At 43.8% G+C, this 72089-nt stretch overlaps 2 protein-coding genes across 5 annotated transcripts in view; one reads left to right on the forward strand and one right to left on the reverse strand.

The window, feature by feature from the left end:
• Window positions 1-7655: 7655 nt before the first annotated feature.
• Window positions 7656-41398, reverse strand: LOC147899689 (chaperone protein dnaJ C76, chloroplastic-like). The gene is made up of 9 exons (XM_087378282.1): window positions 41025-41398; window positions 29754-29882; window positions 29298-29427; window positions 28991-29111; window positions 23385-23466; window positions 22202-22255; window positions 8443-8481; window positions 8095-8203; window positions 7656-7971 (listed from the first exon to the last, which is right to left on the reverse strand). Exons 1-9 carry the CDS (start codon window positions 41310-41312, stop codon window positions 7799-7801), a joined length of 1125 nt encoding a protein of 374 aa, XP_087234408.1. The 5' UTR covers window positions 41313-41398; the 3' UTR covers window positions 7656-7798.
• A 27871-nt stretch (window positions 41399-69269) lies between these two features.
• The window catches only part of LOC147899690 (Translation initiation factor 2, small GTP-binding protein), a 9669-nt gene continuing 6849 nt past the window's right edge, over window positions 69270-72089 (forward strand). The window contains exons 1-2 of one of the 4 annotated variants that reach the window (XM_087378459.1): window positions 69270-69411; window positions 69670-69925. In XM_087378459.1, the coding sequence (XP_087234585.1) occupies window positions 69764-69925 (162 nt within the window). In that variant the 5' untranslated portion in view covers window positions 69270-69411; window positions 69670-69763. The other 3 variants (XM_087378461.1, XM_087378460.1, XM_087378462.1) reach the window with 3 other exon arrangements.

Consider the following 72089-nt stretch of genomic DNA (forward strand, 5'->3'; position numbering starts at 1 on the left):
AAGAACCCACGTGCTACTTACATATTTATGAGTGACCCCCTTGAGCACATACGTGTGTGCACATGTGTGTGCATTTGCATGTGTGCGCGCACACACACACACACACACATTTACCTAACTAAATATTTGCAAAATTTTGAAAAAGTAATTGACTCCAAACAATGTTCACTTTATTCATTATAAAGTATTTTCATTCATCGAGTAGATTTTGTTGAGAGTTGTGGTGCCATGAGCACATGTAGAGCAAAGATATGAGTAAAGGGCAAGCTGCCACATGGCATGGAGGAGATATTCCACATGTGAGCAAGAAAATGGATGTAAGTACCCTCACCTATAAAAGGGAGGTTCATTTGAAGTAATATCAATCAAGCACTTTGCACTATCTCAAGATTCTCTTTATGAGTCCAAGCTAATCTATCTTGGAACCTAATTGACTTGAGGTACATGTCATGAGCACTCTCTTCATCATGTCTCCACATAGGCTCCATCCACCTTAGAGTGCTCCATAGATCCTGAGGCGCACATGTTTTGTCATGGTATCAGAGCTTAGGTCTAGTCTCCTAGATTAGGTGTAGGCTTGCCTTAGGAGCACATGTTTTCTCCTAGGTTAGATTTTAGGATTTAGATTGAGAGAATTCCGTCCATTGAATGAAAATTCCATTCATTGCTATGAAAGAAATTTTTGTCATTCCATTAGGGAGAGATTCTTCCATTGCAAAAGGAATTCCGTCCATCGAAAGATTATGAGTTGAGAGAGAGTGTGTGTTCATCTTCATTTGTACTTTGAGTGAGAGAGAAAGGTTTGCATTGAGAGAAAGAGTTAGTTCTCAAAGAGAAAGGGATCATGAAGTCTCTATTTAGAGATAGTCGAGAGAGATTTCTATATCAAGAGAGTTTCCTTGAGGAAGAGAGAGATCTTTAGAGCCTACAACCCATGAGGCACCTCCTGCAAGCAATGACATGCAAGCACAAAGGCCACGAGCTCATCTCAACAAGCTGACTCCTACACAACTCCTTCAATAAGTTGCAGCAATCCTTCATGGCCTAAGGCACTAATGCTTCAAAGAGCCTCTTCTAGCAGCTTGAAAGACAACTCTACAGCCCCACAACCCATAACGATTGAGGCAACTCAACAATAATACTATAGCCCACACACGGCTCATTCAGTAATGCCGTCAGCCTGCTGGATTTCCAACCCTTGTGACTTAACATGACCAGCACACAGTGCCATTGTAGCTGCTCCACTTTGCTTTGCACTAGTAGAACATCACCCGCATGCAAACTAGCTCTTCCACAATGTGTCTCACTATGCAGCTCTGCAACTAAGCTCTCCAAAGCTCCAACGATGAGCTTCAGTGTATTGCAACCTCCAAAGCCTCAACGACACCTCTCCAATGCAGTGCCGCGTTGCCAATCCTCTAATGCCTCTAATGGTGCTCCAACCAACTTAGAATGAGCTCTCAGGCTCACGACTCCCTAGCTCCAAAAGCCGCCTCTTATGGCTCCCTTCTACAAAGCAAAACAGACCCGGGGACCTCCTCCACAAAGGAAGGAGCATCAACAGGCTTGTGCTCTTTATGAGCCCTTAACCGACAGCCTCTACACTGGCACTCCAAGCATCCACAGCTCCAACAACCACGTACAACGATGGCCTCCACAAGCGATGCCATCGACGGACGAAATTGCCATCTCTTCTCCAAGGTCTCATAAAAGACACATGGAGGATAGGACTTAACCTTGGTTAATTTCATCTGACCTTGAATGTGGAGAGGATAAGGATATGTGGCAAATAAGAGTTTTAACCATAGTTAAGTTTAGGTTAACTGCCACATCACCAAGTGCCACCTAAGCACATAGCCCCTGCCAAGCATAGTTTGGAATTCAGCATATGAATCCTTGTGCCACATCATCATCAAAGGCCTCTTCTCGATCAAAATTTCGACAAGGCGTAACTTGCAATCCAAGAAGAATTTCTCCATTCTCCAAAAAGGAAAAGTGATCATCTTTTCGAGCTCTATGTGCCTATCAAATCAAAATCATTGTTAGCAATTAGAATGCAAAATATTTGACTCCCCCCATGCTTTTACCATCAATTCTCTCAATGCTACCCTAAATGTTTCATAATACCTCTCATCGATTTGAACTTGTCAGAGAATCTTTATTGATGCATTGACCATTGGCCATGCTTTTATCCTCAAATTAGCTATTTGACGAGTGAATCTTGATTGTGAGTTCTATAAATGAGCCACATAGTCCACATCGATTGTGAAATGTTCCTATCTTAGCCTCATTTTCAAACCCTCAAATTATGTTGATAGAGACTAATTTGCATTCCCTAGATTGTCTTGAGTACCACACTTATGCTATCTATTGATAGGCATAGCAATATCATTTCTTATGTGTTACAATTAATATCAAAGTCCCATGTACTTGTAGTTCAAGGTATGATCCACCCAATACACCCCATTGTGTGTGCTTTTTAGACGCTAGACTCATAACATTTTAGATTCAAACTAGCACACTAATTGGCTCTCTAATAGTGGTGAAATTGTAAGAAATTTTAATTACTACCCCAATGATTCTCTCTACACAAAACATGCTAATCTTGTAGTTTCTAGATTTAGACCCTATTGATGGCTATCTTTTGGTGGAAGGATGCGGTAAGACACCAAAGCTGGATAGACAAAATGGAGAGGCAGAGTCCCTCCAATTGTTCCAAGCACATAGTACATGCTTGTTTGAGGAAGTTCATGGGCTAGCCTTTGACCATAATAGGTTGGGTGATACGCTTTTTCTCATGGGGATGCAAAACAATCACAACACCTTTATAGGTTAGTTAATTAACTTTAAACATTGCTACTATTGGTGAGCAAGATCAGGATGATTTCCTCATCAGTCTCAATGTTGTCCCTATGCCCAATGGTTGCTACTATGGACATTCGTGAACCCTAGGGATTCATTGACAGATTCACTCGTACTAGCAAACTTGGCTATAGCCCAGGGCCATGTTCCAATTATATCTCAACATTGGAAGGATGAGAACGAAAGACCTATCTTTCAAGATTTACTAATTATGAAGCCTTCCATGTGGCTCAGTCCCATCCCGCTCATGTGCAATTCATCTCTTATCATACCTCTCACATGGTGTTAATAGTTGTTGGTGAGTTTTGATACATAGTAGACATTCAGGTGAGTCTTCATAGGATCACATGCCCTCATCATCATTGAAGATTACCTCTGCACAACTTGCTGCTTCTCCCAAACCGTGGATTCTATGTCATCGACTCTTATTAGATCAACCTTTTCCCACCCTATGAATGCCCATCTTTCCTTCCTCTACTTCGATATCCAAATTGCAATTCTTGTTGTGAACCTGCCAGGTTTGTCATTCAGGTGAGTTCTAATAGTTTGCCGTATTCATCTGATCTATTTTTCCATTTTGATATGGGAAGCCTTATTTTTTTATTTGTGTCCTTTATATGAAAGGTTTATGCTAATAATGACCATACTCTTTTCAAAACTTGTTTGTTTTGCAATGGTCCCCACCTACAAAGAGTTGACTGCACACTTGGATGAGCTTTGTTCCCAGTACTTCGACATCTATAAGGGTAAGGATCGGTTACGAGTGTGGACATCATGGATCTCCCTGGGGCTACTCTTTTTCCTTCCCTTAGAGGAAGATCAATATGGATCTAGAGGACAAAGGCAAGAATGGCTAAGAGATTTCAAAGGATTCAATTGAGGACCTAGAGTGTATGATGAGGGGCAAGGAAAACCCACTATAGAACATATAGAAGGGGCCAAGAAGGGGCCAAAGAAGAGGATACATAGGAGATGAAGAAGTCTGAGGGTAGCCAAGCCAAGGCCTATACTCCAAAGGTGAAAGCAGAGTGCAGCCAAGCAAAGAGAGACACATCAAAGTAGGGTTTGTGGAGTGTGCCCCACTGCCAATTTTTGTACTATGTGTCTTTTTCAGGCCTGACCTCCCATGTAAGAAAATTTGGTTGTATTTGTGCATTAACAAATTTGTTAGGTTCCCAAACAAAAACATAGCTTGCCTTTGCAAAGAGCAATCCAAGTAACATGTAAAGCTGTCTTTTTACACTGAAGCCTATTGAGAGCCTATTAGTCTTAAGATTGGGAAGTTACCACATGCCCTCACATCAACTACAAATATTGCATTCCTCCTTCCATAGATTTCTCACAATTGTCCTTAATCAAGTTTAGGATTCAATACAATGTGATGATTAAGAATTGTACTTTTGCGCTAGTCCTTGAGGGAGGCAAGGGTTCAAAGAGGGAATGGAGTGGAAATTGGGATCTTTCCAAAGACTTTTATTTTTTGTAGTGCCGTACATCAAAATGGGGCTCCAAAAAGGCTCGATGAAAAAAGGGACTATTTGAATCCCCTTTTCAATGTGTGCTAATGCACATCAAAAGTGAAAATTTCACTAGAACGATGTTTGATTTCAAAGTTTCCATTTGTGTATTGTTGAATTGTTAAGTTTGCAACAAAATATATATATTATGTCTTTGGCATGAGCAACCCACATAACATGTAAACTTGTCTTCTTACAATGAACCCTATTAGTCCTAAGATTTGGAAGTGCATAATAAGTGTTTGTCATTATCACATGACTTTACATCAACCACAAATCTTGCATTACTCCTATATATTTTCTCACATTTCCCCTTGCTCAATCAAGTTTAGGATTCAGTATAATGTGATTATAAATCCATGATCATGAATTGTACTTTTGCGATAATACTTGAGGAGCAAGGGGGTTAAGAGAGGGAATGGAGTATCAAGTAGGAGATTTTCATAGCCTTTTTGGATGTGTGGTAGTGCACATAAAAATTAGGCTCTAAAGAGACCCAATGAAGTGACTTTACATAACTACAAATCTTGCATCCCTACTTCTATAAATCAACTCTACAAGTTTAGGATTTGGTACAATGGGTTTGCAAATTCATGATTATGACTTGTGCTTTTGTGCTAGTCCCCTAGGGAGGAAAGGGTGAGAGAGGGAATGGAGTAAAAATTAAAATTTAATAGCCTATAATAATAACTATAATTTTGAAAGGTAATCTTTAAAAGTCCTAGAACATGGTCCCTAGTTTACATATTCTATAAAAGGAAAAAAGGTAGAGAGAGAGAGAGAGAGAAAGAGAATTGTCTCAATATTTCTTTACAATAGAAGATCAATACATAGTAGTGTTAACAAAATCAATGCCAAAACATAGTCTAGTTTGAATCATTTATATTCTATTTAACATTGCTTTGAACGCCTCTATATATTGGCACAAAGTATCTCATTTTATTTGAATCTCATCAACCTATAATTGAAGGATCAACTAATGTAACTTCACATTCTTGAGTTGGTCCAAGAGGTCGCCCACCCTTCTTCGCTCAACTATAAGCATGGCTTGAGTGGATTTTGCATCTCTCTGTGCTCTCTATAGTCTGATTTGCAGTTCTTCAAGATCACAATTGTTCTTTTGGAATCTACCAATGCATATTTCAACTTTGCATTTTACGCAATAGCTACTTTTGCCTCCTCCTCAAGTCCAGCAATTTTGTGGCCTCAAATTATCCTTTCTTGCTTTGCTCTCTCAAATGGCAACCATCTTGCAGTAGTGACCCTTTAATTTATCTCCTTGTGCTAGTTGTGATTTCAATTCCTTTTGTTGTAAACAATCCTTATGGCTTAACATAGCTATAGCATGTGTCATGGACTTCTATTCTGGATTAGTGACCTTTTGAGTTTTTTTCTTTTAGTAGAGGTATCCTTGGAATCCCTTAAATTACTTGGCTCATGCAATCGATCGGGCTTTCCTTCTATCAAGGACTCAAACTGTTGTGCTCATACTCCTTTGTAATGGTCTGCACCTCCCTAAGCATATCCATTTGATGACAAAAAGTGTAGGTGAAATCCTTGTTGCATTCTTCCTCTATCTTGATGTTTCCCAACTGGTGCATGGGGTGGAAGTGGATGCTGCTTGGAAACCAGAATTTCCACTCGAATGTGGGACTCCTACTCACATTGCTCCTCATTTGTTGGATCAAGAGGTGCTGGCCAACGAGGTAGTGACGTTGGCCAAGGAGGTGGTTCCAGACACATCTTCCCTCTCATTCCTTAGTGGAGGGAGAGGGTTCGCTCCATCACGCAGTGGCACTAGCTCGATTCCCACTTACAATATTATATGATTTATATTTTATGATCGAGTCATCACTTCTTTGGTGCTAGAAGAGGACATGGACATTTGTCATTGTTGTGATGGTGGGGATCCCGATTATCATTGATAATTCTCATTTTCACTCCAAAAGGTGGCCTCGTATGGTCTAAAGCGCCAGATTGTCCTTCACCTGGTTTGCCCTATCTTTCTACTTTTTTGCTCTCCTTGCTATTGGAGTCTCCCCAGACCCCATACTAGTTGACTGGTAGACCCGTTGTGTCTATCTCCTTAAGTTGAAACATCTTTGGTTCCAAGACATCCCTATGTATAAAGGTTTTGCATAGACTTGTACACCGCACCCGATACTGAGGTCATCTTGATGGACTTCAACTTGCCCGCCTTGAATGAGAATGGAATTCCACCTTGGAGCATGGCCCAAGTGCTTCCAACATGCAAAATAGGGAGAGTGGTCAGGAGGAGCAAAAGGTGCTATGTATAAAAACTAGAAAATTTGACTTTTGGCCACAAGTTGTATGGATGCAAGTTTGAGAAATAGAAGATATGCTTCTTTCTAAGAAGTGTTGTCTATGTTTCCCTTGTTCTTGCATTTGTGTGTTAATGCCTCTCATACCCTTCCCCCTTCTTGTACTCATGTATCCCCTTCCCTCCATTCTCTCCTTTCCCCTCCATCCCATCCCTCTTTCCCTCCTCCCCTTTCTTCTCTTGAGGATTCACATTGCTACAACTCTGGAAGACATTGGAGTGACACCTTGGACCACATGGGCTTGCATTGCTCCCACAAGGAGTGGAAAGAGGCAGAGAGTTCCCTCGGCATTCCTCCAAGATCTCCTCTTCACGTGGAGTCACCATCGAACTAAACTTTTTTGGCACCATTTTAGGGGAGATAGAGGTATGCTTTTGCTGGCACATGCTTCTTCCATTACTTCCCATTCCCATGAGGTTTGGTTGAGGAGTTTTGTGTAGAAGGGTTTGAGAGCTTATGCTCTTGCATATGATTCCTAGGAAGGGGTGCACTCCACTCAACATTATTTGTAGTCAATTCTTAACACAAATGTCTCATTTCATATCATCACCTACTTTGAATAGGGTTAGAGAGTATGGCATGACCAAGGTAGACAAACAAAAATTACCGTGGAGGGTCCTTTCATCATCCATGCAGTTTGTAGCTGCTGCCATAAGAGGTGTTAATATCACATGCTACAATATGGTTTCGCACTAGAGACATGTCCAACGGTCACCTTCCGTCTTACTAGTACTGTCTTGATGTACCTACCCTCTGTTTGACAATACAAGAGGTTGACATGGTCATAAGGGACAATTCATGGCACCTATCCCCAAGGCTCAGACTATGGGAAGGAAGGCAATTCTGAATTTAACCTTTAGCTCAATACAGGCGCTTTTTTGTCCTGATGAATCCATGAATATAATAGACATTCTTCAGCTAACAGATGCGCATGTTAAACCAAAACAATCATAGCTTACAATGTTACAACAGTATATACATGTTAAAATTACAACGTGGGAGAGCCAATAAATTCTACAATTTTCCCCGAAATCTGGGGCAACTGCTTTGAAACTATCTACATCCAAAAAAGACATTTCATTTCTGTGACATCTCTGGACTCTGGTTGTCGCCTTCAGTTTGAGCTCCTGACTTGGCATTTTCAGGAAGATTATAAATTTGCATTCTATCTACACCCTTTCTTGAGTATTCCCTCCATCTCCTCGCTGCTGCTGCAGCTTTTGCAGCTCTTTCCTGTGCCTCTTCATCCACTATAATGAATTCAACAAAAGATTCAGTAAGGCTTTTCATGTGACTATAAAAAATCGGGAAAATGATCATACAAGACCTCTTTTTCTTTGCAATAAGTAGGAACACTATTAGAAACTATTTACCTGGATATTGTGTGTCAGTTCCTTCAGGTCTCCAGCTCCACTGACTTTGCCACCACGGACCACTCTGATTTTTGTTTTTCTCTTTCATCATCTTTGTTCTGGCACTTTCCTACAGGTAGGGAAGCATGTGAGAGAAAAATTATGGAAGAATGCAAGAAAAAGTTTTCAAAACAAGCACACCAAGTTTCGGCAAGCAAGCACACTTGGTTATCCAGCCCAGCCTCATTTCTTCTGTACTGGTCATTTGGGGAATTTTTTTCTAGACTTGTACCAATTTCAAGTTTTGTGTGTTTGCACATCAATATTATTTCCAAACATTAAAGTAACTATGCCACTATAGTCACATACCACAGCTTTTGCCTGTCTCTTCTCCCATCTTCGATTTGCCTGCCACAAAAAATAGTGGTCCAAATAGAGTCATGCAAAGAGGACGTGCTAATATGGACCAGACAGTCCTTTTCATGACAAAAGGAAAACAGAGAACTGAAAAATTGACATAATTGTTGCAAAGCCTAGTTTTAACATTCACAATTTTACAGGGTAAAAATGGGCGAAGCTTGTCCCTCCCCCCCCCCCCCGCCCCCCTCCCAAACCCACATCTTCAGCTTTGGAGTACCTACTTGACTCTCACCACTTGAGATGAAGCTTCTGTTTCTTTTGATGCTACTATCCTCCCTCTGCTCTTGGGCATTTCTTGTAAGGTTTGTCAATTGTCTCTAGTGGGTTAAAGATCTGGAGTCCAGTTTGTGGTATTGCATGTTTAGGTGTTACCTGTCCCGCGAAGGTCACCTCGTATTCTTTACTCTAGCTGGGTCCTTAGATCGGAGCCCCTTGTTCTGCCCTGTTGGTCTTTCATAATCTGGCTTGATTGCTTACTTAAGGATGCAGCTCTACCTGTCCTGTCAGGACACATGTTTCTTTGTTCTCGAAATGGAATATATTCTTATATTCAGAAGGGGGGGGGGGGGGGGGGGGGGGAGGGGGAAGGAGAATCCTCTCACGCAAGTAAAAAGAAACCAGAAGCCAAATCATATGCAATAATGCCAAAACTTTCTGGGGGGAAAATTTCATTGTATAAACTAAGAAAGAAAGGAAGAAAGTTCATTAAAAGTCATCAAAATTCTGAAGGGTCTATGAGATTGAAAAGAAGCAAATACAATGAGCTGAATGGGTGGGGCCTCTAAGCGGGCATCTATACCCAAAACAAATACAACATAATAAAGAGACACTAGTATTAAAAAAATCTAAGACCATGGAGAGAGTAGAAGCTATAGTGTGCCATCACTACGATGGTCATCTACAAGCTGGTGGAGTTGTTGTTGGAATGGAGTCCTAGTGTGTGTGGTCCTAGAGTCCTAGGAGTGTCCTACAGTTGTGTGAGTGTGAAGAGTCTTGAGGCCACTTGTGCCGCCTCATATGGTAGGTGTGATTCCTCCCCTAGATTATAGGATCTAGATTCTCTTGTGTGTGACCTCATCTATGAGGTGTCTGTGTGGGAAGATAAGGCTTGCCCAGCCTATAAAAGAGGCTATGTACTTGCTGTGATCACACAATCTATCAACATCAGTTCATGCCTCAGATCTTGTCTCTCACCCCATTTTTAACAGTTGGTATCAGAGCCATGTCTCCTTCTCCTTGGCCTCACTTGGAACCTGTCTACAATTGTTGACTCGTGAGCTGCTGGCTGAGAAGACGCCCGCAACTGCTTAAGAGCCGACAGCACTGCCATGAAGACATGTTGCAAGCACAAGATCGCAGGAGTCACTCTATGGGCAAAGATCATAGTCATTCTTGAGTGTTGTTGCATCACACTAGCTGAGGCGTTACCTTCTTGAAGGATATAGCCGGCATACCAAGCGTGGAGTTTCTGTCCTGAAATAGCTCATGTTGATCGATGTGAGACCACAGCCTTCTTCTGAAGAATCCTTTGCTTGAAAGCATTGTGAGTGTCTCTGTAGTGGCTCTTGTTGTCTACTACACGCAACAGCGTCAACAAGTACGCTTTCTTTACAGACATGCGCTGAATACGTCAAAGGTATCCTCAAGCTTCTGGGCGCATGCGGAAATGACCGATGGCAAAAGAATCAGGCAAATCGTTGAGCTTGGATTCGTTGTTTCAAATTCTCCTTCCTATCATGTCTAACCGCTCATTCTGCCCGCCATCCTGCGGATCTTCTACCCGCTCCTCTGCTCGTCATCTGCCCGCACAACAGGCCTAATTTGTTGCTCCTACGCGCGCCATATAGCCTCTGATGCTGCTCCGGCCTGCTGAGTGCCCGTACACCTGTTTCTCCACAGGATTGCTGCCAAGACCTGCCTGTACACCCATGCTGCTTCTAGTTGCCCAAGCAACCTCTCCTACTGCCCACGTAGCTATACTCTTTTCTCGCCATCAAACTGCCCATGCTGCTTCTAGCTGCTCACGCAGCTGCTCCTGCGCCACAAGAAGCTCTCACTCTGGGTGTATTCCTCCAATTCGTGCACAGAGCCCGTCTGACTTTTCAGCCATTCACAGAAGCCTCGCTGTTGTCTTCTATTGACCCTGAGCATGATGGTCTCGACAATGGAATGATTTCGTACCAGTAGTCTATAAGCTGTTATGCGCTTTCTTCCTCGATTTCTTTCTACCCATCACGTTCTTCATTTCAACAATGTCGTGGGAGTTCTCCAACAACATTTCGCTTATTGTTTTGGGATCCATGTCCACGAGAGCACCCTAGCTCCGAATGGGTTTGTTGGAATCGGAGTCCTAGTGTGTGTGGTCCTAGTGTGTGTGGTCCTAGAGTCCTAGGAGTGTCCAACACTTGTGTGAGTGTGAAGAGTCTTGAGGCCACTTGTGCCACCTCATATGGTAGGTGTGATTCCTCGCCTAGATTATAGGATCTAGATTCTCTTGTGTGTGACCTCATCTATGAGGTGTCTGTGTGGGAAGATAAGGCTTGCCCAGCCTATAAAAGAGGCTATGTACTTGCTGTGATCACACAATCTATCAACATCAGTTCATGCCTCAGATCTTGTCTCTCACCCCATTTTTAATAGTTGTCAAGCCCGAAGAGGAGCCTGCAAGCATCTCTAAGAGTCCAAACCCATCCCCTAAAGAGACAATGGTAACAACCTAGGATCTCGTAGTACACGAGGCATCTAAAAGTGAAGTCATCCTCTGAATGGATCTCCTACTGATTGTTAGAAATGAGAGAGTGAGAGAGCAAGAAGCAAGAGAGCTGAACGTAGTACTTGCAATAGAAGAAGTGACTAATACAAAAAGTGGGATGGGTTTTGTCTAAGTGACAAAACCTTATCCTTCACTAACCGTAGTTAGTGAACTAACTGTGGTTAGGGGGAAAAACCTCTAAAGGAGGGAAATGTGCCCCTAACCTACTTATTACATTACATTGGTGACTGCTGAATTATAATAATAATTCTAACACCCCCCTGTAGTGCCAATGTCATGTACAAGGAAATGATCAATCACCAAAAGGATATAAGTTCAGGGCACTACGAAATGCCTCAACTTTTCACGTGGAAGTGCTTTGGTGAATATGTCTGCAACATTGTCATGTGTGACACATAGATCATACTGATCTCTCCGGCATGCAACTTCTCTCTGACATAGTGATAGTGAACCTCAATGTGCTTTGTGCGAGCATGAAACACAGGATTCTTTGCCACTGCTATAGCACTCTGACTATCAGTGAGAATCGGAGAAGGACCCTCCAATGAAAGATGATGATCAACAAATAAACGACGCAGCCAAACACATTCAACTGTCGCTATGAAAGCTGCCCTGTACTCAGCTTCACATGAGGAGGTAGCCACTGTAGACTGTTTCTTGCTCAACCAAGAAATGCAAGCATGCCCTAGAAAGAAACAATTCCCACTGGTGGACTGCCTAGTATCATAGTCTCCAGCCCAATCTGAGTCACTGTAAGCATGCATCTGCAAGTCACCCCCCTTGGGAAACATCAATCCAAAAGACTTTGTACCTTGCAAGTAACGGAAGATGTGTTTTACAGCCTGCCAATGTATAATCTTTGGGCTGTGCATATACCTGCTCACCTGAGAAACTGAAAACTGAATATCACGTCGTGTATTGTAGAGATAAATGAGGCATCCAACAGCCTGACTATAGAATGTGACATCAATTGATTCACCCGCATCATGCATTGTAAACTTCAGCCCCGGCTCCATGGGAGTGGACATAGGCTTGCAATCATGCATGTTGAATCTATCCAAGAGCTTTTGAACATACTTGGACTGAGACATAACAATGCCACGTTTCTGTTGAATAAACTGGATCCCCAAAAAGAAATGTAACAAGCCCAAGTCTGACATATCAAATGTAGCTTTCAATTGGGCCTTGAAATCTGCAATTACTTCCTCATTTGATCCGGTGAGCAGCATGTCATCTACATAAAGAATGATGACCAGAATATCCCCCCCATCCTTCTTGATGTAGAGGGTGCTCTCAGTTGGACTATTGTGCAACCCCTTGCTGGTCAGAAAGGCATCAATTTTGGCATACCATGCACGTGGGGCTTGTTTCAGCCCATACAAAGCTTTATTTAGCTTGCATACCTGAAGTGCATTTCCTGAAGTTTCAACGCCCGGAGATTGTTTGACATAAACCTCTTCCAACAAGTCTCCATTAAGGAAAGCTGTTTTAATGTCCAACTGATGAACATTCCATTCAAAATTTGCAGCCATGGCTATAACTGACCTGATGGTTGTCATCCTGGATGTAGGATCAAAAGTCTCCTCATAATCTATGCTTTTTTTCTGAGCATATCCTTTTGCAACCAGCCTTGCCTTGTACCAATCAATGGACCCATCTCGCTTTCTTTTGACTTTGAAAACCCACCGTGTACCTATGGCATTCTTACCTGGTGGCAAATCCACAACATCCCAAGTCTGATTTTTATGAATGGACTGCAACTCATCGTGCATGGCATTCATCCAATGCACATTATCTTTTGCTTCTTCAAATGTCTCAAGCTCCTCCTCATCAAGAAGAGTACCTGCATAAGCTGATTGAACTGAATGAGCTCCCTCCATGTGCCTTACTGCACTACGAGTTCTGCCAGGCAATGGAGCTTCAAGCCTACTCTCCCTGAGAGTCTGAAGCAACCAATGCGGGACTGTTTTGGCTGCGTGTATCTCTTGAATTTCACGCCTGACAACTTCATCCAAACCCTGAGGTTGTACCAATTCAGCTGGGGGCTGAATCTGTACTTGTGGAGCTGGCGGAGGTTGCTGTAAATTCTGATTTTCAGCGGGGGAACCAAATGCTATAGGAAGCATCCCCTCAAACACATCATCTGAAGAGGCCGGAATCTGAAATTCAGCATTTGTATGTGCAGAATTTTCAGAGAATATGACATCTCTACTGACAAAAATCAACTTGTGTCTAAACTTCACAGGCACGTGGGCATATGCGACACAGCCAAAAACTCTGAAGTGGTCCACTCAAGGCTTTCTCCCATGCCATGCCTCATAGGGAGTGATTGTCTTCAAAGCCTTTGTAGGAGCCCGATTTAAAATATAGTTGGCACACATGAGGCCTTCCAGCCAAAACCTGTGAGGCAACTTCTTACTTGTGAGCATGCATCTATCCATTTCCATGGTGGTGCGATTCTTCTGCTCAGCTTTGCCATTCTGTTGAGGTGTAAGCCTCACTGTAAGCTGATGCATATTCTTTCAGAAATGTCTCAAATAGAGGACAGTCTTCGCTACTGCCATTTGGCAGATCCCAGCCTCGTGTGGATGCTTTTGGAGAGCCTTTCCCTCTAACATTTATTTCTCAGCTGTGTTTAAGCACAATCCCTACAAGAGAAGTTGGCCTCAATCTCAATCACACAGAGGCTCTACATAGAGTCTACATCACCTCAATTGCAGCCTGGACAGATTTATGTAGAACCGTATGCCCAATATGCAAACGGGTTTGTGGGGTGAGTGGGACATTGATGTTCCCTTGCGTCAAATGTGCACCATGCTTACATGGGCCTACCGTCTGTGGTCAGAGATAACTTGTCTTTCTTACATTATGGCAAGAGCTTGGTCGGACAAGAGTGTGGTAGACACTTAACAGATATTTTGACAGACCACAGATTTGAAGGAGAAACCAAGAATCCTAATAACTGGGAAGAATCAGCTTTGGAAGGATATTTCAGGTTATATCCAATGGATGATGAGGGCAAGATTCGTTATAATGGCATGCACAATGCCCACACCTAGCTTAAGATGAGGGTTTCATCTTGGAAGCCCTACACATGGGCAGATTTCCAAGACCTCATGGGTGTCATGGTTAGAAGGAAATTACAGCGGTGCAGCCTAGGGTAGAAGGCCTTACATGTGAGGATCGAAGATCCCTGGAATGTTGAGGAAGCACAAGAAATTTTGGAAATGTTTAAGCCTAAATATAGCATCTATAATGAAGATGATTTTCAGTTTATTGCATTTGGGCAAGACAACATAGCCAGAGATGCTGGTGGATATATGAAAAGCAGTGAATGCTCCCAAGGGGGACAGCAAGGCATAAAGTGGTGTGCAAGGTAGACTCCATCGAGACAAGTAATGGTGGAGCATCTTGAGGATGAGCATGCTAGGTGGGATCAACGCATACATGACCCAGGAGGTGCCACAACATCTAGGGCAAAGAACTATCCTACTTTTCCTTTTGACCCAGGTGGCATGCATGTTGAAGCATGTTCATTCTACAGCAGGGAGTTTTGGAGTTTAACCATCACTTGCAATTTTGAGGACAAAATTATATTTAGCAGGAATGGTTGTAATGAAGGCCAAAAGCTGGTTAAGTAGGTGGGTATTAGGATTATTAGTACTTGGGGGTGTTTGAAAGATAGAAAGATCAAAGGGGATAAGGAGGTACTATTAAGTACCCTCCCCTCATTGCAATGTACATTTGATGTGACATATAATCCTATCTACTCTCTTCCTTCCTCCCTCCTACTTGCTGCCTTTTCTCTCTCTCTCTCTCTCTCTCTCTACATGCATCCCAAGGCTCGGCCCATGGCGAGCATGTCTCTCAGTGGTAATACTCTACAACTCTACATGCATCCCAAGGCTCGGCCCATGGCGAGCATGTCTCTCAGTGGTAATACTCAAGGTATTTTCTCATTGGAAGATGTGCAAGATGGCCTAAAGAAAATGGCAAATGGGAAGGCAGCAGACACTATACACCTCACAGCAGAACTCATTAAGTGGTCCAATGAACACACGCAAAGGCACATAGTAATGGCACTAAACCAAGCATTCGTGTATGGTTTCCCAACCGATTGGCAAGAGAACTGGATCAAGCCAATTTACAAGGGAGGTGACCGCAATCAAGTGTCAAACTACAGAACCATTATGGTATGCTCTACTCTAGCCAAGCTATATAGTGCTTGGGCAGAGAAAGAAAGGAAGAGGGCAATGGGACAAGCGGGTTTCAGGCCCAAACACTCCACTGTGGATCATCTAGTTACTCTCCGAGTGTTGATGGAGGACAGCCGCCTTAAGGGGAAGGCACTCTTATGTTGCTTCATTGATTTTAAGAAGGCATTCGATACGGTGCCTAGGGATGTGCTATGGGAGAGAATGGAATGCATAGAAGTGCCTCAGGAAATAAGGTTTGCTGTCTTTAGACTTTATGAGAAAGTAAAATGTCAATTAAAATGTAAGGACGGGATGTCACAAGAATTTTATAGCAATATGGGGGTCAACAAGGATGCCCACTCTCACCCACCTTGTTTGGTTTATGCATTGATAGACTTGAGGAACTGATGCACACAGAAGCAGGTAAAAGAGTGTTGTCCAGCCTCTACCTAGCAGATTTTGAGATTCACTTGCTTCTTTATGCGGATGATGTGGCTGTTTTCACTAATAGTGAGGGTAAGATGCAACAAATGATGGATATCCTCAACATGTTCTGTTCGGAAAGTGGGCTGGCTGTGAATGTTTCCAAAACTAAACTCATGATAGTCAAGACTATACAGCCAAGTAATCCCCTTTCAATCTCATATATGGGTCAACTTGTTGATACAGTGCACTCATTCAAATACTTAGGCATTGAAATTCCAGCCAATAACAAATGGAGCAGCTGTGTGCAACGGAGAATTGATGCAGGATGGGGAAAGTATTATCAATTTGAAAATGACTGCAGCAATACCAACACAAGAAGGTGGCAAGTACGAAACATGATTTTTGGGACATATGTGGTACAAACAGTGCTCTATGGGGTAGAGGTGTGGGGGGGAATTATACCATCATCAAAATGGAATGATGTAGAAAAAATGCAGAAATCTTTCATTAAAAGACACCTTGGCATCAAGGCTACCACACCCTACTCTCTCCTACTCCTAGAGACAGGATGCATACCCATAGAGTTGCATGCCTTGAAGAGAGTACTCAGATACATCACAAAGGTCAAGCGCATGAATAATGAAAGGCTGCCAAAGAGGGCATGGGTAGAAAGTCAAAAGTCCCAAAAGACGAATAAGGGTAAGATTTTGGCATCTGGATGGGCACTAGATTTAAAAAAATGGTTCCCAAAATGGGAGGTAGAGAGGTACTTGGACTACTCTCCGGAGGAGGTAGATGAGGATGCCTTTCATCATGACCTGCTGAATGCACTACACAGGAAATGGCAAACAGCTAAAAACAGAGATAAGTTTGAGTACTACCGTTTTGTGAAACAATACACACACGCACACACTTTTTTTTTTTTTTTGGGAATCTTTGAGTCATTACATTACAAAAAAAGCTATCCCAAAAAGGGAGAGCTATAATACATCAAGAGAAAATCTCACTGTAGGACAAATATACATCATGATCAAAGACACAAGATTACAAGCAATCAAAGAGCGATTGCTGCAAAGAGTGTTTGAAGAAAGAGAAATTGAAAAAAATAGGATCACCAAAGACCCTATGATTGCAATCCTTCTAGAGAGTCCAAAGTGCCCAGTACCGAACCCAAACAAAAAAGAAATCAAAATCCTGTCTGGGTGGATGTACACCAAAAAGCCAAAAGAACTTTCCAAAAGCAATCTGAGGAAACCGAGCTCTCAAAATCTGCCCAAGGAAGTCCAAGAAAGCACAAGAGGAACGACAATGCCAAAAGAGATGAGGCACAGTCTCTCTCGGAGCCAAACATTTGTGACAAATAGAGGAAGCAATATGTCGTTGTGCCTAGAGTTGTCCATGAGGAAGAACACCCAACAAAACTCTCCACGAGAAAACCTGCTGACGGAGAGGAATCTTAGAATGCCAAATCTGTCTCAAATGTTTTCACCACCATTTCATAGGACAATTAAGATGCCAAAGCTGATTTGCCTTTTGTGAAATAAATGGTGGAGGAAGTAGACCTTTATAAAGAGAAGAGACAGTAATATGTGCAAATTGCAGAGGACGGCGGCATGACAAGTCCCCCCGTAGAAGAAAGTGTCCAGTCTTGAAGACGATCCTGTAGATGCAATGGAGGAACTGGCTGAAAAGGTTGGAGCATCAAAGTAATCTTATGCCAAAAGAGTTGCCCTGCAAGGAATCACTGCCATGCCAATCCAAGTGGGAAAGGATATGTTTCCAATCCATTAACAAATGGGAAACCAAAGGACAGCCAAGGATTTTACCTATCACAGAACCAAAAAGAAACTCCCACTAGGAAAGCTGCCAATGACCAAAAGCTGGAGATTCAACATGCAAGAGTAAATGACGAATCATGGCAGCCCATGGTTGAGAATCTTGCAAAAACTGCAGCATGAGTTTCCCCTTATGGGCAAGAATGTGCAGATGGATATTGAGAATATTAAGACCTCCGTGCATCTTTGGAGAACAAAGCTGCTGTACCTAAAGCAAACGCAAGCTTTTTTTGCCATGGCAAGAACACCAGAAGATTTCTAGAACCTCAGATATAAAAGAGGCAAGATCAGCCTTGCTGAACATAATAAGAGGCAAGTAGAATTGAATATACGCCATCATAATAGATTGCACAATTGCGAGCTTCCCCTCCCCCGCCGTACCTCTACCTCCCCCTCCTTGCCTCGCCCTCTCCCGCCCCTACCCCTCCGCCCTCACCTCCCCCCTCACCCTCGCCCCGCTCCGTCCCCCTCGCCACGCTCCACCTCCGCCCACTCCCCCCCTCCGCTCACCCCCGCCCCGCTACCCCCTCCGCTCCACTCCGCTACCCCCTCGCTTCACACCTCCCGCCCGCTACCCCCTCCGCTCACCCCCGCTCCGCTACCCCCGCCCCGCTACCCCCTCCGCTCACCCCCGCCCCGCTACCCCCGCTCGCTACCCCCTCCGCTCACCCCCGCCCCGCAACCCCCCTCCGCCCCATCCCGCTACCCCCTCGCTCCGCTCCGCTCACCCTCGCCGCCCATTCCGCCCCCTCACCCCTCGCCTCCCGCCCCGCCCCCTCCCGCCTCTCCGCCCTCCCGTTCCACCACCGCCTTCCCCTCCCGCCTTCACCCCCGTCCCCCCCCGTCCATTCGCCCCACCCCGCCCCCTCCGCCCCTCCATTACCCCCGCCCCCCGTCCGCCCCCTCGTCCCCGCTCCGCCTCTCCCCCGCCCCCGCTTCCGCTTCCGCCGCCCCACCTCACCCGCCCCCCGCCTCCACGCCTCCACATCGCGCCACCTCCGTTCCCGCCACACCCAGGCTCCACCCTCCTGCTTCTACCCCCTCCTTTTTTGGGTGACAGCCTCTTCCTCATCGGAAGCCTCGCAGTTTGTCTTGGCGGTATGGCGGCTCCCTGCCCGGAACCGGAGGCCCAGACGGTCCCTCCCTCTCCAGATGCCTACCGCGTCATCCTGACAGAGCAGCAATCATCTCGGGTTCAGGAGGTTGCCAATGACTTTGCTCTTACCTCGGTCTATGGCAGAGTCATTGGACATTCCCCATCCAGATCAACCATCAGGGACTGGCTCCAGTCCACTCTCATGCTCTCATGCTAGAGGACGGCCATAGTGAGGAGGTGGCCCTTATGGGAAGGGGCATCTTCTGGCTTAAACTCTCCAGTGCGAAAGCTGCGAGCAACCTGATTGCTGGCTCCCCCACGTCAGTGGATGGAAAGATTATCATGATAGTCCCGTGGTACCGTGGATTCAGCGCAGCAGATTTTGATGCCCGGTTCCGTATACCTCGCCATCCAGTGACGCTAGTTTTTCCTAGTCTTGCTGCTGAGCTACGGCCGATTGTTAGGGACCTGGGTTCCCACTTCGGCTGGGTTATGCACGATACTTTCGCCGATGCGGTGACTACGGCAGGAGCCCCCCGAGTCCGTGTGGCTGTGGCGGATCCTGCGACTCTCCCGGCAGTGATCGAGATCGTGACAGGTGCCGGCAGCATCACCCAGAGCATGGTAGTCACCGGACAGCCAGGACAGTGTCTGAGGTGTCACGGCTTTGGACACCTGGCGGCTGCTTGCCCACGTTTCGCCAGCTCTTCTCGGCCTCCCCCGCCTCCCCCCTCTCCGCCCCCTCCTCCCCCCTCCGAGCAGCCACGCCAGGAGGAGCAGAGGCAGCCGGAGCCCGGACCAGAGATAGCTGGCGGCTGGATTGAGGTTAGAAGGAAAAGAGGAAAGAACAAGAAGATTTCTGATAAAGGCAAGGAGGCAGAGGTTACCCCGCCTGTAGCTGCACCTCAGAGACCCGACAGGCAGCCGCCCCAGGGACATGGGAGAGCATCTTCTTCGACGGTAGCCCGCCCTCCACAGCCTCAGGTCCCCCTCTCTTCCTCTCCCCAGCCTCTTCCCACCCAGCCCCAGCCCATCCCCCAACTGCACCCCTTGTCTCCCGACCCGCAGCTTCAGCTCCCTCGTCCTCCTCAGTCTTCTCCCCCTCCTTCTCAGCCCCAGTTCCAGTTGCAGCCCCATCCCTCCCCCCCCCCCCGCCTCTTTCAGTTCTCCAGCAGAGCTAGCTGCTCCGACGGTTCCTCAGCCGAGGGCAGTTCCCGCTCCCCCTCCTTCTTCTCCTCTGCTAGCCGCCCCTGAGGAGTTTTTTCTCCTTATCGACTGCCCAGATCATGACTGATATTTGGTGCGAGATTATTCATACCCTCAGAGGCCAGTGGGACCAGATTCAGGGAGATTCCCGGTCCGGTCAAGAGAAGCGGAGACGCTTCCTCCAGACTTGGAACACTCAGGGCCTCTTCTTCGAGCAGACTTCGCAGGGCCTTCAGTGGCGCTACTCACCACCCCGATGACTGTTCATTCACACTCGCCTTATCCCGACGTGAGGGAGTGATTTATTGTGTTACCTTTTAGGGCTGTGTCCGATTTGTGAACGCAGCCCGTCAGCTACAAGCTGACCTTTTGTATCTTGTTCTCGAAGTAATATAATTAGCACTATTTTTTTTGGCTAATAGATTGCACAATTCGAAGACGAACATGCACAGGCCAAGTTGCCAATTTCCAGTACTCTAGCTTTTTCTTGAGAGCTGCGAGAATCCAATCAGATTGGGAGACCCTGATTCTCCCTTTGTAAGATGGGGGCCTTAATATCATAGATCTAGATCTACATTGCACGATTTACTTTGCGAGTTGGTGGTCAGGGATGGATCTTTATCAGTAGCCCTCAAGATGACTTCCTTTCCCCTCATGGCCGCTAAAGAAAGCTTGGGGAAGCTTCAAGAACACACTTTGGAGGATCCCACCTCATCAATGGAAGAGATTGATAGATAGCCTATCATGTGGACTGTTTGGATTCTTTATTATTAAGGCACCTAGGATCTTCACAGCTTTACCTTTGGATTGGGCCCTTGTGGGGGGAGACAATATGCTACCGCCAGAAAGAAAGAGGATTTATTAAAAGTCTTCAGAAGACCCAAGGGTCCATGAGCCTACATAAACCTGATACAGTGATCTGAGGGGTGGAGCTGCTAGACGGATGGGGTCCTTCTCGAGAATAGGTATCCCACTTCATGTTATAGGTCTCCAAAGGGGTTCAGATTGGGATACTCAGGTTGATGGGGATGCTTTGATCTTTGGTCTACAGTCTGGGGCAAGCTCTTCAGATACAAGGATCAGAATATTTTGGTGGATGCATGCTTTGAGATAGTTAGGATTATGGGTCGTTTACAGCAGTGTTTTATGGCTTTTCTGGCTAGCTTTTAGACGCCAGTCGTAAGAACATCCTTTTAGGCTCCTAGAGGTTGTGGCCTCCCCATAAAGTACTTGCAGTGCCCATAAAGTACTTGCAGTGGGACCCCAGGGATTAATGCAGGAAATCGTTTAGAAAGCCTCTCTTTCTTTCAATGCATTGTTAACAATTCTAGGAGATTCCAGATGAGCATTAGAGACTGGAAGCCTTCCAAAGCCTCCCATCAAAAGGAATTTCAGATTTCAGTAGATGTGCAAAATCTTGTTTGGAGAAGGATCTGGAAGTCTCTCACCAATAGAAAACTCTTTTCTTTTTCCTTTCTATTCATGGTGGGAGGTTGTAGTTATGTCCATGTTCAAGACTACTTCTAAAGCATCCTATTTCTCAACAGAGGAATCCATTCAGCATTACCTCGGGGGTTGTAGACATGCTAGGGCTGTTTGGAATGGGATTGTGGGATTTCTGGGTTGCTTTGCCCCTCCCTTTTTTCACCACCTGGGATTGGTGGCATCGCTCTCTCTTATAGGGCCCCAAGTTCTTGAGAGGCATGGCTCTTCTTAGGATTTCTCGGTTCACTATCACTTAATTGAGCCATGCTTTCTAGATGTTGCTGCTTTCTCTCCATACAGACCTGCACATGCTTCAATGGACACTTGGTGGGGATCATAATGAGCATTTCAGCCTGGCATATCTAGAGATCCAGACACAAGAAGGCACTAGATGGATCCCGAGGTTTTGATAAAAAATAGGAAGGGTTAGAAAACCAGATGTGAAGGATAATGAATGCAGAGTGAAAATCAAAGCTGTAGTATATTTATTTAATAATGTCTTCTTCAAAAAATAAAGGCCTAATGCACCCAATCTATCAATCATGTCTTTGAAATATTTATATTTCCTTTATGCTGCTTCATGCTTAAGTGAATGAGCATTGGATTTCCGTGTTTGATCTTGCACATGAGGTCATAAATGAGATTTGAAAGTGACATATTTAAGTATATATAGTCTCATTATTGAGCATACCATGGCGAAGACATCTGCTGCTTGAGAACCCATGCCAGAAAGCATGAAACCCACCTGGAAATTTTACAATGAAAAAATCAATTGGATTCCCTGCAATTCAACTCTGAGCAAATAAGCTAACATGTAAACAGTGTGTATTTTATGTGTACTACTCGTAGTTTCTCAGTGTTGGTCGTTTATTCATGAAAAGACCAAGCCTAAGTTTTGGGCTGGAAAATTTGCAAAAGCAGCATGGATAGTAGGTATAAGAGATAATATATCGAGCAACCATTGAGCCTCTTTGTTCATGGCCAGACAACAAGCTAGAAACCCAAAGTAGTTGTCCCAGATTCAGATTCTCATTGAAAATAGTGTACATGTGAATCTCTGTCAAAAAATGCTTTATTTATAATTTATGAGTTCATGATAAGCAGAACAGATTCCTTGAGAAACATCCCCTCGCACAATTTGAAGTTTTGACTCAATTTAGCAAAACTAAGTTTTGAACCAAGTCTACTTGACAGAATAACGTTGAGACTTTCCCGTGAAACTTTGGGTTGGGCAGACTGTTCTGTTAGACATAGGATACTAAATCTTGGGTAGTATTCATCCCAGTTTCATGTGGCATTTCAATAGACATACATACAAATTGTAGTCTTCCTCTTAGACTTGCATTCACAAGAGTCTGTTACTATTGACTACATGCTGCGACTTGATACTTACATCACCAGAACCCAAAAGTAGGAACAAAAATGCACACACAAATGTCCACTTTAGCATTCATACTTATCCAAAACCTGACATGCTGAGTTTCTCTCAGTTTTAGAGTGGGAAAGGGAATATTTGTCTATGTATGAAAGCAAGCAGTGAATCTCCATACTTATAAGATGCAATCCATAGACATTTGAAAGTAGCTGTACATACCCATCTATCAATTTATCTTGTTCACTAAAGACTTATAACACTCGCTGGCTCTAAACTTTATGCTTTTCGCTTCCATTAATGATTAAAGTGATTGGAATTACCTCAGAAAATGGTACAGATTATTTTAATGGTTTCATGACATGGACTTGTAATTGCATGAACATAGTGTGTGCATCCTTCTTATAAAACCAATGGACAGACGGTGAGCTTTAACCAACTTGAGCACGACAGTCCTTTAAATTGAGAAAATGCAAAGCTTCAGAACTCAACTGTCACTCACATTAACACGTTCCATTCTGCGCATCTCATCTTCCAACAAGGAAAGCTGGGCTGCTGAAACCCAATGGATGCAATCAACAGGGCTGCATCAAGCAGAGACAGTGCTGTCTTAATTGCTGCCCAGTCTGATGATTTTAACGCTCGAATGAGACTTAAAATGGACTCAAAAAGAAAATCCAAAAAAGGATTAGTATCATATGAATACTTGATATTGTTATAAATTTTTCTAGCAGCATCTAGGTCAATCAATACAACATGTGGCGTTTTAAAATATGTTGTTAAACTAGCCTACTCAGAGATACATCAGAAAAACAAGAAAACCTTAAAATAATTGAGCATATAGAATGCTTGATATCGTATCTTGTATCATAATGGTCACTGGACTTCCATCAAAATATAAAAGAGACATAACCTTGTTCGTATCATCATTCCCCTTGTGTTTTCACAAGGGATGAGGCTTGGAGCCATGTACTGTTGAGGGCGTTCACACAGATAGTTGTTTTTCTTTCCTATGCCCTCTCTATTCCTTTTTGTAGCTAAGGTAGAACAGCCCTTCATCATCAAATGCAAGGGATTTTTAACGTTATCAATTAGAACAAAAGGAAAGTGGGGTAGTGTGGAGGGATTAGAGAGTAAATATCCAAGAATGAAGGCCCCCTCCCCGCACCAAATAGGGGTATCTGGCGAGCTTGACCATCAATGCTTTATGTATTGCATTTCTGAACATAAACAAGACTAGGGTATTCACCAAGCAACTTCATCGAGACTACATAAGATCAACACGAGATTACACACAGGATCAGTGATCTACGCATCCAAGGTAACATTTCTGCCATATCACAGCTTCAAGCTACTTCATGTTGCCCATAGTTATGCCCCACAGAGAGGAGCGCATGGTGACCATTGTAGATCTCAGAAGGCATGAGGACTCCCCATGGACCCAAATGAGCCTGCATGGAGGTCACATGGCAAGAACCACTCCCTAGACACATTTAAGTGTATTCATGTGTCTACTTCTAGTTTCGATGTTAGATTTCTAGGGGGTGTGCTAGACAGCTCTAGATCTCTTGAAAAGGGTGCTTATGATGTAGCTCTGAATCGGTCTCATATGCGTCTTTGGCTTTTCACAAACATTAATTGATGGAGATGCAGCGACACAAAGAGACCTTACTGCCGCAAATTAGACAGGAGGATGTGACCGTGACACATGAAACAAATCAAGCACAGCGGCATATCACCGACTTCTATGCCTTCAAGTCAATCTAAGGACACAGTGGCGTAGAGGAGGAGGAGATGGCCGACATGAGGGCAGCATGGATCAGCAGGGAGAGATGGTGCGGAGCAGCAGAGCCACCACACATGATGCAGAGGTTGACCAGAGCACACACGATAGAGATCTAACCCATCACTACTCTACTCAGAGGAACCGTCGGAGCCAAGGTGTCACATTTGATGTGGCCCACCAGATACAAAGCTCACGGACACCACGCCCCTCACCGTAGCGAGCGACTGCTCGATAGATGCACATATGAGACGTTTTCGTGTACTATCGGCGAGCCACTATGGTGCCCGGATATGTATTTGGAGCACGCTTTAGATGGCTGAATTTTGACTTTTGAGTTTTGAAATTACTAGCTCAGCACTCAACGAGGGCCTTAGAGAGGCCTTTGCTTCAGCCCATGGTGGCCTGTATGAGTTACTTTCTAGATTGTATTATGTCATGGGCCTGCGAGGCCTTCCGAAGATGTTAATACAAGTGTCTCTCTCTCTCTCTCTCTCTCTCTCTCTCTCTCTCTCTCTCTCTCAATGCCCCTTCCAAAAAGGAGACAAAAGACGGAACAAATCTAACGCAATCAAAGACCATTACCCCCTAATGCTAACAAAAACAAGGGTGATAGATCAAAGAAACCAAATGCAAATATCACTGAAAGATCAAGACAAGGTAGCATTTGCAACTGAATTGGGATTATTTGGTAATGCCCTTCAGGTTATGCAAAGCACCAGCCACTTTTCAAGGATTGATGTATATTGCATTGGGACCCTAACTCAAATAGTCTTCTACTCAAATAAAATAAACATCTCGCATGCTTAGAAGAAGTCTTGAAAAAGTGTAGAGAATAAATGATTTTACTAAATCCTATGAAATGTCAATTTCTCGTAACACATGGTGTTAACTTGTCATAATGTCAAGAGATGGCATTTCCACAGACATGAATAGATCAAAGATAACTAGGCTACCATACAAGCTGTCAGTGGGGGTTGAGGAATGTAAACATGATTTTGGAATCTTGAAATAGAAATTGGCTATTGCCATGATGCTAAGAGCACCAATATGGAAATTGGAGATGCCCCTTTCCTATGGTAGACTCATTCATCAGATCATACAAGATTATCTACGCTAGGTAACACCCACAGGACATGGATATCTACCTTGCAGCCACATGCGACGAAGATGACTTTCTAAGCACTCTTTGTGACACACGTGAGGTGGAGAATGAGGAGCATATATTGATGAAATTCCCATATACTATGAGATCTAGAGGAGGTGCCATTGCCTTTTTACCCATGGATACGTAGACATGAGCAGAGTCATTGACTACCTCGACCAAAAATGGATGCACTTTTTCTCTATTTTAAGGTTACTCGGGCTCAACTCAAGACTCAATAGACCCCATGCACTAGTAGATCACAAGCTTCTTCTTCACATGAGAAAAGGACTAGCAAGCAGTGGGACCACAACCTTGAGTTCCATACACTAGTAGATCACAAGCTTCTTCTTCACATGAGAAAAGGACTAGCAGACAGTAGGACTACAACCTTGAGTTCCAGGCCTGCCAAGTCAGTAGTAACAGACTAGACACTGGTCCTATGAGCACTCGCCCCACCCATACCAGGCTACGTCATTTCACCTAGAGAGAGGATACATAGGTGCCAACAGATCCCAAGCATGTTTCCAAAGACATCAGGACACCCACGTAGAGCTCACACTACTTATGACTGATATAGGACCGGACATGACATGGCATGAACTACTCCCATAATACTAGGACTATATGTGTTCATGTTGCTTCCTAGTTTCTTTCGTTAAGTAGTTTCTTGGGAGGTGTGATAGATACCCCGGTTCCCCCCGTGGAGGTGTATTCTCATGTTTTCAATTCCCTTGGTCTCATGGCCTTCAACATAATTAATAATTCTCTCTCTCTTTCTCTCTCTCTCTCTCTCTCTCTCTCTCTCTCCCCCCCTACTAGTCTCACCCCCCTTGCTCTATTGTGCGCTCACTCCCCGCCTTGCTAGCCCCGCTCCTCCTCACCCTACTAGTCTCAACCCCCCTTGCTCCATTGTGTGCTCACTTCCCACCTTGCTAGCCCCGCTCCCCCTCACCCTGTTGTGCGCTACTGGCCCTGCCCCCCCTCGCCTTGCTGCTGAACTCCCTCCTGCCTTGCTGCTGCACTCCCTCCGACCTTGCTGTGCACTCCCTCCCCGCCCTGCTAGCCCATTGCACACCGTCATCTCGACTCAGCCCCCTTCCCCACTCTTTCCTGTCTCGCTTCCCTCGCCTCAGCCTTCGCCTTCCACACCTGCTTGCTCTCTTGCCTCCTAAACTTGCCCCTAATCCCACACTCTCCCCCTGCCTACATTGTCCTTTTCCCCGTTTCCTGGCCCATCAGCCTGCATTGCCCTGCCCCTTGGCTTTTCTCTCCCCCCCATGCTCCACATGGCACATTGCTGCTCCTTGACACCCTGGTCTGCACAGCCCTTCCCTCCATCTTCTTGTTTCACACAGCTCCAAGAAAGTCCCCTTTCAGTCCAAGAAGAAGAAATGATGATGGAAGCAGGAAAAATAACAGCAAAGCACCATGGTAAAGGAGAGAAGGCGACAAGAATGAAGAAAAGTAGAGAAACAATCAGCAGCTCAAACAACCACCGAAAGGAGAGGTCGATGACATCAACCCACTGCAACCATAGGGTTTGCAAACAAATAGCATGGTTGAATAGAAGGCAGCCACCACAACCTCAGCCTCAGCAGCTTTAGCCCTAGCCTAAGCTTCAGCATCATCATCATCGGCCTCATTGTCATCATCATCATCTGTGTCACCATCCTTGGTGGAGGCAGCAGCACAATATTGTCACCATAACCAATATCAACATCGGCATTGGTGGTGGCCTCAATGCTGGCCTCGACATGTCCCTCCCACCGCCACCATTATCCCCTTATGCCTCCTCGCAATACTCCTCTTTCTTCTCACCCCTATCCCTTGGCCAACCACCCTTCCCCTCTACAGTCGGACTCATGTATGCCATCTCCCAAATGTCCCCATACCACTCTCAGTCTTTTGCCATTCCCACTACTCTGCCCCTATTTCCCCTGAGGCCTAGGAACAGCTCGTGATGGAGGTTCATTGCCTACGTGCATGAGAGCAAGAGCAGGATTGTTTTATTCATAACGTCGGTCAACACATACTATAGCTCTGTAAGAAGATTTCTACCATAGCAACAGCCCCGAGCAGTGGGCCAGCAGTGAAGGTATAGATAGCCACAACGCAATCAGCTACCATGGAGACTTCCGAATGGGTAGACGTTGCGAAAAAGGAGCCTGCGAAAGACACCATTCGGCCACCATTTTGGAGCAATATCAAGGAGCTAAAAAGGCTCTCAACATCAGACTCTAGGGGTAGGTCCCTCACACCTCTGCCATTATCATCAACGATGCGATAAGCTCTATGGCATGTCTGGCCCTTCTTTGTCACGGCAGCCCTGTGCTCAGGATTGTTTCTTCAGGCCTCAGTCTGGTCCTTCTTTGGCACGGTATTCCCATGCTCAGGATTGTTTCTTCAATCTATAGAGAACTATATACCTTTGTAAGACTAGAATTATCCAGTCGTACAAATTCAAAATTTTGTTTATCTATAAAGAACTACCCCATCTCTTCCTCAGTTTGGAGTCACCATCACCATTCAGAGTGACACTTATGAAACTCAGGGTGCTTGGGATGTTTTTTCCCTTTTAAATATGCTTGCACTGATACAGCAGATCATTGTAATCCCTTTGCTAAACTTTAGTGATTTAATGTTAGGACCCCCTTGCTTTTTTTGAAGGCCCATTCAGATTGTCACCTCTCCTTTGAGGGCTCCCTTTTCATATTCACTAGGTCCAGGTTATATCTTCTTAATGGAGTCTCCCCTGCCCCAACTAACTAGGAAATCTTGATACTAGAGAGTCACCTTAGTAAATTTCTTTTGTAAAGCGGATGCCTCTTCTGATGCTGTTCTAAACAATAAGACAGGAATGCTTATACATAACTTGGTGAGTCAGAGACATAGGAATGTTTCTCACAAGATAATGAAGTTTTCCTGCATCTTGGATTGCTTAATGTGTACACTGTTTTAGACCTACATTTTTTTGTGGCTTACTAAATTGGCAGTACAGTAGCAGATTACAAATCCATCTTTTACAACCCTTACACAGAGAAACTAGAAGGTCCTAGCTAGATGAGCAATTAAATCTGACCAGGTGATCATGCCAAGACACTCATAAAAAGAAAACATGGCCCTAGCCAGAAATGTATATGTGAACGTGATTCACAACTCTCAGATCTAAGAACGTAACCATGTGTCGATGGCTTGTTGAACAGCAGAGACTCTTCCACACTGAGAAAATACACGTGCTCTTCCAAAGTCTTCCTCAATGTCGAAAGTCTTTGGTGCTGTGTTTGCACAGTTTTTACATCCTGCACATACCAAAGAATTTCAACAAGTTTCGAAGACAAAACTACAAATAACTACATTCACACCCACCCATAAATGAACATTTGAACCAAGAAATGATCTTCTGACTACCAAAACTAAGCCAGGTATTCTCTGATCAAGAAGTTTTAGAAAGTGCTTTGACCACATTGGGTTAACCTTGCACTTACCTATACATGAAAACTCATCAACAAAAACGTAATCTTTTGGCTTGGATATATCCACAAATGGGTTTATAGACACCAAAGAATATCCATTGATCTCATCATACACCATGCGCTGCACTGGATCACTTAGAACCTGCACTTGAAAGAGTATTGCATTCAACCCCACAAGATTTGACCAAATTCCATCTTCAGTATGACTTCGATGTCTATTTGCACACCTCTGAAGAATTGATGTAGATGTGAATTGTGTGCCAGAAATCCTGGACTTATGGTGAAGTTGTTGATTTAAGAGATGCAACAGAAACAAGACACTTTTTTCCAATCGCCATCATCACAGCGCTCTAGCATGTGAACGTGTATTAAGGTGTGAAATATGCTTCAAGGGATCTGGATCAGTCAGAACTTTCAGCATTCAAGAGCCTATGTGCAAAACCTTAATGGAATCAAAATAAAAATCACCTCGTAAATCTCATTGACAAACATACAGAAAGAAGTTGTATCTGCATTTTCTCCCGCTAAGTCTGGATGGCAAGCCTTCATACAAGAATAATATGCTTTTCTGATTTCCTCCGCAGTTGCATTGTGTGGCTGATGTTCACATTCAATAATAAAATGTCAGTTCCAATATTCAATGGTCACTTTAATTTAAGTCAAGGGTGTCATAAGCTCCAATATGTTCGTTTGATCACCTTACTTGACAAGTGACAGTACAAAAAGCTACTGTTTCATTTGCACAAACTTGAAATTTTTTTACAGAGGGAAGGGCTTTTATCATTTTAAGGCAATCTCAATATCCAACCTTGAATAGGATAAAGCAAATCACACTTCGAAACCCTTTATGTCATGAAATGTAAGATAGATCACAGCTCAAACAGTAAAATATCATGTGGTACAGCCAATATCAGTAAGTTCCTAAATACATACATACACGTACACACATAGGTTAATTTTTGTTTTTCAATAGAAGAGAAACCTTCTATTAGACAACTTGAAAATGATATAGATCAGAAATCCATGGGACACTTGACCAATTAAAAGGGGGGCTGGTCCCTATGCAGCCTACTTCTCAGGATCCAAGCTCACCATCTAGAGGATTCCGGGAATAGATGCCAACAACTAGGGTGGAGAACGATACAACCAGCAGATTCCTCAATCTGTGAGAATGCAAAAAGTGCTTGCAAGCCAAGCCTTACAGGAACACTCCCACCTTTCAATGGGTCTTCCTGTGACCCTTCGAGCCCTTCTCACAAGTGGCCCGTAGGGTAGATAATATCATGCCAAATGTTAATGAGGGTAGCTGCAGGCCAAGTCTGCTGCCCCCATCACTAAAGTGCAGCTCGCCACCCAGATATTCCAGCAAGATGCTGGCAACCATCTTCTAGACACCATCCTCCAGGAAGGGCTCAGGTCTCTCATGAGACTAGGGAACCAACTCTTAAATATCCAAGCAAGTGACACTCAACCCCTCTATCCTATAGGCTATAGAGACCATCTTGATGAGACACCCTTAATCACGTTTTTTGACCTACGATTTAATCAAACTATAATAGCATACTTGTCATTCCTTTGTCAGCCAAGCTACCATGCCCTAGGTGAAGTCGAGTTGGGTTGATCACATCCTAGCCACCATCCTCAGAGAGCACTGCTAAATCCTTTGAGCCGCTAGACAACTACATCGGCGATGAGCTATCTATCATCTCAAGGTCCCCGGCGTCACACCAGATGATAGACCTCGTCCACCTTCATCCACACCAACCAAGTCCTATTGGAAGACCCCATGAGCTAACAGCTAGAAGAAATAGGAAATCTTCATCAAGTGGAGACTGGTCTAGAGGTGAATCCAAAACCTAGAAAGGACCTCATGTGGCACCTGCTGCTTTAGCCAGGTTGGCTAGTCTAGTTGTTAGGCTAGAGCCCTATAAAAGCGGATCTTGGCCCCCATTCTTTGCCATTCGGCTCCCTCAGCCTCCACACAGTTCCAGCCCCTTGTGCAACCCTCTGCCTCGCTCCCCCCTACCCCCTCACTCACGCTCAGCCCCTCGCTCCTCACTCCCGCTCCCTCGCCCCTCGCCCTCGCTCACGCTCACGCTCGCGCTCCCTCCCTCGCTCACGCTCACACTCCCTCCCTCGCTCACACTCATCTCCCTCGCTCACGCTCACACTCAGCCCCTCGCTCATGCTCACGCTCAGCCCCCTCGCTCACGCTCCCTCGCTACCTCTATGCTCATGCTCTCCCGCTCAACTCTCCCTCGCAGCTCTCAGCCCCCCTCGCTCCCCGCTAACCCCTCACTCCCCTCAACCACCCCTCGCTCCCCGCTACCCCCCGCTCAGGCCCTCGCTCCCCTCAGCCACCCCTCGCTCCCCGCTACCCCCTCACTCAGCCACCTCCCTCCCTCCTTTTCCGCATCCACCGCCCCCCCCCCTTCTCTGCCCCCCTTGCCACCCCTTTTTTTTTTTTTTGGAACTTCCAAAAAAAAAGAAAAAAAAGAAACCACAACCACCTTTAAAAAAAAAAAAATCCTCGCCATCTTAGCCTCTCCTCCTTCTCCACCTCTTGGCTGCCTCTCCACTTCAGGCTTCCGTCCTACCTCTCCACCACCTCGCACTGGACGTGCCTCCCATTATGGGGGGGGGAACCGGTGCTCCCACTCTCGGCTGAACACTAACACTAAGATCTGCACCCGCACCCCAAGAGAAATGGGGGACAAAGCCAAGAAAGACGAAAATAACAACAACAACAAAAAAAAGCAAACGACACAACTGAATTTGGAGGATGTGAACACACGTTACAACCGAAGTGGACTCGGGGTAGATAGCAAGGCAAAGGTAGGACCCGCCTCAGCTTCTTCAGCCTCTATCTCTACCTCAACCTCAACCTCAACTCCCGCTACAGTGTTAGTTTCGTTTTCAGCTCCAACCTCAGCTCCCTCTATCTCTGTCTCTACTTCGACTTTAGTCCCCGCTTCAAGCCCAGCTCTAGTTCCAGTCTCAGCTCCATCTACATCTACGATTAGTGACAGACTCATGCCCATGGTGCCAGTTGTTGTTCCCTTTCCCTCTTCTCCTGTTACAGCTCTCGCACAGCTTATGACCCCTACTTCGGAGGTGTCATACACTGTGCCGTATTAAGCTTTACTCTCCCCTCTCCCTCTCAGTCAGCCCACCCTCCCACACCCCGTTGGGACTGCCTCATCCATTCCACTGTCATCTCCGTTCCTCACTCAGCCACCATCCAGTTTCCAGACTCAGTCCCACTCTTTCATGCCACAATCACCACAGTTTCAGCATGGACATGGGTGGACTGATACACCAGAGGCCTGTGAGACCCTACTCACGGAGATACATAGTTTTCGTGAGCGTGAGATGGAGCTGACTCGCTTCGCATGGGAGCAGGTCCGCTTCAACCAGGAGCAGAGCCGCATCATACAGGAGCAGGCTAGGGCCATTCGGGAGCAGGCGGGTCCTATTCAGGAACTTAGACACGATATCATGCAGCTCCGACAGGAGGTCATAGCCATACACACTGCCCCACAGAGTACCCCGGTGGTCGAGGCACAGATTGCGAGCATGCAATCTGCTATTGAGGAGACTTCCAGATGGGTTGACGTGGCCAAATAGGAACCCGCAAGGGTCACCATTTCGGCTACCCTCATGGAGCAGCAGTAGAGAGCCAGTAAGGCTCTCAACATCAGAGTACGCGGGATCCCACGCACTGAGGCTACACCGATGGTAGATGCAACTGCGTTCGTGACCGTGACCTTGGGTGTGGCTGAGCATAGGATAGAGAGGGCATGGCGGGTGGGGAGAGATCCCAACCGAGAGCAACCCCTGATCATACGATTTCATGACACTCAGGCATGACTTTCAGCTCTACGACGCAGGTCAGTCCTTCGAGATCAGCCAGCGATCTCTATGGATGAGGACCTCACACCTCTACAGGTTGAGGAGAGGCGCTCTTTGCTGCAGCAGCGGGATCAGGCCCGGAAGGAGGGGAAGTGGGTAGTGGTACGAGAGGGTCGACTTCTTATAGGCCCCCGTAGGACACCTGCCCCCTCCCCTACATAGGGAAGTGGGGTCTATGAGACTCAGATATCCGAGACCCTGTCATGCACCATTTGGAACTGTAATGGTACCTTATGGTCAGAACTAGGGAACTTCTCGAAATCCTATATAGGCCACGACATAGTCTTCTATACAGAGACACATCAGAGTCCAGAGCGCCCTCTTCCAATAGTCAGCAGATATACATGGGAGTCTGCCTATACAGATGAGACGAGGGGTATAGGAGGAGTTCGAGGTTCATGTGGAGTTGTAGTCCTTTTCAGATCCACACTTAGGGGGATCATTTCAGTAGAGCAGAGAGATACCCAAGCCAGATTTCTTTGGATCTGGATACGACACATGGACAGCCAGGATTTGTTTGTCGTAGTTTGCTACTTCCCCCCGGAGACCTCCCACTTTGCCAGAGATATTCGAGGTGATGATGAGACATCCCCATTTGCTGCCCTTTATCAGTCCATCATTGACTTTTCTAGCCGTGGAGAAGTCCTTCTAGTGGGGGACTTCAACGCGAGGACAAGGGCCCGTCAGGTACCACTTCTTGATTTCAGAGATGATTCCACTCTACTGGCAAATGTTGACCTTGAGGAGGCAGGTATCCTACGGGTTTCGGCTGACAGGCGAGGTCCATTCTCATCCTATGGGTAGGCCCTATTAGACCTAGGCAGGATACATGATCTCATTATCTATAATGGTCTTAACAGATGGCCCGCTTCAGGTGGTTTCACATGCTTTCCACATGGGGGGGGCTCCAGTGTTGTTGATTACATCATGGTATCCCCTGTCTTCACATCTCGCATTACTGACTTCACTGTAGCACCTCTCCCCCCAGGGGCTGATCATACATACCTTTTCTTTCGCATCTCCACCTCCCTTCGCACACCACCTTCCACCCCACTCAATGCTTACTCCACCTACCACAATATACGCTTTGATCGGGATCACTCACCTTCTTACTCTGGCCGTCTGTACATACTTCTCGCTTATATTGACTTCATACCCCTTTTAGAGGATCGTGCTGCCCTTGTCACCCGCTCACTACATGAGGCTGCCATTCACGCTTTTTCCCACACCACCCGCCCACCACCCCTTGGAACCGTACCCTGTAATAGTTGGTACGATGATGAGTGTAAGGACTTACGCCGTCAACTCAGATTCGAAACCAAAAACAGTCTTCCGAGCACACCAGATACACTACGTGAATACCGTAGACTGGTACGGAGGAAGAAACTAGACTTCGTTCGTTGAAACGAGGAGGAGCTACTGAACATTTTGTTTAGTAACAACTCTAAGGACTTCTGGCGGAGATTTCTAGAAGGACCGTCCCCTCCGCCACTCACTGACACCCAGATCTGGTTTAATTATGCATGCACACTTTATGACATCCCAAATCAGCCTGCCGTCCCTAGCCTCTCACACATGCCTCGTCCCACATCTTGCACCCTCTTCACTAGAGGAGGGGTAAAGGATGTTGTAATGAAACTTCATAATGGCCGAGCGAAGGATCATGAGGGACTATGCACTGAGTTCATTGCATATGGGATTAACCTCCTAGCCCCGATCTTAGCAAAGCTTTTTAATGAAGCGGTTTGTTTGGGATTTCCACACACTTGGACCATTAACACTATCTCACCCACCCACAAGGCAGGGGATCCCATGAGCCCGGAGAACTACAGGACCATTATGATTGGACATGTCATGTCCAAGATTTATGCATCACTACTTGACTCCGAGGTTAGCAGACTTGCAGAGTGTCGAGGACTCAGAGCAGTAGGACAGCCGGCGTGATCACCACATTTTGACGCTCAGATGTATCATAAAATACTCGGGCAAAAGTTATCAGTGCAGCTTTACAAGCCTTCCACGACTTACATCGGTTGGCTACCACAGCTCCAATCATGAAGATAGCATCATGGGATGATCCTTTCCTAGTCATCACAAATGTAAGTAATGTTGCCATTGGGGTAGCATTACAGCAGGAAGATAGACCTATGGCTTACTATAGTCGGAAGTTAAATGATGCCGAGGAAAATTATTTTGTGTATGATAGAGAATTGCTTGGAGTTATTTAGGCATCGAAGCACTAGAAACCTTCTTGTATGGATGTATTTTCATAGTAAAAACAAATCATCAAGCCGTGAAATGGCTTCAAACAATGCCAAGCTCACAGTGGAGTGATCGGCAATCCAGAGGGAGTCATATATTTCAATATTTCGGGGATACGATCGAGTACAGCCTTGGAAAAAATAACACCGTCACCGATGCTCCCAATCGAAAAACATCCATCAGACACTTCATGGGGCCACTATGCTAGAGATACAAAAAAAAAACTTGATTGTATAAAGGCACAATATGCGGATTTAGCAAAGTTCGGCACTCAGTACCAATTAGCCACAACTCTTGTTTAGTTCAAGATGGGTGGCTTTTCTACAAGACTAGATCATGTGTGCTTAAGGACACACAACAAGCGCTTCTCCACGATGCACACGACTCCCTCACAGGTGGCCACCGAGGCATCAAAAGTACATTGGAGAAGTTAGAACACTACTTTTATTGGCCCAAGATGAGGAAGGACATCCATAGTTATGTGTAGAGATATCAGATCTCCCATACAGTCAAAGTGTCCCACAAGAAGATAGCAGGTTTGCTTGTGCCATTGCCTATTCCAAAAGGTCCTTTCCAAGAAATGGCTATGGATTTTGAGGGGCCAATTTCAGCATCAGCAGGTAAGTGCAACACTCAATGCTTAACTATTATTGATCGCTTAAAATGTTGCATGCTCATACATTGTAAGTAGACGGCCAGCATAGAAGATGTAGCACACTTGTTGATTAGGTATTATTCCATTGGAGGATTGCCAAGGACCATTATATCATACAAGGATTTAAAGTTCAATTCTCATTTTTGGAGGGCCCTGTATCCAACGCATTTCATCCACAGACAGTTGGACAATCATAAGTATAAAATCAGCTGACATTCGACACGCTCAAGCATATTGTCATGATACACAATTGAAATGGGAGCATTTTCTTCCTCTAGTATAGGCCATTCTTAGCGATACTTATTCTTCGAGTATTGGTCATACAACATACGAAACAGCATTTGACAAGAGGTTTTCATCACTCCTTACCAAGATGATTTCTCCATCTCTTGAAGCCAATAAGATGACAAAATCTTGTTAGAAATGGACCAACAGAGGGTACGCACAGTGGAAGACTAATAGAATGCTTAGGAGCTCACACAGTGTGTGTGTGGGAGTGGAATCACAAACTTCTTAACTTAATGTGCATCACATAGATGTGCAGACTCATCAATAGACAATGAACCAGCCAGATATAGAAGCTACCAAAAACTTACATTTCCATCCAAAACTATGGACACAACAAAAGAGAGAGAGATCCAAAGTCCCTCAAGAGCATGGTACTTTGATCTTACCACAAGGTAAACTCTCCTTTACCTCCAAGACGAGGCCAAAGGGAATGCCTTCAGGCTGCTCCTGTCTGCTCCTCTTTCTGCTGAACCGTTGGATGAATAGTGAGGGCACAATGGCCCCTTTATATAGCCCCCAAGGGGCTGGAAAGAAAAACCGACCAGGAAGCTTCATACTGGCCAACCAGTCTGCTGCTGGTCCAGCCCTTTAAGGGCTCTCAAAACCGGGGCCCTTTGGTCCACACTTCTAGGGCTTTGGCCCTCCAATCAAGGCAAGGGCCCAGTCCTATATAAGGCATATCACTTGCCCACTAGCAGCCCCCTTTGCTGCTCCACCTGGCCTCCATGTGGCCGACCCAATCTGCTGGTCTGCCCCGCCCTTCTGCGCCATCTCCTCTGCCAGACAGCCCGCCACGCAGGCCCTCCAGCCTGCTCATGTGCGCCTCTTTCATGGCCTGCCCTTTGCTGGTGCCTTTTGGCCTGCCATGCTGCTCCTCTCTCAGCCCACTGATCCTGCTTTGACAGCTGCCCACATGGCAGCCTGTGTGCTACCCATGTGGCAGCCTCTGCCTTTTCTGTGTGCTGCCCACATGGTAGCTCATGTGCTGCCCATGTGGCAGCCCCAATATCCCCTGGTCTACCTCCCCCATGCTCTTCTCATATGGGGTCTTACAAATGGGGAGGTGACCTTTCCAACAAATCCATGGTAGAGAACAAAGTTAATCAAATCCCGTTGTAATGTTACCTTCAAGGAAGGGGAATGGGTTCATTTACGAATTATCAAGAAAAGGTTGAAATAAGTGGGCAAGTGATGCTTCAGACGCTTTGGACTGTTCCGGATTATTAAGAAGATCAATGAAGTCTCCATGGAGTTAGTTGGACTATGCATATGCCAAGCCAACAAGTCCCCTCGTGATGTTACCTTCAAGGAAGGGGAATGGGTTCATTTACGAATTATCAAGAAAAGGTTGAAACAAGTGGGCAAGTGATGCCCCAAGCTCTCCTTCAGACGCTTTGGACTATTCCCTGTTATTAAGAAGATCAATGAGGTCTCTATGAAGTTGCGGCTTCCAGATAGTTGGACTATCCACAATGTCTTTCACGTTTGTGGTTAAAGCCTTGCATTGGCCCAACACTCAATGACATCATGGATGAGCAGCAGCCAGAAGTGCTCAACGATGCAGAAATTATAGAGCTAGAATAGATTCTTCTCCATAATTGGAAGCATGGTCAAAACGATGCATCTGGGAGTTCCACACCGAGTTCTGAGATCAAGGGACCCATGAAGCGGTATCATTAGATGAAAGCTTTTTCCAAGAGTTCTCACATGTTTTGGCGGAATGCCTGGAAGTGATGTAGTTACACCAAGTTAAGGAGGATGGAATTTCACATACACCCTTGCACTTGGGTGCAATGTGACACAGTGGCTACATCAACAAAAGCTTAATAGATCCCTAAATAGGTTTTGCCATATGCTGTGACTCCTATATACAATGTCAAGGAAAAAGGAAAGGTAAAGTTTAGGACACTCAATTGGTGGGCATTGCGCTTTGCATATCACACATTGTCGGCGGAAAACGGAAGACTATGACACAGCCATAAGGATTACAATTGTACACTCAACCAAATGGGTCTAGTGTGTTCATCACATTTCCTATCTTGATGAGACCCCATAGAGACGTGAAAGAGGGCAGCCATGCCCCTCAAGCCCTTAACGCCTACACCATCCATGTCCATATTTGGAATGTTGACTCGATGTATAGCTCTAAATCTTGGGGTCCAATTTCTCTCGATACCTGAAGATTCCCTATATTTGATATTACGGTTCCTTTGCAATTCCACCCGGCTGGACAGATAGTCATGAGAGCACAGACCTTGAATTGCTATTTATCCCTCATGTGGACCCTCCCCTCTACGCAAACAGCCCATCTCCCTCTGTTATGATCTCAAGCACTTTTCATTCTATTGTTTTGGCGTTTGAGCACCTTTTTGGTCAAATCCTCATCCACGAATATTCAATCACCCTTCAGCATTACCTTTTCCTAAATGCTGCCTTGGGGATGCCTATGGTTCGCAGAGGTTTGGAACTGATGCTTAAAGTCTATCTTTGTTAGTGCCTCCCATCAACCAAGCCTTCTCCACATGGCGATCCAACACACAAAAAGTGGTGGATACAGAGGTGGCTGCTTTCCACCCAAGTGGCATCCCCGGGTGGCCCCTCTAGCCTGAATATTCTTGCTTTTGAAATTATGTCGACCTTCCACCTCTCATGTAGCACAAATAGTTTCCTCAATGAGAGCTGTCTTTAATCACTTTGATACGCTCTCCACCTATTTCTTTGGCATGCATCTGGACCTGCTATTATATTTGTGTAACCCTCTTGTTCTAAGAAGGACAGGTTGTTGGCTGGCCTTTCCCCTTCCTCGCATTTTCTTTGGGTCAAGAAGACATCTAAGTTGTCCTTAGGTAGTTTCTAACATTTTCTAAGCAAAGGGAATGCTCCAGTTCGATACTTAAGATCCTCTTGCATCCCCTCTACTCCAACTGGTAACTCCTTTATCTCCTTTTCATGATTCCATTAACTATGTGCTCCCCTCTCCTTCTCATAATGGCATCTAGACTCTTCATCTTAGTTAAGTCCCTTTGTCCGTGCTCCCTTCTATTACTGCAAAGATTGTTGTGATCATGTCCTAGATGTAATTAATTTACTTTGGCTAAATGGAGATTCTACTCTACAAATGTTTGACATCGGCACCTTAAATTGGCAGTTTGGCTAGATGCTAGGTCTCTAGTCCAAATCCCATGCTGATCTTTGTGGCATATTTTGTTACTTGGACCCACTCCTAGCCATGTATGGCCATTCTTGACATCTGGTTAGACAGCCCATAGGAGACCCATGTGTGACGTAGGCATGTGTATGGTCCCCCCATCCTATCTGGTCTACAGCCTATCCTTGTCATGTAAGGGCCTCGCAAGTAACACAGTGACAAGCTCTTAACCATCTAAGCATGTGTGTAGAATGGCTTCTCTGGGTGGTAACCTGCAGCAGAGAGCTAGGGGTCAGAATCTGTGGTAGAAAACAAGAATCAACAGAGAACATAGCTTCATTGCTGTAAAGCTAGGACACATTTAAGAGAGATTTTATCGTTCATTTTTTATAAGATTCTGCCATGTCTTAGTTCATACATAGCAAGAATTTAATGGATTTTGCAATTTGTCCCTTAACTATGATACACGGGTCTTCATGGCCATCACAGGACCACTAACAACAGCTGAACGGATATTCAATGATGCAGTATTCATCATTGATATGCATGTACTCCCTGTAGCTGTTGAAGGATAAGGATATAAAATGTCGTCCTTACTCCCAAATCTAATTTAATGATCTTCCATCTTGGAAGTTGGTTATTGAGTTGCAAATCTTACCCCCTAGCCGTACGGAAGGATACCCTTTCTCAGGTAATTACACACAGACTATCATCAACTTTTCCAGGCAAAAAACTTTTTCTCGTCCAGAATGTGTTTCGTGTCGTTTCTCCAGCTCGAGAACTTGAGACTTGCGTCCCTTGAGGTTTGTCATCTGCTTGAAGAAATTGCTGCAACATTGTCCACAGAGACCATTCCAGCGGGCACCGCAATAGAGGCCTGCTAAAAGGGTGGGAAACCTGAGGCACTGTGATCACGCCAGTATGGAACGATCTGAAGGGAGAGGTTTGAGATACTAGAAATAAGCCCGTTCGAAGCATATATCTAACTACTTAGTCATCGCCCTATCAGAAGCTGCATAAACCTACTTTCTCTAACGTTAGATATTCATTCTAACATAATTAACCCAAAAGGCAAGTTTGCCGAATCTTATTGCAGCGATTCCACCAGTGGGTAATGCCTCGTATCACAGTTTCGTAACTCCTTGTGAGCTTCACTCAAACAGTCGTTATCACTGGACAGATCGCGAACCTTCTCTACGTTCCAGATGTTGTCTTAGCCACAGTCGATGAGGTGGCGCGAGGGATCTGTTAGATGCTAGCTTCGATGTTCACCTGGTTTTCATAAAGCTTCCGTCTTCAAATCAACACGAAGAAACGGATACTTCTTGTCGTAAGTTATAAAACTGCCCGTGGGAAGATGATTCACAACTAAATCCGCCCAAGCTTAGCTCTGTAAAATCGCAACGTATGGCATACCATGCAAAGGAGTCTAAGAATACCTTCCTTTTAAAGATAAAGGTCCTTAGGACAGTACCACACCAAGGACTGAATAGTAGTCGTCAGCAATTTCGCCACCCGTTACATCAGTGTCCACATCGGCAACAGAGCTTCTTAGAGGCATCACCCGTAAGCATTTTCGAGTAAATGCAAGCGACGTTGGAGTGCTCAGGCGCAAATCCACGTCGGTCGGAAGGGATCGGTGACGCTCCCCTCCGGACCTCCTAAATCGATGCGATTTCCTATAACATCTAGCTGGAGTGACGTGAGAAGCTTCTCGGGGTGAGCAGGAGGAGCGATTACGAAGCGGCATGCAAGCGTCCATACTGGAGGGAGGTATCAAGAAGGGAGAGAAACTCTTTGAATCAGAGCAATGCACAAGAGTGTGTGAGTGTGTGTTGTGTGGTGAAGGTTGCATGGGCACGTAGTAGATACGACGACGATGATTATGGAATTAGTTCCTTGATTCTCAGCCTCACGTTTAGTCAACCTTCCTCTTGACCTCTCTTTTTTTCGCTTTCCACTTTTGATGCTCTCCTTTAAAGGAAATTTCACCTATTGGTCCATGTGGCTTCTCCTGAGGGCCTTTCTATTTTGGTTGCATCGTTTCCAAATTCATTTTTGCATTGCTCTCTTGTATACACTACCATCTCTCGACCTTTTGTTGTACACCCCCGGCTCACCTGTATTGAAGTTACTCTGCTTCAAACCCACAGTAATAGCCATGAGCACCTGCAATCCCCATGCTCTAGGCAGAGAGCTGTCTAAAAGCCCAAGACGCAATGGATTTAGCAATCAAGAGTGTCGATTATGTTCCAACTGTGCTTTTCGTTGCCTCCTTGTGTGTCCCTTTGTAGATCTTACCTCTGTGTGTCATCTGCTATTGTAGACAATTGTAGGTCTACGTCAAGTTGAGCTGCTTGTTGAAGTTTGAGTCCAATATCCATTTCTTTTCAGCAGGCCTCTTGAATGATATAAATCATTCATCTTGTTTTTTATCATGCTTCCTTGAAGCTACTGCTCTAGTGGAGGATTGAAACTCTTTTTGTGAATTTCCAAGTGTAGGCTTTCAAAAAATTAACTAAGTCTTGTTTTGAATTGCCATTTATAGAGTGTAGCATTGAAACTCTTTTGCGAATTTCCAAGTGTAAGTTTTTTAAAAATTAATTAAGTAGAGTTTCAAATTATCATTTATGGAGATCATTCTACAAAGATTGTCTTTTAACACCTCAAAAAAACCATTTGCTTTCTCTTTTACGTCCAAAAGGCTTGCTCTGTTACTATACTAGGAAGTAGCGCCCACGAACACTTGTGCACTCTTGTTTTTCTTCTGTCGATAACTGCTGTGAAAGCTTTCGCACTTCTCCAAACAGAGAGACCACATGCAATGAGAGAGGATAATGATGGCCATATTGTATGAATATCTTGAGCGATTTAGGAGGTTCTTCTTCTTGGGAGAAAGGGAAGAGAAGGGTTCATGATGAGAGCGAGAAGTCTACAAAGCATCAACGGAGGGTGGTCCAAGGGGTGCGTTGAGGTCTCCATAAGCACTCTCAAATATGCAATGCTATTTAGAAGTGAATTTCTCTCGTTACATGGATGGAGATGGGCAAATGGAGTAGAAGTGACATCAAATTAGAAGCTACAAAGGAAAAATAGGGGGTGGGGGAGTGTTATTGAAAAGAGAGTGTTTGAGGAGGTTGGTGCTTGCAATAGTGGGAAAGGAGAAGAAGGGATTCTTGATTGGGAGAGTGAGGAAGTTTGCAAATAGTGCCAATGAGCTTAGGTCTATGAGCGAAATTGTATTAAGACTGTCTAAAAGGAGTTTGAGGTGTGGCTAGAAGTGGATAGAGGTGGAAGAACTCAAAATTGTGCTTGAAAAATAATTTGCAAAAAGTAATGGCTAATAGTGGCTTCTCGTCATGGCCTTTCTATTTTGGTTGCATCCATTACGAATTCATTTTTGCACATAGCACCATCTCTCATCCTTTTGTTGTATATCCGGCTCGCCTATTGATGGCAGTTGCTGTGGGTTTGGAGCGGAGAAGCTTGAGCGCCTGCTGTCCCCATGCTCCAGGCAAGGAGCTGTCTAAAAGCCTAAGATGCAATGGATTTAATGAGTTTAGCGACGATCAAAAGTGTCGATGATGTTCCAACCACGCTTTCCATTGTCTCGTTGTGCGTCCCTTTGTAGATTTTACCTTTGTGTGTCATCTGCTATTGTAGACAACTGTAGGTCCGCGTCAAGTTGAGCTGCTTGTTGAAGTTTGAGTCCAATACCCATTTCTTTTCGGCAGCATTCATCTTGTTTTTTATCATGCTTCCTTGAAGGTACTGCTATAGTGGAGGATTGAAACCCTTTTTGTGAATTTCCAAGTGTAGGTTTTCAAAAAATTAACTAAGTCTTATTTTGAATTGCCATTTATAGGGTGGAGCATTGAAACTCTTTTGCGAATTACCAAGTGTAAGTTTTTTAAAAATTAATTAAGTTGCATTTCAAATTATCATTTATGGAGATCATTCTACAAAGATTGTCTTTTAATACCTCAAAAAAATCATTTTCTTTCTCTTTTACATCCAAAAGCGCTTGCTCTATTACTATACTAGGAGGTAGTGCTATGGATTTAATGAGTTCACTTGGATGTTATGTGCCCTAGAATCACTCCATGTTTTACCCAAAATTGGAACTTGAGAGGTTTTAAGGAAACTTTGTATAACCTACAACTCTCAAAGACCAATCTCAAGTATTTGAGATCATCATCCCATTTGGGATTGATGCACAGGTCTTCTAAGAAGACCCTTAGATAATCTATAAAAGCAGTGATCATCAACCGTTGAAATGAGGCTACATGTTGGTGAGTTTGAAGATCATCACCCTTGAAGCAAAGACCGCCCATTCCATGGTGAATGTTGTCTTATACTGATCCTTTAGGTTGATGGAGACATGGTTGTAGTAGCTAGAGAATCTATCTAGGAAGCTATAAACTTCCTTTTCGGCCGCCCTGTCTAGTACATCCTCTGTGAAAGGATGGGGTAGTGATTATGCCTTGTTGTGGCATTAGCCTTTTTAAGGTCTACGCATACTCTTATTTTACCATTTTTCTTTAGGACTATCACGATAGGTGATACCCAGTCTGTATGCTCAATCTCATAGATGAATCCCACATCTATGAGCTTTTGAATTTTCTCCCTTATGATCAATGTGTAGTCCATTGGGTAAGGTCGCTGCCTTAACATGGGGATGGTGTGTCACATGACCTTAGCTAAGACACCGTTCATATCAGAATACTTCTAGGCAAAGCAATCTTTAAGTTCCTTGAGGAGAGCGATGAAAGCCTCCTCCTATTTAGAAGTAGCATCATTAGCTATGTAGATTGGTTGAGGTTTTGCCCTTTGAGGTGTGAGTTGACTTCTTTTAGTTTTGCTAGGCCATCATACCCTTGGAAGCCACCTTCTTCTTCGGTCCTTTTAGCTTGTTGGTAGAAGATCTTGCGGTCCTCTATCGTGTAAGCCTTATAGTGTGGAGGGACTTGTCTAAGATCCTCATTCACTTCCTCCTCCTCCTCCTCCTCCTCCTCCACCTCTACTATCGGTTGGGCCTTCTTTTTACCCTTGGTCGAAGCATCTTAGCACTTGGATTTTGGGAGTTCGGGACCTAAAGGTTGCTCCTATGTTGCAATCATGGAGCCTATTAAAGCTATAACCTTACTTAAATGAGATTCCCAATTAGAGAAAAACTCGTGATGTGCTGTGGTTACTCCTATGTAAGTCATCCAATGAAGGTATGACTTTACCCTAACCTCCCCCTTGCTGACATCACGAGGTTTCAACATGTTGAACATTCGGAGAGGTGCTATTGCTCCTTGCTCTTCTAGGTGGGGGGTTGTTAGATGGAAACCTGTGCTCTTAGGGACATCAAGGACATGCATCCAATTTTCTGAGAACTCATGCTCAGAGAATGGGACATACAACTTCTCTTCCTCGCCCTCACACTTGTACCTTGCATTAAAGGTGTGGAGCATCTTCACGAACGCTGTCCTTTCAGTGATATCAGATTTAGCTATGAGTAAGTGTCCCGACAGGGGGTGGCCCTTGTATTTACAAATGTCTACCCACACAACTTATCTTAACATAAATAGATGTTATTAGAGTGCCAGTCATGCACCAACCCTAATATGCACAGGAATTGCTTACCTAGGATTTCTTTGTATCCCAATTGTTGGCTGAAGTCCATCACTACAAATCTAACAAGGTACATGAAGCTAAATACCTTTATTTTTATCCCCTTGAGTATTCCTAAGGGTTCAGCCATTCTGTCATCGACTAGCTTCACTACCAGGGAGCTGTGTTCTAGGTGGGGCCTTCCTTATTTCTCCCAGCATTCTTTGGACCCCATCTAGAATGCATCCACTTTTTTGTTTTGGTAGGAGATGGGGAGCACAGAATCAGTGTCATCGCTCTCGTAGTACTAGCCAAGTTTATTTATTGGAACCCTGGGCAAGTTTTGGCCTTCTTCGGGAAGACTTAGAGCATTTTCTAGGTTTGGAGGCTCGAGGGCCATGATTTGCCCATTCATCCAATCAGAGATATCCCTTTAGAGGGTGGGATTTGCTCTTAGTAAAGATGTTATGGACATCTTGACCTCTGTAGAGAGGAAGGTTGTCAGTCCTGCAATATCATAAGGCTCAGCGATGGGTTCTCTACCAACTGATAGTAGCTTTTCAAGGCCATAGAAGATCACACCATCATCTTCCCTTAACTGCTATAGATCTATGTCCTCTTCAAACATCCTTTGCATTAGGGTAGGACCCTTTGTAGTAGTGGGACTTGGTGGTTCCTCCTCTTCCACCCTCTCGCGTGGTTGAGATGTATCATATTTGCCTCTCTATTGGCCTTGAGCTTTTGCTCAAACTTCTCTTGGCACTCATGTACCATGTTTTGTGCCTCAATTAGGTGTTGCTTCTCCAATAGTGGATCAGGATATGCTCCTTTATGTGTAGGTGTAGTGGCAAGGCCTTGGGCCTTCACTGGTCGATTCATGTTGGGGTAATGTGGCGTTCTATGGCTACCAAGGTAGGGGGTTCTACCAAAGAATGATGAGGTGGCCAATGTAGGCATGTACTCATTAGATCCATCCTAAATGAGCACTTGCTCTTCTCCTTCTCCTACCTTGGTGGCCTTTCTCGTGTTTGCGTGTGTTACTAGGATGTCTCCTGAGATTGACACGTCGAACAATTGTCTTTCTTGGCTTGTTTCTTCAATTCCTTGCCTAGAGCTTTAGCATGCATTCTAGTTATTGCATTTAAGGATGTCGAGGTGACTAGGCCTCGTTCATTGCTCAGCAAGTTGAGACTTGTGCTCTTAGGTGGGGTGGCTAGCGTTGTTGGCCTTCTTAGTGGGCAATCCTTAATTAATGTTTGATTCCACAACTTGCATATAAGGGTGTTGGTGCATTTGAGGATGGCACCACTGGTGTGTGGATCCTATACGGATCTAGTCCTTCAAAAAATGAAGGACCTTGGAATTTAAAACAAGGCACGAGAGGGTTTGTAGCTCCCTTGTATGAACACTCACTAGCCCTGTGTGGTCCTTGACATGTGTAGCACTGGTTCAGAGGTCTACATGTCAAGGTATTCATGTCTCTTGCTTTCTAAGAGACTGGGTCCGCTTGGTATGAATGAATATGTTGGTATTCTTGCAAAAGCAATGGCTAATGGTGCTTGATCGAATGCTACCTTCCTTATAGGGGAGGTACTCGAGGATGTCATGATCTTGCTTAGGCTCTACCTAGTCATGAGGTAGCTCTTCTACCAGTACTTGATTTACCAAAGTGATATGAGGTGGAGTCGGTTTAGGGCCTAGCATTGGCTACGGGAGTGGAACATTTTGTGCCATGTACTCGCCTGCATTGGTGATGGTAAGGTATCTTGTACCACCAATTGTTCCTGGTTGGAAGGATTTGGGGGTGTGGTTAATGCAAGCTCAAGGAGGGTTTGTTGGAAGGATTTGGGGGTGTGGTTAATGCAAGCTCAAGGAGGGTTTAATATATACCCTGGGCACCATTCTCAGATATCTACACTGGGTTGTGTCATGCTTACCCATCTTGCACAATGGGCACAATAGAGTACTGGTGGCCTTGCCCTTAGGTAGGTGAGGAACATTCATTGGATGGGTGGTTGCCATTGCAGACCCCACACCACACATTATCTCTCCTAGGAAATAAGTGGGGGTTGCTAGGGGCTTCCTTGGATGCCATGGCCTTTCATTGTTGGCCTAATTGATTGAGGAAGTTAGTGGCCAACTCACCCATGTTTAGGCCCTTAGGTGCCATGCCTTCTTCCTTGGTAGGTTCTACCAAGGAGCCTCTTGCTGTGTTTGACACTTCAATTTCGTAGGCTTTGGGATGGTGGCTAACCTGGGGGCATTGCGTTAGCTAAGCTGAAGGGTTGTGTGATACCTCTAGGCCATAGGTTCGGGTTGGCTCTAACTCGATGGTGTTGTGATGCCACTAAGCCAGTGGTGTCGTGATAACTCACCAACCAAAATAAATGGAACCTGACTGCTGTTAGGTGGGGATTGGTGACCGAGGGCATTGTGATAGGGCTAACCCAACATCATTGGGTAAGTGATGGCATCGTGATAGCTCCATCTTTGTGTGGAGTGTCGCCGATTGGTTTTTCAAATATTGGAATGAACTACAATGATTGAGATGAAATTCCTTAATTTATTGTAGAGAATAAAGCATATTTTGGTAATTCTAAGTAAAGGATGTATTATACATTTTATAGTAAAATATCGGATCTTGTCATTGACCTAGTTTTTTTTTTGGACATGAAAAGCAAAATAAATCCCACCTTTAACCTATGAATATGTACATTTTTAAAAAAAGTTCAAAAGTATACTTAGTTTTGAAAAGTTATGAAATTCTCCCTCTTTAATGTCAGCAAAAGATTGTAAAATTGATTAAGGAGCAGCAAAAGATCTAGATAATGTGTACGACAACTCATGACTTGTTGTTGGAAGAGGAAGGGGGGAGAAGAAGAGAAGGGGAAGGTAGGAAAGGAGAGTGCAAGAGAAGGGGAGAGTTAAGGGGAATGGAGTGCAATCACAAGGGCAATGCAAAAGGAAAGCAAGAAGGCTCGACAACTCAATAGAGATGAAATGAGAGAGCTTATATTCCAAAAGCTTGCATCCAACAATGAAGACCAAAGTCAAAACTTTGTCCTTTTACACAAATCATGTTTTCAAGGGAGGACCATCCCTATTCCATGAACCTCTCTCTCACTCTCATTTTACAAGGCTCTTAGGCCCATTTGACACCAAGGCATGATTCTCATATCCTCTCTTTCCCTCTTTCTACTTGCAGCTTTGTTATTGCATCTCCATGGGTTAAATAACACTTGTGTAAACCATATACTAGTGCTTGGGATAATCATAGTATAAGGAGGTATTCCTTCCAATGCCCTAAATAGCGCTTGTGTTAACCTTTTGTTGCTCACCTATGCCAAAGGCCAAAGATGAATGATTGTAGCCCAAGGAGGAACTGATGAAGGCTAAAGAGGAACCATTCAAGGTCAAAGAGAAACCGATTAAGGCCAAAGAGAAACTAGTAAAGGCCAAAGAGGAACTAGTAAAAGCCAAAGAGGAACAGTCCCGGCCTAGAACCCATGCGGTGCAATCCATTTGAAGGACATCTCCCCATTTTTCCTATACTATAGTGTGGAACTTGCAAATTCGAGCCTTTGAATTAGACAGTCCTAGTCTACAATGTGGATCTTGAAAATATAAGCCTACAAACTTGATGGTTTGGAAACCAGTCATTGTTCTAATAGACACACGTGCGCATGAGTGCACGTGCGCGTACACACACACACACATTCCTACCAGCATGGTGGTCTATAATCAACTATGGTGGGTGATATGCACCTGTGCATTGCAATCCTAAAGCATTTGAGAAAAGGTCGAGGAATAATATGATATAAGCGATGAGGATGATGAGTCATTGGTGTGGGATACATGGTTTTATATGAAGACTAGCATACAATTCATTCATTTAGGATTTGTGGTCACTAGCCGAGTGGTTGTACAAGATAAGTGACATACATTTTCCCTGGTTTGGTATTGTTAGGGGTTGTTTAGGAGTTAACATTTGGTGTTTACTAAAAACAAGCATGGGATTGTTTGGGATTTACTAAAACAAGCGTAGTGGTTGTTTGGTAGTATACTGTTTGGGATTTACATTTTCCCTCAGCTGGGATTCCTAAGGATTGTTTGGGATTTACTAAAACAAGCACTGTGGTTGTTTGGGATTTACTAAAAACAAGCGCGGGGTTGTTCTCTCCATTGTTTGTCACTCCATCTTCATGTAGAGGAAAACTTGAACTGGCTCCCATAACAGCGAGTCATGAAAAACGACAACAAGTCATGAGTTGTCGTTTGCAACAGGCTATTATGATTTTTCACTAGTCTTAAATAATGATCAATTTTACAATCTTTTGGAGACATTAATGAGAACTATTTTCATAACTTTTACAAAATAAGCATAGTTTCAAACTTCTTTTGAAAAATGTACATATTGCTAATTGAAAGAAGAAAAAGTTTCTACTTTTCACATCAAATGACAAATTGAAAAAAACAAGATCAATGATACGATCTAATATTCTTTGAAACTACTAATAATTCATGCATGTCTACGTAGAGTATAATACATTACTTACTTTGAATTACAAAAATGTGCTTTTTCTTCTACGAAAACTTCATCCCAATCATTGAAGTTCATCCTTATCATTGAATTAGAGAATATATGTGGTGTTAAGATAAGTAGGTATATGTCGTCCATAGACAAAGAAGAGGCTTGTTGAAAGAAATATGAATTTTGGGATTCCAGAATCCAGTGGGATACTGGAATCCCAAATTTTGAGAGAAAAAGAAATTTTGATGAATTTTGGGATTCCAGAATCTAGTGGGATACTGGAATTCCGTCGATGAAATTTGGGATTCCAATATCCCACTGGATTCTGGAATCCCAAAATTCATCAACGGGAAAAAAATCCGTCGATGGATTGAAATTTCCATTCACGGAAAAAAATTTCCACAAACAGAAATTTTCTGTTGATGAAAGTTTTACGTGACGAAGTTTTTTGAACGATATTTTTGTTCATTCATAATTTGAAATTCATCTTTTTTCATACTAATTTTTTGTTCTATTGACAAAACTTTACTTTTTTTCAAACAAAAAAACCATTATGTTCACGCTTGTCAACATAGTGAATTCCAGGATCCAAAACTTCATGAATTTTTCAAAAAGACAATTGCTAGCATACTCATGCTTCCAAATCTAGCCTTTTTAAACTAAAATCTATATTTTTGCAAAGGCTAGAGCTTTGAATCAAACTAATAGACCGAAACACAATAAATGATAAATTGTACTAATTAGGACCGTTTAAATACAATTTGACCATTTGAGTCATCAGGCTTTTATCTAAATCTAGAGACATGCTTGCTTTGAATAAACCTCTTCTATGGTCGTGGACTCCATATATACCTACCCATCTTAATGTCAAAATATATTAAAATTCCACCATTTGATCAACTGTGTATAAAAAAGAAAAGCTGTTTTGTTAGACAATGCACTAAAAGTGTTTCATCAAACTGTATTAGATCTTAAAGTCACGTCATTTTATGAATTATCAATTTGTGGATAGCATGCTCTGTACAACAAGTATTCTAGAAATGTGTACTTATCCATGAGGGTAATGTTGTTACTTATGTGGAAGTCAATTCATAAAAATTCTTTCAACCAATGGACTTCAGGGAACATATCATCTAGAGGTGCTTAAACAATGCGATAAAAGAAAAAATTCATCAAATTGTATGAGATCTTAAAGTCACATCATTTTACGAATTATCAATTTGTGGACAGCATGCTCTATATAACAAGTATTCTAGAAATGTGTACTTATCCAAAGGGCAATGTTGTTACTTATGTGGAAGTCAATTGATAAAAATTATTTCAACCAATGGACTTTAGGGGACATATCATCTAGAGGTGCTTAACCAATGCGATAAAAGAAAAATAAAATGGAATTCATCGATGTGTCAACATGCTTGATTTATAGGATGTAGAAATCCTTGTAAATGGATTTGAGTCAAAAATATATGGGCACTTGCACGAAAACAATTGGTATTTTAAAGCAAAAGCTCTAACGACTCTCTTAGTTGAATGAAGGAATTTCTTCTTCTTTGTAATTTGTCGTGTTTTTCAAAGTAAAGAAGAGAACACTTTTTTTAATTGATAATACTATACATTTTTGGGTTCTGGAGTAAAATGTAAGTAATATTTTATGCATTCTTTTTTCATAAAAGTACTAGTTTTTTAAAATTTTTGACATGAAGTATATATTTTGTACCTCTAATTTTGACAAAATGCACATTTTTTGGGATTTTTTCCAAAAATAAAGTTGAGTTGTCATTTGCATGATTTTGTTGTCGTTTTTTATGGCTCGGTGTTCCATCTCTTCACAGTTACTCCAAGCATATGAGGAAAAATGTTTATGAAGGTCATGCTCGATACCTTCCGCTGGACCATCTCGCGCGTGGAGGTTAGCTTGATCCACCACCACCATATTTGAAGGCAAGTGACTGGATTCGGGCTTGGAGGGCGAATGGAGAGGAACCTCCTCCTGGTATGAAGAGGCTATCGATCTTTCACGAGCTTCCTTATTGGGGTCAGTTACAAATCAATCATCTCTTGGATCCCATGCATATCTTCAAGAATGCGAGGGCTACTATTTGGGCACACTTGGTTGGTTCCAAAGACTCGAGAGGAGTGCGAGAAGACTTGCATGCTCTGAATAGTATGTCTCGTTTATGGCCCCAAGTCATGCTTCGGGAAAAGTTATCCTCTTAAAAGCAACATGGATCCTCTCTACGAGAGAGGAGGTAGCGGTCAAGGCGGACATTGCCTCTTTTCAAACACCCACAGGGTACATGCATTGCTTTAAAGGAGCATTTTCAAAGGACAATAAGATTAGTGGGCTCAAGTCTGATGATTGGCACAAGGTCTTACAGGTATTCTAAGCTGTAGGATTAGTGTACCAATAATCGTGATGCGTTAGCGTAATTATGATGATGTTATATTGTTGACATGACTTCTATGTTGCTTTGATAGTTCATCCTCCCAATTACAATAAAAGGGTGCTTACAAGAAGATGTTAGAAATGCTATATTCAAGATTAGTGGTATTGTGAGGTATGCTTACTATCAAATCGCATTGAACACACTATTCAAAATTTTTGGACTTGTTTTAAGTCCAATTTGAGAAATGGACTAAAAAACAGTCCAAGCTCTTAGATCCTTTGTTGGTGTGGCATCTGCATCCATTGAAGCCAACCACTTTCTAGCCCATGTCTTATCAAGGAGTTGACCTAGGCTAAGTGCTTTCTTCTTATCCACATTAATTGACTTGCCAGCTAACTCATCATCAGACTTCAATAAAAATAATAGTACTAAGAGAGCCGCCTCACTTTGAATCATTTGGGTGACCACTTCATCCAAGTTGCTATGCTTGCTCTTCTTTCCAAAGAAGCGGTCACCACTTAGGATCTTCTTGCATACTTCTTCTATTATTGCATTTGGAACAAACCTTAATGCTCTCCACCAAACAATAGACATCGGTTTCTTTATTTCTTTCCTCTGAGTTGCAGTGTGCTCCGGTGCCTCAAAGGATATCTTTCCTATTTCATATGCTTGGCAAACATCCATCATGCTCTGAAACACTGAGTCCTCGTGGAAGACAATGCAAGTAACATCCCTGTATCTTGCAACGGCGGTGTTCAAATCCTTTGCCTCAACCTTATTACTTGGTATGCCTTGCGTATTGCTTACAACACCTTTTAAGCATCTATAGAACCGAGTCCTCTTTGCCATGTACTCAGATGTAGGTCTCGTGCCCTTCATTGTTTGTGGCTTTCCACAGCCCATCCATAACTCCCTTGCCTTTATCAAGATCTTAGAAAGAGAAGAGCTTTCTTTCAACCTAAATGGAGTAGAATTCAGCCTTTCTGATTCCAGAATGTACTTCAAGTCATCGTTAAATATGCATATATGACAAATGACCCATTGAAACTTTTTCATCCACTCAATCTGTGGCAAGTTTCCTTTTCTTCCCTCATCAAGGGCGATCCTGCAAGCTTCACAAAAGTGTTGCCCATCACTGGGCTCAAACCTGCATCTTTCCAAGAATCTATTCTTTGCCAGCATGTATCTCTTCTCGATGTCAGTCCCATATCGGCTTTGGTACAAAGCCTCTCCACGAACAAAGTCACTCCTTCTAAAGTTCTCAAAAGCATCAAGAAAGTCCACACGCTTTTGAAATGTGACATCAGGCAATGTAGGATCATCTTCTTGAAGTCTCTTAAACGCCATAGGACAAAGAGTGATATTAGTGGCAACTGGAGTTCTTATTTTCCTCGTACCTTCATACAATTTGCGTGCAAATGTCTTATCTAGCTTTCTTTGATTTGTGAACAACGAAGCTCGATCAATAAGCATTGCGGCCATGCTGAATTGTGAAAATCCCCAAATGTACCCCTCATCCTCTAGAGGATGTAAGTCTGCCACACTTATAGAAAAGTCTTCGAGACTTGTATCTTCTTCTTGTAGATCCTCCTGTTCATCGCTATCCAATTTTTCACCTGGTTTTAAATAACCTGCACTTGAACGATCTGCACTTGGAGTAGGAGTTATTTTTGCTCTCTTTTTGGAAATAGCTGTAGAACTTGAATCTGCTCCACGATCACTCCTTCTTGTTCCTGTAGTTGCAACAGTCGATGGTGTAGGTACAGTTGGAGATACTGTAGTTACTGCCATAGATATTGTAGTTACTCTTACCGGAGTTACCATAGTTATCGCCATAGATATTGGCGGTACAACTTGAGGGTTACATGTTATAGATGGCATACTTACTGCTGCTGAAGGTACAACACCACCACTTGGAAATGCATCCCACATTTTCTTCAATGCTTCTAAGGCACTAAGTAATTCTTGGGATCCCTCAATTGAATCTAATAACGGCTTCAAGAAGTGCTTGTGCATAACTCATAACTTGTAAACCACCTCGTCATTCTTTCCTTTGCACACAACTTCTATCAAATTGTTTTCTTTAATGTTGATGTTTGAGACCATGCCACCATTTCTTACTGCCTCTGGAGAATATTTCATGCTTGACACATTCTCTGCAGTGATCACCAAAAAATACTTTGATTTGCGCTCCATAAAATACCAAGCATGTTCAAGGTATTTGAAAGACACCTTGGAACAAAAACTGGAAGCCATTTGAAAAACAATCAAAAATAAAAAATGAGAATTACAATGATTTTCAAACTCAAAATATTAAATAAATTTCTAATTAAATATTATTTTAAGTTTTATTTATTTTTAATTTTTAAAATAAAATAAAATAATTTATTTTTTTATCTTTTTTAATTATTTTATTTTAATTAATTAATTTATTTTTATATCTAAAATTTAATTTAATTTTTTAAAGTTTTATTTATTTTCACTTTTTTTATTTTTTAAAATAAATTAAGTTAATTAATTTTTTGGTCTTTTTTTTCCTTCTTTAAATTAAATTAAATTAATTTTTTTATCTTTAAAAATAAAATAAAAATTTAAAGCCCTTTGGGGGCTTAGGGTAGGGGAGGGATTAACCCCCAACCTGTTGCGTGCGCAATAGGTTGGGGATTAACCCCCTCCTCTCCTCCGGCCTCCCCCATCCCGTCTCTTCCTTTCTCTTTCTTTGCCTCCTCCTCCCGTCTGCGCCCTCCCGTCGCCCCCCTCCCCTCCCTCCCGCCTCCCCCTCCTGTCTGTGCCCTCCCCGCCCTCTCACCTCCTTGCCTACCTCCTCTCCCTCCTCCCTCCTGCCTCCCCACCTACCTCCTCTCCTCCTCCCTCTCGCCTCTCCGCCTGCCTCCTCCCTCCTGACTGCCCTCTCCTCTCCCTCCTCCCTCCCCTCCCGTCCTCCTCACCGCTCCTAGCCTTAAAAAAGAGGGAGAAAAGGGGGGGAAGCGGGAGGAGAGGGAAAGGGAGCGGAGGGAGGAAGGGAGGGGGCCGATGGGAGGGGAGGCAAGGAAGGGGGAGGGGGCGACGGGAGGGTGAGAGGAGAGGTGGGAGGGGGGGTTAACGGTCGGGGAAGGGAGAGGGGAGGCGGGGAAGGGAGGGTGGGGAGGGGGCAAGAGGGCGGGAGGAGAGGAGGGAGGGGGTTTTACCCCCACCTATTGCATGCGCAATAGGTGGGGTGGGGGGTATTATTACCCCCACCCCACCTGTTGCGTGCGCAACAGGGGGGTTTAACCCTCCCCCTCCCTCCTCTCGTCCCCCCACCCTCTCACCTTCCCTCCCCCTTCCCCGCTCGCCCCTCCACCCCACTTGTTGCACACGCAACAGGTGGGGTGGGGGGGTGTTATTAACCCCCCCACCCCACCTGTTGTGTGCACAACAGGTGGGGGGGAAATCCCCCCCCCCCCAGTTGCGCACGCAATAGGTGGGGGGGGTTAACCCCCCTCCCTCCTCTCCCCATGCCCTCTCGCCTCCCCTCCCCCTTCCCCACCTCCCCTCCCCCTTCCCCGTGCCTCCCCTCCCCCTTCCCCTTCCCCGTGCCCTCCCTGCCTCCCCTCCCCCTTCCCCGCCCTCCCGTCGACCCCCCCTCCCCCTTCCCCGCCTCCCCCTCGCGTCGGCCCCCTCCCCTCCCTCCCTCCCTCCTACCTACGACGGGGAGGGGAGACAAAGGGGGAGGCGGGGAAGGGAGGGGTTGGCGGGGAGGGGGAGGGGGAGGGGAAGGGAGGGACAATAGGGAAGGGAAGGGAGGGACGGCAGGGAGGGAGGGGCTATTCTATTTTTGTACATAAAATAGGTATTCACCCTAACAGAGGGTATGGATGTGGTGTTATATAAGAAGAATAAAGCGGTGGCTTTTGGACGAATTCATAGTCTTGATCCTATGAATGTGTGTCATTTCCAACATTGTGGTGAGAGAAGATGTGTAGTGATAATCACCAACGTTGTAAATCCTGAAGTACATTTAAAATATCCACATGGAGACTTTGAAACATTGGGAGATATCTTACAATGTGACATATTTGATATGCAAGCACACAGAACACTCTGGGACCAAGACGATATTGTTCCAAAGACATACTTTCAAGATATCAAGAAAACTTATTTTGAGGGGGAAAAAGTAGAGATGTTATCTTACTCCAAAGAAGTTTTAGCAATTGGCAACTTTAAAAGCTATGCTCAGAGTTTTCTCTGTATAGTGGAGATAATTAAGTTGACTAGTGTAGGTGTCATTCAAAATGCAATGGATAGTACTTCACATTTAGACGTCCATAATACTACGTCTCAACTACAAGTTCATAGTACTTGTAAATGGGGTTAGCGTTCTTGAAATCAAGTTTGCCCAAGATAGTTTCCTTCAATGTCATGGAAGACACAACAGAATATTATCAGAAGAAAAAGACTATAATACAAATGGGATCCCAATTGATAAGAAGCTATAGTAGTAATCAAGAGTATCATAGTGGCATGCTCACAGGTATTGAGGACATTATAGTAACAGATGTTGATGTAGAAAAGGTTTCTTATGTTGTGACTCAAATATACTCACTGGTATAGAAGACTTGTCTTGTGTTGCAAGTGACTCGAACAGGCTCACTGGTGTAGAAGACTTGTATGTGTTGCAAGTGACTTGAACAGGCTCACTGGTATAGAAAACTTGTCCTGTGTTGCAAGTGACTCGAACAGGCTCACTGGTATAGAAGACTTGTCTTGTGTTGCAAGTAACTCAAACATGCTTACTGATATAGAAGACTTGTCTTGTGTTGAGAATAATAAGATGGGACCACAAAGAAAAATACATGCAAAGATCAATGGGATAAGTGATGCAATAACAGGAATTGATGATATTAGTGACAATGATCATGATGTTACCATTTGAACACAAGGCAAAAGGGGCAGAGAATTTGAGACTTGTCATGTTGTTTGTAATATTGTTGCTAGCATGCGAGAGAATATAGATGGGAGAATCTTGAGTTATGAAGGAGAAACAATTCAACCACAAAATTCAAGAGGCATTGGCAACAAATTGACATCAATGAACATGTCTATCAGATTGCCATTTCCAAGATATTATAAGGTATCAAATAATTCTCAAGCCCACACAGCATTTGATTATAAAGATGAAGATTCAAGGGAAATGGATTCGAGGTTTGATGGTCTTACAACTAGAAAACGCAAGACACTATTTACAAAAAGAAAGTATGTGAGTGTGAAGAGGCGAAGAATCATGGCATCAATTCCAGAACCAAAGAGACATGTAATGCTATTCGAGGAGAATATCGAAAGGATGCTTATGCGAGTTTGTTGCAAGAGACTTTGCATTAGAAAAGTTGGGAAAGATGATTGTGCAGCCATACGCCTTGGTATTTGGAGTAAGACAGTGCCTAATAGACATAACTATCTTCTTCAAGAGTTTTCATGCTTTCTTCATCAAGGCACTAATCAAGATTTGAGCACAAGACACTATAAACCTAGATTGAAACCCATGGTTAATGGGAGACCCATTTGCAATCGAGGATATCAATGGTTAACTAGACTATCACATGGCACATACTTGACCATCTAGGTAGAGGTGAAAGAAAAAGTGGTTCATACAATTCATGGAAATACCTACAAGCTTAAATGCCATGGAAGCACTATAAATGCAACCGCAACATTAAAGCAAGTTCTCAAAGACCATGCATTACTACAGCCTCATCTTCAACAAACAATGCTAGATTGACATGTCAAATGCCAACAACATCTTCCTTTGGGAATGACAAAGAAGGTTGTCCTAGAAACTATCAATAAAACTTTACAAGACAGAGATGAGAGCATGATTTCATGATCAACCTTGTACAAAATTTGGCATAGAGATTTTTGCCATGTCAAGACACCATCAAAGCAAATGATGTCAAAATGTAAGACATGTGATGAATTAAAAAATGCCATTGAACATAGTAAATGTGAACAACACCGAGGAAGATATATTAAATGATCAATCCATTTACATCATGTGCAGGATGCTCGAAAGTTGTATGCTTCTTGGAGAGAGGAAGCTATTTCACATGTCGATAAGTCCATGTGCATCACCATTGATGGCATGGACCAGAATACAACCACTTTGCCACGATATAGATGTATCCCACTGGCATTGGAGGGCAAACGTGGACTAAAAACACACTTGTGTGGAGTATTAGTACATGGATACCGAATCTTTTGTGATATATGGATTGATAGTTTGTATGACCATGATAGTAGTCAAGTTGTTACATCAATCATGAAAACAATAAGAAAGGTCAGAGATGCTCATGGATGTTTACCTAACACATTGCGAATACAAGCTGATAATTATTGGAGAGAGAATAAGAATAAATATATATTTGCTTTATGCTCTATGTTGGTTGGTTTGAAAATATTTGAAGAAGTGGAAGTTGGCTTTCTTCTTGTCGGCCATACACATGAAGACATAGATCAAATCTTCAGTGTTATCTCTGGTGAGTAGAAGGCAATGGATATTTTGACAATGGAGGATATGCTATTTCGAATTGGGAAAAAAATTGGAGGTTCTCGCAAGGAAGAATTAGAAGTGGCTATCTTAGAGAGGATGGTAGATTGGAGAGCATTCATAGAGCCACATTTACAAACAAGAGATGATGCCCTAATAGGACACATAAATCCACACTACTTTGGGTTTCACATGCATAACAATATTCCAGTGATGCAATGGAAGCACTACTCAGTAGATGGAGATCATTTATGGAGTGAGTCATATGCTTTATTACAAAAGCCATGGATGAAGAAATGGATGCCTTGGAAGCAAATGCTACATGGGAATTGGTGCCTTTGCCCAATTGGCTGTAAGTGGGTTTATAAGGTCAAGCACAATGCAGATGGTTCTATGAATAGATACAAGGCAAGATTAGTTGTCAAGGGGTATGCGCAGACATATGGCATTCATTATGAAGAAACATTTAGCACGGTTGCAAGGATGGCAACTGTAAGAGCAGTCATTGCTATAGCTGCATCAAAGGGATGGTCTTTACATCAGATGGATGTAAAGAATGCCTTCTTGCATGGTGATTTGCAAGAAGAGGTGTTTATGGAGCAACCACTAGGTTATGTTCATGCTGTTCATCCCGAGTTTGTTTGCAGGAGGTTGAAGAAAGCCTTGTATGGCTTGAAGCAAGCATCTAGAGCATGGTCTGACAAGATAGGACAGTATCTTGTCACTATTGGCTTTTAGATTTCCAAGGTAGATTTCTCACTTTATGTGAGAAAAATAGAGAAAGGTATTATGCTGCTTGTCATTTACGTTGATGATTTGATCATCACAGGTGATAGTTATGAAGATATCCTTCACGTGAAAATGCTATTGAAGCAAGAGTTTGAGATGAAGGATTTGAAAGAGCTGCGTTATTTCTTGGGCATTGAGGTGATTAGATGACCAAGTGGGATATAGCTCTTGCAGAGGCAGTATGGATTGGACATGCTGTCTAAATATGGGATGACAGGTTGTAAGCCTATTTCAGTTCCTTTGGAGTAGAATGTGAAGCTGAGCGCAGATGCAGGTGAGCTTCTGGAAGACCCTACTATGTACAGACGCATAGTAGGAAGTTTGATTTATATGACTATTACCAAGCCAGATTTGAGCTATGCTGTTGGATTGGTAAGTTTATGCAGGCTCCAAGGAAACCTCATTTGGATGTGGCTAGACGTATACTCAGGTATGTGAAGTCCACATTACAGTATGGATTATTTTATGAGGCTGTGGTTCAGATACAGTTGCATGGATACACTGATGCTGATTGGGCTGGTAGTATCTCTAATAGACGATCTACCACTGGATATGTGTTCTCTTTTGGGAGTGCTGCAGTCACTTGGAGCAGCAAGAAATAGCCTACAGTTGCCTTGTCGAGCACAGAGACTGAGTATAGGGGTGCAGCAATGGCTGCATGTGAGGTAGCTTGGTTGCATAAGCTACTCTATGATATGCATCAGTCTACAGATGGCCAGTTGTCATTTATTGTATCAACATGAGCAGTATACACTTGGCAAATAACCCAGTCTATCATGCTAGAACAAAGCACATTGAGGTGCATTATCACTATGTGCGGGAGAAGGTTTTACTAGGTCTTATTGATCTAGTTTATGTCAGCACAGAGGATCAGGTAGCTGACATATTCATGAAGGCATTGGGTGTAGAGAAGCTGTGCAAGTTCAGAGACCTGCTTGGTGTGCAAGAATTGGGATTGGGCTCGAGGGGGAGTGTTGAGATATCGAGCTCCACTCGTGATATGCCAGGGTGACCGTTGTGCATTTATGTCACCGACTTGTTAGTTGCAGATGTGGTTGGTACACCGCCCATGGGCCTATTCTCATTGAAGACGTCCAAGGTGATGACACCATCGAAACTGGCCTCCATACAGGAGTTGAAACTATGTCGACAACCCCCGCTGCACCCTTCATCTTAGTCTCCACCACCCCTCAAGAGACCGCATCCTTTGCCACCACAGGCACCTCTTCCATGCAATGGGCAAGCCTAGCAAAGGCCATACAATTTTGCAACGTGCCCTAGTATAGGGCAATGAGAGGCTATAGACATATGATGACAGAACAGTTGTCACACGCTAACGTCATGGAGATGAACCTCTTTGAAGCCACGGCACAACTGCTACAAGTCGCTCGCATGATCTTACAAAGGAGGCAAGAGCAAGACTCACAACTCTCCTCCAATCTCGTCCAAGCCCAGCTCTCAGCATAGGAAAGCTAGTTGACAACAATCACAGCTCAAGTAATGGGCCAGGCCACACTACATCAAGCCGAAGAGTATCGGGCTAAGGTGGAAGAGCTTGACCTCACTCTAACAAAAGTCAAAGATGACATCACCACCAATAGCAAATCCCTGGTCCAGACGTTTATGGAATAGGCAAAAAAGGTAGAATCAGCCCTGCGCACAACACTGGAGTAGCAAGCATAGACAGAGCAGCGATTCGCACGCACCTAGGAGACCTCCAACGAATAGATCTACTCCCTACAGGATCTCTTAGCATAAGAGGTGCCTCACGGTCTCCCTCCAAGCAGAAATAGAAAGACAGTGTGCCACTGGCCACTCGAAGGAGTCAAGGTTGGAAGATTGTGAGCAATAGGAGTTCACGATGTATCGAGAGCTGTCTTCACAGTTAGCCATGTATACACTTGCACCACAGACCATCACCCAAACCCTCCAAATGCACTTCAATGCACTCCGTGCACAAAACCTCACCTTCCACCTAGATCTCACTACTCCACTACCGCCCAATGCCCTTCAAATCATCCTCCATCATAATCTCGACCACTGCTGCCCCATCTTAGCCATGTCGTATTTTTCTCTTGACCTTCAACCCACCTCCCTATCTCTTCTATGCCTGTCCGATCTCCAAACCCTATCCTCCCATCCCATTCTTCTCAATTTTCAAAGCTGGTGTTGCGTCATCAAACTGAGTCCCTTAATTATCCTGCAACTGATGAAGTGATGCAAACTCTAGAAAGTCTACACGCAGACATAACTTGGATGCAGACCTACGGCCGAGTCTCCATAGTCCAAGATGAAGGACACCTTGTGACCTACCAGACCACCACCTACCGTCCCCTCGAATTAATAATACTCTTTAATCGGGTGCTACAAGCTCTCCAAGACTCACTTGAGTCCTTGGTGAGCAATTTTGAAACAATTCAGGTAGCAAACCTTGAGGAAATAACTGGGGACGAAGAAAGAAAGAAAGAAAGAAAGATTATTAAAGTCTTTGGAAGACCGATGGGTCTATGAGACTATGAAAATCCTGATACAATGAGCTATGGTAGTGGAGCTACTAAATGAACATTCATACCAATGCAAAATGCAAAATGCAAAAAATGCAGAATGGCAGTACTAAGTCCTAAGTACAACATAGTCATGTCGATGGTCGACTATATATCAATCTCAGCATCATCATCAATATCATCATCATCCCCAACAATAGCAAGATATCAGGATGGATGAGGCAGTGGAGGCATGAAGTCGGCAATAAAGTGTTGTCGGGCACTCAGAGGTGCGGTCCTGGCACGTCTCCTGGTCGTAGCTCTGCGTCTAACTAGGGCTACTGTGACCCCCGTCGATCAGGGGCTCCAACTCTAAACAAGGAGGGGATGTCTCCAAGTGTGATCTGTGTGTCGACCCTCTGTCTGAGCTTGTGGGTCACGGGCTCTGGGTCACGGTCATGTCGAGGCCTCGTCTCGTTGGGGTCCATGTGATCTAGCTGAAAGAACTCTGTGATAGAGCTCTGAGAGGGATCAACTGAGGAAGAAGTCTGCTCCGACTATCTCCGTGCTCGGAGTATCCTCTTGCGGTGTCTAAGTGCCTCATGAATGAAACCTGCCAAACACCACAGGTCTGGGTAGGAGAGAAAATGGGCTAAAATCCCATAACTATCTCTGAAGAGGTAGTGGAAACATCCTCAAATCTCATAGTACACAAGACACCTGAAGATGAAATGCTCCTCTGTGTCAACATCCTGTATGTCACATAGTGTGCATATGCGCCGCTCCCTGGGTAGTCACTCTGCTCTGCCGCTCTCGATGCAAAGTCTGTGTGAAGAGACCCGAAACTGCCCAAGAGAGATCCTCATCGAGTGGGGTAGGTGAATCTATGTGTATCCTGGTGGGTCAATGAAACCCTCCGCTGTGATATGTAAGAAGTGATCTCTGTAGAATCTAATCTTCACTAGGAGTTCACTCGGTTCCAACCAGGTCCGAAAAGTGTGTAGCTATAGTAGATCCTCACGGATAACCTGGTTGACCTCGTGTGATAAGAGGGGAGAGAACGGAGCATCCATGCTATACTGGAAGGGAGGTAGTCTATCCATGTGGAGCCCCAGTCGCTCAAACCATCTCTCTGTACATGCATACCAGCACCTCTGATCTCCTCCTACTGCAAGTGCCATAGAAGAGGATAGAGCTATCCATGTAGCCTACTATGCCCCGAGGTATAATCCCCATATTCCCTAACTCGGTACAGATATGTGATGACCTGAAATGTAGCATCTAGCTGTAAAGGGGGTGACCCAAACTTAGCCTGAATGATCTGGTGAGGAACGGATGACTTACCACAAATCATCCATGATAGCATGAGAACATGTAGCTCCTCCACACGAGCCCACTCTGTATTTGACAAGTCTCGCCCCCAACAAGGACTGCCGTACATCCCCGCTGGGCGAGCCAAGGAGTCAAAAAGCAACCCCTTGGTGCGTGGATCTTGAAAGTGTGAGCGAAAGCACTGCCTCTCTAGCCTGGCCAATGAGGCATACCCTCTACTCAAGCGTGCCTGCATCATAGGTCTCATAGTGCAGCTCGGTCTGGAGAAGATAACCCCAAGCTAAGTGTATGATGAAACTATCTCAACAGATGACCCCGCAAATGTAAACTGCTCCTGATGCATGATGGCTCAAGATGTATTGAAGATCATGACCTTGGTTTTACCCAAGTTGACCTTCAAATCATGAGACTCACAAAAGGACTGTAGTGCGTCCAGGTGTCTCTGAAGCCCCTCTGCTGAGGAATACAAGAGAGCCATGTCATCTGCATAGAGCAAAATCTAGATTAGCGTGCCCGCAAGAGAGCAATCTATACCGCCTTGTGTCTGCATCACTGTCTCAAGCTCGTCAATGTAGAGGCCAAAAAAGCTAGGCGACAAAGGACACCCTTGTTTGACCCCGATGGTACTCATGATCTTGTCTGTCCACTCGGATCCTACCCGAACTCTGCCAGAAACTCTCTCGTAAAGTGCCATGACAACCCAAATGATTTCCTGGTCATAACCCAAGTCCCGTAGGCACTGTATGAGGCGGGCTCTCGGGACCGTGTCAAATGCCTTGCAAAAATCCACAAAGCAACAATAAACCCTCTGCTTGCGTGACCTCGCCTCCTTGATGATACATCTGAGCATCAAAATGTGGTCCATGGTTCCATGATCATGCCGGAATCTGGCCTATCCTATTGCTCTGAGTCCTTGACACTCTGCTAACGTCGGAGTCAAGTATTGATGCATAAATCTTGGGCATGACATGTCCAATCATAATGGTCCTGTAGTTCTTCAAGATCATGGGATCCCTTGCCTTGTGGATGGGTGAGATAGTGTTAATGGTCCAAGTGTGTGGAAATCCCAAACAAACCACTTCATTAAAAAGCTTTGCTAAGATCGGGGCTAGGAGGTTAATCCCATATGCAATGCACTCAGTGCATAGTCCCTCATGATCCTTCCCTCAAAAATTATGAAGTTTCATTACAGCATCCTTTACCCCTCCTCTAGTGAAGAGGGTGCAGGATGTGGGACGAGGCATTTGTGAGAGGCTAGGGACTGGTTGATTTGGGATGTCATAAAGTGTGTGTGCATAATCAAACCAGATCTGGGTGTCAGTGAGTGGCGGAGGGGACCATCCTTCTAGAAATCTCTACCAGAAGTCCTTAGAGTTGTTACTAAATAAAATGTTCAGTAGCTCCTCCTCGTTTTGACGAACGAAGTCGAGTTTCTTCCTCCGTCCTAGTCTACGGTATTCACGTAGCATATCTGGTGCACTCAGAAGACTGTTTTTGGTTTTGAATCTGAGTTGATGGCGTAAGGCCTTACACTCATCATCGTACCAACTATTACAGGGTACAATTCTAGGGGGTGGTGGGCGGGTGGAGCAGGTGGTGTGGGGAAAAGCGTGAATGGCAGCCTCGTGTAGTGAGCGGGTGACAAGGGCAGCACAATCCTCTAAAAGGGGTATGAAGTCAATATAAGCGAGAAGTATGTATAGATGGCTAGAGTAAGAATGTGAGTGATCCCGATCAAAGCGTATATCGTGGTAGGTGGAGTAAGCATTGAGTGGGGTGGAAGGTGCTGTGCGAAGGGAGGTGGAGATGCAAAAGAAAAGGTATGTATGATCAGCCCCTGGGGGGAGAGGTGCTACAGTGAAGTCAGTAATGCGAGATGTGAAGACAGGGGATCCCATGATGTAATCAACAACACTGGAGCCCCCCCATGTGGAAAGCATGTGAAACCACCTAAAGCGGGCCATCTATCAGAGTGGACCTAGCCTGTCAGCCAAAACCCGTAGCATACCTGCCTCCTCAAGGTCAACATCTGCCAGTAGAGTGGAATCATCTCTGAAATCAAGAAGTGGTACCTGACGGGTCCTTGTCCTCGCATTGAAGTCCCCCACTAGAAGGACTTCTCCGTGGCTAGAAAAGTCAACGATGGACTGATAAAGGGTAGCAAATGGGGATGTCTCATCATCACCTCGAGTATCTCTGGCAAAGTGGGAGGTCTCTAGGAGGAAGTAGCAAACTGCGACAAAGAGATCCTGGCTGTCCATGTGTCATATCCGGATCTAAAGAAATCTGGAATGTGTATCTCTTTGATCTACTGAAATGATCCCCCGAAGTGTGGATCTGAAGAGGACTGCAACTCCACCTGAACCTCGAACTCCTCTTGTACCCCTCGTCTCATCTCTGTAGGTAGACTCCCATGTATATTCGCTGACTATTGGGAGAGGGAGCAAAATGCCATCCCACAAGGAAGATGCATTACCAATGGGTTCCCACAAGACTACTCGAGGCCAAGGGATATTACCTTGGCAACTCTTATATATGGGTACCCAAACCTTGCCTCAACAATCAATAGCCCATCCATGCTTGCCCTAAGCGTAAATGTACACCACCTCCATCGCAAAAGTAGGAGCAGAGCCCCAAATCTAGTAATACAAAAGCATCAATGAGTGCAAACCAATAGTAGTCACACAAGAACCTACTCTGCAAAGATGCCAAGAACAACAAGAACCTACTTTCACGGATAAGGGAAAAGCACCAACGCACGAGGATTGTATGCAAAGGAATTCATCTACCTCTTCTTGAGTAGTTACACAAGAACCTGTCTCAAAAAGGGGGACAGTAACACAAGAACCTGCTTGACTGCAAGTCTCTCAAAAGGCATGTCACCTTATTGCATCATCTTCAAGGCAATTGGCAATAACACAAGAACCTATCTTGAAAAAAGAGACAGTAACACAAGAACTTGCCAAGACAAAAGCTGAATCCACTTCGAGAGTGTTAACATCCACAAAGTACAATCATCGAATGCAAGGTAATCAATGAGTAAAGGTGTCCAGGCTAAATGATCTACCTCAATGGACAAGCTCAAGGGAGTTTCCTCAAATACACCAAGGTTAGTGATTACAAGCAATGTGCACATGGAAGGAGTATAGCTCAAACTCAGGGAGTTTGATCCCCAAATACCTAAAGTCCACTCCAAAGTCCAAGGATTCAATGAAGATAGCCATGAAAGGAGTACAACTCAAACTCAGGGAGTTTGTTCCCCAAATATTCCAAAGAAAAAGGCTTCCCAGCAACATTCAAGATTACCTTTGAGTGTCTCATGGAAGCCTAGCCTCATCACTCCAGGTTTGAGCCACATTCATGAGGTTCGAACACCAAATATGTGAAGGTGTGAGGTCGCTCCGGGAGTTTGAGCCCCAAATCACCCGAGCCTAGGAGTGGCGAGGCTAACACAAGTGCTATTTAGGAACTAGTTAGGATCACCTCCTAATACTAGGTTTGTCCCAAGTGCTTTAATATGTTTAACACAAGTGCTATTTCTGCTAGTAGGGAGAGTTGGTAAGAAGAGCAATAGGCCTTGGCACCCTACGAGCCCAAGAGCCCATTGTTGTAAAGTGAGGGAGAGTGCTAAAAAGGAAAAGGGTTGGCCCTCCCTTCAAAAGGTGACTTGTATAAAAGGCCAAAAGTTTGACTTTGGTCTTCATTGTTTGCACAAGTTTGAATACAAGCTCCCTCTTCTCTTCCAAGAGAGTGTTTTGGGTGTTCTCTTGTTTCCATTGTAGTGTACTTGTGGTTGTCTATCTATCCCCCTTCACTCCCTTCTCCTTCTTCCGTTCCTCCTCCTCCCTCCTCCGTCCTTCTCCCTCTCCTCTTCCCTCTTTCCCTTCCCTCTTTCTCGCATGAAACCACATTGCAACAATCCGGAGGCGCTTGAGTGACACTTGTGCAGATGACTCATGCTATGCATTGTGGAGTAGCCAGAAGTGGAATCTTTGTCGACATATCTTCAACTACCCTACGACACGTGAGTCACCACTGAGACCACACTACAATTGCAATGTTAACATGCATCTTTCGATTCTTGCCATTCCACTGATTCTACTTAAACGATGTTAAGCTGTTGTTTGCCATTATAGATGCCAGTTACAAGCTTGTATAGCATTGCACTTTATTGTGAATGTTTTTTGGGGGGCAACACATTTGGCATTTTTTTGTGGATGATAGCAACGGCAGCTGACCCTTTCAGAGGACACTCCAAGAGCATTCTCTTGTCAGGAGTACACTCTGGTCTATAAAGTTCCCATAGTGCCGATCAAGTAGAAGGTGAAACACTGTGTGGATTGAATCAATATAAAAATTAGAGCAAGAAAAACCTCAGTTTCCTAAAAAACAAGGGAGAAACAAAAGAAATTCTCTTGAAAGAAGAAAGCAGTGGCAGCGGTAGCTGCCCTAATGGCATCATCGATAAGGAAATCATACTTGTGAAATGTACTCTCAATTAAGCTGGTCTATGAATTCTTTTGGGCTTTACCCTCACGAGAGCAAGGAGCCTAGATGTAACACTATTCCTTCTGTTGTTTTTTGCCTTTTAGCTTAGTGCTATAGCATATACGTTAATGTGAAGTTTCCTTGAATGAAAATCTTTAGCTAATGATATTTCAATGCTCTTAATTTAATTTTGGAATGAATAAATCTGTCGGCAATCATGCATCATCCTTCCATGTGGAAAGCAAGACTGGTCTATAATTGCTTTCTCTGATAGCTGTTCAATTTGATCTCCCTTTTTGGAAGAGTCATTATCATTCTAAGATGTGTAAGTTTCAGCTTAATAGGTGCCCCCAACATTTAAAAAATCACATTAATTAATTAGTTGGGTGAGGGGGGAGAGAGAAGTGGTATATGATGGCAAAATATTTAAGCATAAAGGGTGGGGGCAATAATTAGTCTTAGGTGGGGGAGGGAGAGAGCTTGAATTTAATAAAATGGGAGGGGAGGGGCATTAAAGAGGGAGGGACTTGTGAGATTGGGGAACCAGTTTGAAGGGCATTAAAGAGGAAAGGACATCCCATTGGGGGAGGGGGATGAGGGAGGATTTATAATACTATTATAAGGAAAGAGGCATATAATATTACTAGCCTAGTGGTAGGGATCACACTTGGGAAAAAGCAGGTTTTGGGTTCTTGTCCTTTTGGGGAAGTCCCCTTGGACATAGTCTATGCATGAAATAAATTAAGCTATAGAGAGACATAGGTCAATTAATGCATGAATAAATTAAGCCATAGAGAAACATAGGCTAATTAAATAAATTAAGCCATATATAAACATAGCTTAATTAAGCCTCCATGCATCAAATCTTAATTAATTAATTAAAATTGGTAGGAGAGGTCAATAGGTGATGTGTAAGGTTCGGCTTAATAGTAAATAAAAGTCTCTATATTATAATCAGCCCTTGTTCCTCTGCCTTTTAGCCTTTGAACAATCCCACGTTCCTCTTGAGTTATTACATGCCATGTTTATTAGAGTAGCTAATTTCTCTTGCTATTTATCATAATCAGCCCGAGTTAAAGATTGTCCAATATGGTTGCCATGATGTAACCTTGAACGCTTGAATAAACCGTGGGAAAATAAGGCTACATTGAAGACAATGAATCAGTGTTCAGGGATCATTTTTCAAGGTTCCTGATTGGGATATTAGATGACTGGTTCCTAACACAACCATAACTTTTGCCAACGTCTTGACTTGGTGAGTGAATAAGGTGTCTTAGCGGACATGCAAATTTCACCTTGTTGTGGCCTGCTAATATTGCGATATATTCTTTCTATCTTAATAAGTGGTATGTTGCCCTATCAACTAATTATCTAAGCATTTTTTTGCTTAGACGCTCGTTTTGGAGAGACGAAAATGAAAGCGTATAGTCCTCACAAGCAATTGGAGCGGGTGTGTGGATTTTGTATGTGTGATAGCATATGTCTATACTATGGTCTGCAGAGCGCTGATGATGTCAGTGGGGAAGCTAATCCCTACTATGTGTGATGGAGTTCATGGTTTTCAACCTTATGAGTGACTATCGTGAGATTGAAACTCCGCTATGTGTTGTGTTTTTAGAGGATGAGTTTGGGTCTAGATACATGTATCATTGGTCAAAGAAAGGTCCTTGATTGGGTTTGAGTGGGATCGCCACAAGACTGGTTATTGAAAATACTTAGCACAGTCACAAGTAAGTGGACTCAACAGACCAGCAGCCTGCCAAAGCGTAGGAATGCTGGGCCCTTTCATCTTTTAAGCATATTGACCTTTAAAGAAAGCTGATTGCCTTTGAGTAAGCAAGTATGGCATAAATCCAAAGAGTGGTATGCAGTTCCTTATGGTGATTCATTGAGTTGGCCTTCTTTGCAGCAGTTATATGTGACGAGCTTGGTTTGTTTTAATGCTTATTTTGTCTTTGCACTTATTTTATTTTGTATGTTCTGTGCAGACATTGTCACCATAAGACGGTCATCATTTGTTCTTTGCTTTCCCGCAGACCTCTGAGAAGACTCCAAGGATTGCACACGGCAAAACCTTTTCACATGTTTTCTCGTGTTCTGTTCCTCCAATGGAGGAGGTCTGGATTGAGAACTTTGTTATATGGTGCCGAATCACGGTCAGGATCCTTTCTCTGGACAGCTGCTGGAGACTTTGAAATACGTATTTGGCCATCAACAAATGGTCATTTGTCTCTGCAGACTGCGGTTTGTCCAATACCCATGCAAAGCTGAATATACTTATACCTTTCCTTCTTATTTTGATTTTTATGTGTCCCAGTTCTGTTTTTGGTCTTCGACCAGTGATGAAATTTATCTTGAAGATCTTACTTAGAAGGACCCATAATTAATGTGTTTAGAACCTATTATTGCTTTTTAATTTTTGTAAAAGCTGTGAGCTTATTTACAGCTATCCGGATAACCTTTTGCCAAAACAGACTCAAATAATGGAGCAAATGTTCAAATTTAAGTCTGAAATTTGAGATTTGAAGTCCATAAGGCACTTAATGGATGCCACTTCACAACTATAGATACAATGAGGTTGCTTTTGAAACTGAGTTATAATATTTTGTGCAGCAGTGTAAATGATTACACTTTTAATGTGCTTTCACTCGAATGTCTTAGGCAGAAAGAACCATGACGAAGTTTTGGTGGTCTATATGAATCAAGGTCGTAAATCGTGGATCTTTAATATGGATCGAAGTAGTTTACGTTGATTTTTAAAATGAAGTTGAAGAGGCTTTCATACATAAAAGGTTAATTCCATAAAAGCATTCCATGCCGCCTGACAACGAGGCCAGTTTACCTGGGAGGTGCATTTTCAAGTATAATTTAGACTTGGATCATTTTTGAATTTTAATTTAGACTGTAAAACGTCTGCTTTTTTTTTTGTCTCGTGAAATTGTTGCTTCGTTTCCTCCCTTTTACCTTCATCCCTCTTTCATGTCTTTGTTACAAGGCAAGCAATGTTATCTCCTCCCCATTCATCCATTTTAATATTTTTTAAACTCAGTTTTAGGAATTAGTTTTCACTCTTACTTTCAGTTCCTGAGCACTCTCTTCATGCGGGCTCTGAAGATACTCTAGTTACACATCACCTTCAAGTGATGGGGTCGTCATGTTACTACAAGTATTTGAGTGGAACAATTGGAGTACATTTTGCCTACATGCTGGAGCATTTTGGAAATTCTTTTCATAGCTGCTTGCCCATCTTGCAAGGGTCACTAATATCCAGAGGTGCATGAGTGGACTGTTGATTCATTAATCTGTAGCTGAGACAGTGTGTTCATGCAGAGATGTTGTTTTGCTCAGTTCTGTTCATATTTCTGTATTACCTCTCTTTGTTTGTGCATGTAGAAGATCCATAATGGCTGAAAACGGTACTTGTATAGGACTGTTCTGAAAACAACCTAGGATTACACTGTACTGCACAGTTTTTCATCTCAGATTTGGTGAAGAGGATCTCTGTTGTTGCTGCTGTTCTACATTAGAGAATGTATTGAGGTTATTTTCAGTTGTAGGATGTTTGGCTCAGACAAGATCGACTTGTGGAATATTTTTTCATAGATCCTCTCTTTCAGATATTGTGCATGTTTGGAGATTCTAGCCACGTTTCTTATGAGGCAAATTCACCTTTGTTAAGCTTTCTTTTATGTCCCCACTCATTTGTGTCATACCTTGCATGTTTGCTTGTTCATTTGGGTTTTGTACATGCTTTGGGTTCCACCCCCTCACAATGTGTATAGCCATCTGATGTTTCTAGAACATATGAGACTTCGGTAATTTTACCAATCCAAGTGAACCTCTCCATGCAACCTATTATCACTAATCGTCACCCACATATTTTATCAGATATGAACTGTGCCATAGGTTGTGCATTTTAGCTTTCCTGGTCTGGCTCAAAGGAGCAGGCTTGAGAGAATGAAAAATAAAAGTCCCATGTGACTAGCCTTCCGCCCTTGCTTTTTTGGTACACAGTATTTGTATTGTTGTTCCCACCTCTTGTGGACACTGAGTATCTTGGTATATAATTTGCTATGTCTGGGTCTTCAAAGGGTTGTAGCATCTCTTGGAAGCCTGATGACAGGTGAAGCTAATGAGAGCATAATTTTTGTTTTGCTTATTATTTTCTTTGTATCTTCCTCCACCTCTACTAGTCTCATGAGGTACAAGCTTTTTGTTTTCCCTAAAGTGACTCTACTAGCTTATGGGTTCTTCTTTGTCCAGAGAGTCAACATATATGAATACCACTCTGTGGGTGACTATCACGAGTTATGTTTTGCCTCTTCAGGATGTGTATCCTTGTCGATGGATATGAATATGCATTGTATCAAAGATACTCAATAGTCTTATAAAAGAAGTACTTGTTATC

This window comes from Dipteris shenzhenensis, chromosome 8 (genome assembly GCF_047967505.1).
Source record: "Dipteris shenzhenensis isolate YYH24624 ecotype China chromosome 8, Dip_SZ_1.0, whole genome shotgun sequence".
NCBI lineage: Eukaryota > Viridiplantae > Streptophyta > Polypodiopsida > Gleicheniales > Dipteridaceae > Dipteris > Dipteris shenzhenensis.

Coding starts and splice junctions, on each gene's coding strand:
- LOC147899689 (XM_087378282.1), bottom strand. CDS start 41,312: ATGGACGCTTGCATGCCGCTTCGTAATCGCTCCTCCTGCTCACCCCGA. Junction 29,428..29,753: donor TTGTCAATGAGATTTACGAG/GTGATTTTTATT, acceptor TTTCAAGTGCAG/GTTCTAAGTGATCCAGTGCA. Junction 7,972..8,094: donor AACTGACACACAATATCCAG/GTAAATAGTTTC, acceptor AATTCATTATAG/TGGATGAAGAGGCACAGGAA.